At 44.4% G+C, this 60,948-nt stretch overlaps 1 protein-coding gene across 1 annotated transcript; it reads left to right on the forward strand.

The window, feature by feature from the left end:
• The first annotated feature begins 32,073 nt into the window (after positions 1-32,073).
• LOC120997200 (squalene synthase-like) lies at positions 32,074-60,521 on the forward strand. Its single transcript, XM_040427195.1, has 8 exons — positions 32,074-32,202; positions 38,932-39,029; positions 41,738-41,921; positions 43,759-43,887; positions 44,858-45,049; positions 45,136-45,312; positions 47,041-47,193; positions 59,810-60,521. The coding sequence occupies exons 1-8, from the start codon at positions 32,104-32,106 to the stop codon at positions 60,002-60,004; spliced, it is 1,227 nt and encodes a 408-aa protein (XP_040283129.1). The 5' UTR covers positions 32,074-32,103; the 3' UTR covers positions 60,005-60,521.
• The last annotated feature ends 427 nt before the right edge of the window (positions 60,522-60,948 follow it).

Below are 60,948 nucleotides of genomic sequence, written 5' to 3' on the forward strand. Positions count from 1 at the left end.
TTGGTATTGGGTACGTATACTTTTAATGGCCTGGTTGATTAGACCAATAACTTTTTCAGTGGTACATGTGTGGTGGAAAAAAATTGCTATAGGTCCCCAGACTCAAGTTCGTTATTGCAAAAAATGGCCACGGAGGGAGAAAGGCGCTCATAGGGTGAGTATGTCAAATAAACAGTGTCCTCCAAACACAGGTGGGTTAATTGTGTTCACCTGTTCAGGTTGCACCAATATTGGGCGCAACCACAATGAAGGCCAACTGGAGAAGTAACTGGTTGGTGCTGCCGATTCAGTCTGAAATCTCCTTAGGCGGGGGCCAGACCGCCAACCGGGTGAACAATAGTACTGGAGCTCCACTGGACCATGGAAGTCAAGAGAGCGTGTGGACATAAGGTTTATTGTAAGACAACGCGTTTCAGGGTTCTACGGACCCCTTTATCAAGTCTGTGAGGCTGCAGAGGAAGGGACCAGAAGCATGGGTGTTCGCTGGCGGCACGTGGGGCGTCTGCTTCACTATGCTCATAGTACTCAAGTTCGTTATTGACAGTTCTGGTGTTGTTGATGGATAATAGTGGCCTGGTGGCTTCTCTGCAGCACCTGCACCACCATCCCAAGCTAAAGGGTGAATACCAATGGGCTGCCAGGATAATGTCCTTAGGTTTAGCCCAAAGTCAAAAACTGTTGGTTCACAAAACTGTTCCAAACCCACTGCTGTAAAACAGGATTAAACCCAAAATGTGTTTTTAGTCTTTTGGTTCTGTAGAACCTATGTGCTATGTATTATAATGAGATGCGGGTCAAAAGTATAGTTCATTTCATAACAGACTTAGTTCTGGTGATGGTAGGGTGTATGTGGAGATGTTGACGACCAGGTCTGATTCCTTATATTGGATCTCGTCTGCATCCTCCAGTCCTAATTTTCTCTTTTGGCGTCTCAATCTCTTGGTCGGTTTGGAATCTCGTTGGTGGAACTGGTATAATGGCCTCTTTTGGAAGAAATTGTGGGTGGATGGGAGGAGACTGTATAAGTAGTAGTCTGCATCCCTTTGGAACTTTAAGAAGTTTCTTTAGTTCGGGACTTTTCGATGTTCAGAGAACATTTATGTTTTGGCTTTAAGGGTGTTAAATTTTTCAGAGGGAAGTACACTCTGTTTAGTCTCGTCTATTGAGTTCTGAAGGATTTCTATGTTCAATAGCATTAAAATTGAGGAACACTTGTTCTAATTATCTGTGAAAACAATCACAAAACACTGAGAGGGTAGGACGTAGATGGGTCTTTAGTCCCTGCTGTATTCTTCCTAGTCTGTGATAATCAGCCAAGGTAGTGCACTAGAGCCAGGTGTCTTTTGAACTCTTGCTCGTAATCCCAAGTCTGGACATAGTCCAGATACTAACCCTGATATGAAGAATATGTATGCCCCCTAGGCTGTGGGCACGCTACACACATATGCCATCCATAGAGTCCCATTGTGAATGAATGTATACCACACATAATACAATTATTTCCAGTGGCCCACTGTACAGCAAAAGGACATTCCTTTGGGTTCCATTAAACTGATAAGGTCAAAATAATATATTTTTGGTCTCTGTCAGTCCATCAGTTGAATGGAGCCCTATGGATATGTTTGACATATATAAAGGAAAGGTTGCTTTACCTGGTGGATATGCCACATGTAGGGCTTGTACGCAGTGTGAGCAGAGCTTAAACTCTTCATTGTGGTTTGGTTCCTTTATAGGCTCGATGGCTGTACTTAAGCTACTAGTCTATCTACAAAGATGAACAAAGCTCATTTCTTTATCAATTTCACACAGTTCAGTCATTCAGTTTTTGGAAGAAACGTTTATGGAAACGCTCACCTTAGGCTACTTTCACACTAGCGTTTTTGCTGGATCCGGAAGGGTTCAGTAAAAACGCTTCCATTACTGATAATACAACCATCTGCATCCATTATGAACGATTGTATTATCTTTAACATACCCAAGACGGATCTGTCATGAACTCCACAGAAAGTCAATGGAGGACGGATCAGTTTTCTATTGTGGCAGATTGTGGCATAGAAAACTGATCCGTCCCCATTAACTTGCATTGGGGGTCATGCCGAATCTGTCTTGCTCCGCCTCCCAGGACGGAAAGAAAACGACAACATGTTGCGGTTTGCTCTCCGGTATGGGAACGCAACTAAACGGAACGTAATGCATTTTGGAGCATTCCGTTCTGTTCAGTTCAGTTTTGTCCCTATTGAAAATGAATGGGGACAAAACTGAAGCGTTTTTTTCCGGTAATGAGCCCCTATGACGGATCTCAATACCAGAAAACTAAAACGCTAGTGTGAAAGTAGCCTTAGTCTTTGTCTTGGCCTTGTTGTTCTGAGATCTTGTGATCCTGCTTGCTGTATAGCTGTCTCTTCATTTGAAGAGCGGGAATCTCCTACCTGGCGAGAATCTTTAATATTTTTCTGCAGTCCTACTCAGAACATCCCAAAGTTTGACCTTATTGTGAACTTTTTATCATTTTTACAATTAATGATTTCAAATGTACTATCATAATGTGAATAGAGCCAAAAGCTCCACAATTTATGACATATTATCTACTTTGCACATGAAGAGCCAGTTTGACCCTGACATTGATAATGAAAACCTGATAAAATTTCAACAAGTGGTGAATAATAAAATAACAGAAAAATTGGATAGTCGGGTGCAAATTACTGGTAATAATATGTCTAAAAAAGAAAGACAGGCTATGATGGATTTGAAGTGGGACAACTGTTACGCTGAGCGCTCCGGGTCCCCTGCTGGCCTCGGAGCACTCACAGCGTATGTCCCCAGGCAGCACTCCAGCGTCTCGGCGTGTGCGTCCTCGCTCTCTAGGGCGCGCGCGCGCCGGGACTCTTAGATTCAAAGGACCAGTGCACCAGTGATTGGTGCCTGGTCCAAAGGGGTTATTAAGGGTTAAGGTTGTGAGAGGCAGTGCTGACTTAATTAGGCTGCACCTGTGCACTGCCCATTTATACCTTCTCCTCCCACAGCCTTCTGCCGGATCTTTGTGCCTTGTGCCTCAGAGAAAGCGTTCCCTACTATGTTAGTTTGCCTTACCTGTTGCCGTACCCGTTGCTACCATCCACTCGCCTTTGAACCTTTGCCGCCTGCCCTGACCGCTGCTACGTCCGACTTCGCTCTTGCCTTCTCCCTGTGTACCACGCCTTATCAGTTGCCAGAGAGGTCGAGTTGTTACTAGGGGACACGACCTGGTAGTTACCGCCGCGGAAAATCCTTCCCCCTTTGCGGCGGGCTCTGGTGAAGACCAGTAACTGCTTAGAACCGGTCCTCTAGTACAACCCGCGCCATCGCCTCTCTGGTGCAGAGGATTCACTACCTGTCCTGCCGGTTCGTGACAGTAAGATCCGGCCATGAATCCCACTGATGTTCCCCTGCCAAGCCTGGAGGACCTCACAACCATTGTGGCCCAGCAGGGTCAACAGCTGGCCCAGTTGACCGCTATGTTGCAGCAGCTCCTGCCTTCTCTGCAACAGCCAGCTCCTCCGTCTGCTCCTGCTGCATCACCTCCGCCTGCAGTTACCACCGGTTCCAGAATCCGTTTGTCCCTACCGGACAAATATGACGGAGATCCTAAGCAGTGCCGTGGGTTCTTGTCGCAGTGCTCTCTCCACCTCGAGCTTCTGTCCGACCAGTTTCCTTCTGAGCGAACCAAGGTATCCTTTATTCTCAGTTTACTGTCCGGGAAGGCCCTAGCCTGGGCTACACCACTATGGGACCGCGCAGATCCTGCCACCGCATCCGTCCAGAGCTTCTGCCTAGAGTTCCGGAATGTTTTTGAGGAGCCTGCCCGGGTTACCTCCGCAGAGACTGCTTTACTAAATTTGACCCAAGGAGGTTCTTCCGTGGGTGACTATGCCATTCAGTTCCGCACTCTGGCCTCTGAGCTGAACTGGAACAATGAAGCCCTTTGTGCCACCTTCAAGAAAGGACTTAACAGTGAAGTAAAGGACGTTCTGGCTGCACGTGAGCTTCCTTCCACTCTTTGTGACCTCATCTTGCTGGCCACTAGGATAGACAAACGTTTCGCCGAAAGACAGGAAGAACTCCTCCTTAAAAAGGAAAAAGCTCGTCCTAGACGCTTTCCTCATCTGGCTCCCGTTTTTCCGCATCCACCTCAACCCGCTACTGGGTTTTCCACCGTGGAAGCCATGCAGGTGGATCGGTCACGCTTGACTCCGCAAGAACGAAGCCGCCGCAGAAACGAGAACCTGTGTCTGTACTGTGCCAGTACCGAGCACTTCCTTAGAGATTGTCCTCTCCGTCCACCGCGTTCGGGAAACGCTCGCACCTAGTAAGCGTGGGAGAGGCGTTGCTAGGTGTGGATTCTTCCTCTCCACGTCTCATCATACCCGTGCAGTTGATCATCTCTTCCAAGTCCTCTTTCTCCGCAGCTGCCTTCTTGGATTCCGGTTCAGCTGGCAACTTCATTCACGCCTCCTTGGTTGACAAGTACCGTATTCCAGTAATCCATCTACCCAAGCCGTTTTTCATCTCTACTGTTAACGGTGAGAGACTCTCAGCCACCGTGCAGTTCCGTACCCAGCCTCTACAGATGGACATCGGAATATTTCATACCGAGACTTTAGAGTTCTTTGTCCTTCCCTTCTGTTCCTCCGAACTCCTCCTGGGTCTGCCGTGGCTTCAACGTCATAGTCCTGTCCTGAATTGGTCCACCGGTGAGATCCTGCGTTGGGGCTCCTCCTGTTCGGACTGCTGTCTCAAGCCTGCTCTGGTCAAACAGAACCCGCAAGTTTCTCCGCCTTCTGGGCTGCCCAAGCCATACCATTCCTTCACGGATGTCTTCTGCAAGAAACAAGCTGAGGTTCTTCCTCCTCACCGATCCTATGATTGCCCGATCGACCTGATACTCGGTTCTACTCCACCTCGGGGCAGAATTTATCCTCTCTCACCTCCTGAGACTCTTGCCATGTCCGACTATATACGTGAGAACCTACAGAGAGGATTCATAAGAAAATCTTCTTCTCCTGCTGGGGCCGGTTTTTTCTTCGTGACAAAAAAAGACGGCTCCCTCCGCCCCTGCATTGACTACAGAGGTCTTAATAAAATTACCATCAAGAACCGTTACCCTCTGCCTCTAATCTCTGAGCTATTTGATCGTCTCCGAGGGGCTAAGATCTTCACTAAATTGGACCTCTGAGGGGCCTATAATCTGATCCGTATCCGTGAGGGAGACGAATGGAAGACCGCCTTTAACACAAGGGACGGTCATTTTGAGTATTTGGTGATGCCCTTCGGCCTCTGCAACGCACCTGCTGTCTTCCAGGAATTCGTCAATGATATTTTCAGGGACTTACTTTACACCTGCGTGGTCTTATACCTGGATGATATCCTCATCTTTTCCTCCAATTTGGATCAACACCGGGTCCATGTGCAACAAGTTCTTACTCGTCTCAGGAGAAATCGCCTATACGCTAAACTTGAAAAATGTCTATTTGAACAGACCTCCCTGCCTTTCCTGGGATACATTATCTCAGCCCAAGGACTTCAAATGGACCCAGCCAAACTCTCGGCGGTTCTGGATTGGCCACGTCCCTCTGGTCTCCGAGCCATACAAAGATTTCTGGGCTTTGCGAATTACTACAGGCAATTCATCCCTCACTATTCCACTCTGGTAGCTCCTATCATGGCCCTCACTAGAAAAGGAGCTAACCCCAAATCCTGGCCTTCCCAAGCCGAGGAAGCCTTCCAGTCCCTGAAATCCGCCTTTGCCTCTGCACCCGTTCTCTCTAGACCAGATTCCACCAAGCCCTTCTCTCTTGAAGTAGATGCCTCCTCGGTGGGAGCCGGAGCTGTCCTCACCCAGAAGTCTTCCCGGGGCAAGACTTCAACTTGTGGCTTCTTTTCAAAAACATTCTCTTCCGCAGAGAGAAATTACTCCATTGGGGACAGGGAACTGCTGGCTATTTAATTGGCACTGGAGGAATGGAGACATTTACTCGAGGGCGCCACACATCCTGTGTACATCTTCACGGACCACAAGAACCTGGCTTATCTCCAGTCTGCTCAGAGATTAAATCCCCGTCAGGCTCGTTGGTCTCTGTTCTTCGCCTGCTTTAACTTTGAGATCCATTTCCGTCCGGCTTGTAAGAACATTAGGGCAGATGCTCTGTCTCGCTCCTCTGATGTGGTGGGCGACGAGTTAACACCTCGATATATTATCCCTCCAGAACGCCTTATTACAGTCGCTCCCGTGGACCTACGCCTTCTTCCTCCTGGCAAATCCTACGTACCTCCACGTCAGCGGCTGCGAATTCTCAAGTGGGGCCACGCCTCCCCTTTTGCCGGTCATCCAGGGGTGCTAAAGTCTCTCCAACTAATCTCCCAAAGGTACTGGTGGCCTTCTCTGGAGAAAGATGTCTCGGACTTCGTCCAGGCCTGTATGATTTGCGCCCGGGATAAATCGCCTCACCAGAGACCAGCGGGTCTCCTCTTGCCTCTACCTGTTCCTGAAGTTCCCTGGTCTCACATCGCCATGGGCTTTATTACTGATCTTCCCTCCTCCCATGGTAAATCCGTTATTTGGGTCGTGGTGGATCGCTTCTCCAAGATGGCTTACTTTGTACCCCTGCCCGGTCTACCCTCTGCACTCATGTTGGCCAAACAATTTTTCCAACACATCCTCCATCTCCATTGCCTTCCCAAACATATTGTCTCGGATCGTGGGGTACAATTCGTCTCCAAATCCTGGAGGGCTCTATGTGCCCAGCTCGGGATCAAATTGGACTTTTCTTCTTCGTACCACCCTCAATCTAACGGCCAAGTAGAACGGGTGAACCAGATTTTGGGTGACTATCTGCGTCACTTTGTATCCTCTCGAAATGACGACTGGGTTGATCTACTTCCCTGGGCGGAGTTCTCCTACAACTACAAACAATCCTCTGCCTCTAACAAGTCTCCTTTCTTTGTAGTTTTTGGCCGTCATCTTCTTCCACCTCTGCCGCAGTCTCCCACTCCTTCTTCTGTACCTGCCGTTGACAGTCTTGTACATGATTTTTCCTCCATCTGGCGAGAAACCCACGCTGCTCTCCTCAGGGCTTCCGCCCGTATGAAGGTTCAAGCTGACAAGAGACGCAGATCTCCACCGGAATTTCGCCCGGGTGACAAGGTGTGGCTCTCCTCTAGGTACATCCGATTTAGGGTCCCAAGTTACAAGTTTAGCCCTCGTTTCTTGGGACCCTATAAAATCAAGAGTCGTATCAATCAAGTTTCTTATCAGCTCCATCTTCCTCCCTCCCTCCGAATCCATAACTCCTTCCATGTCTCCCTTCTTAAATCTGCTGTCTATAACCGTTTTTCTCCCAAGCTTGTTTCTCCCACCCCTGTCGCCGGTACCTCCGATATATTCTCTGTCAAGGAGATCTTGGCGACCAAGATCTCCCGGGGGAAAATATTTTTTTGGGTCGACTGGAGGGCTGCGGTCCTGAGGAGAGGTCATGGGAGCCGGAGGAGAACATCCTGGACCGCAGTCTCATCCGCAAGTTCTTCGGTACCAAAAAGGGAGGGAGACCAAAGGGGGGGGGGGGGTACTGTTACGCTGAGCGCTCCGGGTCCCCTGCTGGCCTCGGAGCACTCACAGCGTATGTCCCCAGGCAGCACTCCAGCGTCTCGGCGTGTGCGTCCTCGCTCTCTAGGGCGCGCGCGCGCCGGGACTCTTAGATTCAAAGGACCAGTGCACCAGTGATTGGTGCCTGGTCCAAAGGGGTTATTAAGGGTTAAGGTTGTGAGAGGCAGTGCTGACTTAATTAGGCTGCACCTGTGCACTGCCCATTTATACCTTCTCCTCCCACAGCCTTCTGCCGGATCTTTGTGCCTTGTGCCTCAGAGAAAGCGTTCCCTACTATGTTAGTTTGCCTTACCTGTTGCCGTACCCGTTGCTACCGTCCACTCGCCTTTGAACCTTTGCCGCCTGCCCTGACCGCTGCTACGTCCGACTTCGCTCTTGCCTTCTCCCTGTGTACCACACCTTATCAGTTGCCAGAGAGGTCAAGTTGTTACTAGGGGACACGACCTGGTAGTTACCGCCGTGGCAAATCCATTCCGCTTTGCGGCGGGCTCTGGTGAAGACCAGTAACTGCTTAGAACCGGTCCTCTAGTACAACCCGCGCCATCGCCTCTCTGGTGCAGAGGATTCACTACCTGTCCTGCCGGTTCGTGACAACAACACTATTGTGGTGAAAGAAAAGATGACAAATGTGAGGCTCGAGTTACTATAGATTAGAAACAACATTGTGATGAAGCATTTAAACAACGTTCTGTAGCAAAGCAGATGTGGATCCATTGTGCCACTTGATTAGATTTCACTTAGGGCTACTTCTAAGGATGTTACCTCAAGACAATTGGTCAAAAAATAAAAAAGCTATGGCTCTCAGACTATGGAGACACTAAAACATTATTTTAGCATACATATTAGGTATTGCCACATCCGTAATGATCTGCTCTATAAAATGATCACATGACCTAACCCCTCAGGTGAACGCTGTAAAAAGAAATAAATAAAAACTGTGCCAAAATTACCAATTTGCTCACCTTGCTCCATTAAGTGTAATAATGAATGATCAAAAAATCATATGTACCCAAAAATGGTACCAATAAAACTGGCACCTTATCCCCTAGTTTACAAAATGGGTCACTATTTGGGAATTTCTACTGTAAGGGTGCATCAGGGGGGCTTCACATGGGACATGGCATCTAAAAACCAGTCCAGCAAAATCTGCCTTCTAAAAACCCTATGGTGTTCCTTTTCTGCTGCACCCTGCCGTGTATGCCCTTACATCAGTTTACGACCACATGTGGGGTGTTTCTGTAAACCACAGAATCACGGTAATACATATTGAGTTTTGTTTGGCTGTTAACCCATGATGTGTTAAAGAAAAAAATAGATTAAAATGGAAATCTGCTAAAAAAGTGAAATTTAGAAATGTAATCTCCATTTTCCTTTAATTCTTGTGGAACACCTAAAGGGTTAACAAGGTTTGTAAAATCAGTTTTGAGTAACTTGAGGGATGTAGTTTCTACAATGGGGTCATATATGAGGGCTTTCTACTATGTAAGCCCAACAAAGTGACTTCAGACCTGAAGGGCTATTTATAGTATTCAGTATATTGGGCAGACTAGATGGGCCAAATGGTTCTTATCTGCCGACACATTCTATGTTTTTAAATGGTCCTTATAAAGTGGGTTTTGGAAATTTTCTTAAAAATTTTGAGATTTCCTTCTAAACTTCTAAGCCCTCTAACGTCCTAAAAAAATTAAATGGCATTTACAAAATTATGCCAACATAAAGTAGACATATGGGGGATGTTAAGTAATAAATATTTTATTAGCTATCACTTTCTGTTTTAAAAGCAGAGAAATTGAAATTGTTTAAAATTGCAAACTTTTCAACATTTTTGGTAAATTTGGGATTTTTTCATAACTAAAGGTGAAAAATATTGACTCAAATTTATGACTATCATGAAGTACAATGTGTCACGAGAAAACAATCTCAGAATGGCTTGGATAAGTAAAAGTGTTCCAAAGTTATTACCACATAAAGTGACACATGTCAGATTTGCAAAAAATGACCTGGGCAGAAGGGCGAAAACTGGCCCGGGGTAGAAGGGGTTAAACATATTTCAGGAAACACACGGTACATATTTGATTTTAGGGGGAAAAAAAGCAGAAAAGACAGATAAGACAGTGCTAGTTTATCGCTCAAGATTTTGTGAAAAGGGACAGTATTATACAGGATATACTATTTGGCATCCTGAAATAGGATATACAGTAAAGCATAGATTGCCAGGACATTTTTCAGCTCAGAGAGCAGAACTTGAAGCTATTATCAGTACCAACAGTCAATGAGGAGAACAAAAGGTAATCTACAGTATATTGACAGTTGACATAGTGACATAGTGAAATGTTTAACTGAATATTTACCCATTTGGGAAAAAGAGCATTTGTGGATTCTTCAAAGTGCTAGTCCACAGTGATACATTAAAGACAAATGTACAGCTAGCATCCAAAAATTCTAACTGAAATTCTATGAAGTAACTGCACATAAAAGGTAAATCATAAGTGAATTACTAGGAATAACACCACAGAATGTCAGCTAAAGAAGAAACCCAGTCAGGAGGTAAAGTCACTGAAGAAGAATGACTGAAAGTTTTACCCGCTAGGAAAACGGAGGCACAATTGCCATCGACTTACAGAGGAACATGCAAAGGATTCTTCTTTTTCTGTTTTCTAAGGTATATCCAAAACCTCCCTTTTGTTTGTGAAAACAGGGTTTTTTGTCATGACTGTAATGGGATCTTGTTGTAACAAAACACTTACAAATCAAATTCACATAATACAATCATGAAGGTTTAGGTCATCTGGACCAACAAAAATTGCTTGAAATTCTCAAGGAGAAATTTACTAGGACAACATCGATGAGACGGAAATTCCTTGAAGTGGAGGTTTCTATGTTAAAGAACCTCTCTCAGCATGATAAACCCTATTAAACCAGGCATACTGCCTGGTAGGGTTGATCATGCTGATTAAAATGGTGCATTTCTTTGTATGTTAAACAGCTTACAGAAATATCAGTGTGTTTTATTCAGATTGAAAGGGCTATACATCAGCATACTGAGGGCAGAGCTCTGTCCTAGCAAGTACATATCATATACACTACTTACTATAGCCTTACCGTGTTAAGTATAGTGGTTTTCTATGCTTAAAAAGCTAATGCATATTACTAGTTTATTCACAATATATGATTATAAAGACACCAGTAATACATATTAGAAAACCATTCTTCTCAATATGATAAGGCTGTAGCCTGGAGGTAAGGGTACTTTCACACTTGAGGCAGAGGATTCCGGCAGGCAGTTTCGTCGCCGGAACTGACTGCCGGATCCATCAAAACGCATACAAACTGATGGCATTTGTCATACGGATCAGGATCCTGATCCGTATGACAAATGCATTGAAATGCCTGAGCATGCACAGACCGCAATGCCGGATTCGTTTTGCTGGAACACTCGGGGCCGGATCCGGCATTAATGCATGTCAATGGGACAAAATGCCAGATCCGGCATTCTGGCAAGTGTTCCGGAATTTTGGATGGAGATAAAAACGCAGCATGCTGCGGTATTATCTCCGTCCTGAAAAGTCAAAAAGACTGAACTGAAGATATCCTGATGGATCCTGAACGGATTGCTCTCCATTCAGAATGCATTAGGATAAAACTGATCAGTTATTTTCCGGTATTGAGCCCCTTGGACGGAACTCAATGCCGGAAAAGAATACCGCTAGTGTGAAAGTACCATAAGTGGTCAGCCTTGTATGTAAATATCCCAGGAGAGAATTCTGGATTTTTTTTTCCTCCCTCATTTAATCCATAATAAAAGGTTATAGTCTATATTGAGATAGAGGTTTTCTATACTTAGAAAGATAATACAGATTACTTGTGTCTTTATAATCATATATTGTGCCTAGGAATATACCAGCAACATACACTGCCTGTCCAAAAAAAAAGTCGCCACTTGGATTTAACTAAGCAAATAGTTATGAGCCTCCTATTGGATAATTACAGCATGGGCGATTATCTTTCAGCTGGCAACAAGTTATTTAACCCCAACTGGTGCAATGAGTTGCTTCTCATTTCTGAAACAACCATGTCGAAAGACGCATCTCGTGGTCGTGGAAAAGATGTTAGTCTGTTTAAGAAGAGTCAAATCATTGGCATGCATCAAGCAGAGAAAACATCTAGGGAGATTGCAGAAACTTCTAAAATTGGGTTAAGAACTGTCCAACGCATTATTAAAAACTGGAAGGATAGTGGGGAGCCATCGTATTCAAGGAAGAAATGTGGCGGGAAAAAAATCCTGAATGATCGTGATCGGCGATCACTTAAACTTTTGGTGAAATCAAAGAAAAACAACAGTAGAACTCAGGGCTATGTTTAATAGTGAAAGTAAGAGCATTTCCACAAGTACAATGCGAAGGGAACTCAAGGGATTGGGACTGAACAGCTGTGTAGCCGTAAGAAAACCGCGAATCAGTGAGGCAAACCAGAAAAAAACGCTTCAATTTGCTAGGGAGCATAAAGATCAGACTCTGGAGCAATAGAAGAAGGTCATGTGGTCTGATGAGTGCAGATTTACCTTATTCCAGAGTGATGGGCGCATCAGGGTAAGAAGAGAGGCAGATGAAGTGATGCACCCATCATGCCTAGTGGCTACTGTACAAGCCTGTGGGGGCAGTGCTATGATCTGGGGTTGCTGCAGTTGGTCAGGTCTAGGTTCAGCAACAGTATGTGCTCCAAGAATGAGGTCAGTTGACTACCTGAACATACTGAATGACCAGGTTATTCCATCAAGGGATTTTTTCTTCCCTGATGGCACGGGCATATTCCAAGATGACAATGCCAGGATTCATCGGGCTCAAATTGTGAAAGAGTGGTTCAGGGAGCATGAGACATCATTGTCACACATGGATTGGCCACCACAGAGTCCAGACCTTAACCCCATTGAAAATCTTTGGGATGTGCTGGAGAAGGCTTTGCGCAGCAGTCAGATTCTACCATCATCAATGCAAGATCTTGGTGAAAAATGAACGCAACACTGGATGGAAATAAATCTTGTGACATTGCAGAAGCTTATCGAAACAATGCCACAGCGAATGCGTGCCGTAATCAAAGCTAAAGGCGGTCCAACGAAATATTAGAGTGTGCGACCTTTTTTGTTTTGATGGCGACTTTTTTTTTTGGACAGGCAGTGTATATTACCATTCTAAACATAGTATACAGGGAGTGCAGAATTATTAGGCAAGTTGTATTTTTGAGGATTAATTTTATTATTGAACAACAACCATGTTCTCAATGAACCCAAAAAACTCATTAATATCAAAGCTGAATATTTTTGGAAGTAGTTTTTAGTTTGTTTTTAGTTTTAGCTATTTTAGGGGGATATATGTGTGTGCAGGTGACTATTACTGTGCATAATTATTAGGCAACTTAACAAAAAACAAATATATACCCATTTCAATTATTTATTTTTACCAGTGAAACCAATATAACATCTCAACATTCACAAATATACATTTCTGACATTCAAAAACAAAACAAAAACAAATCAGTGACCAATATAGCCACCTTTCTTTGCAAGGACACTCAAAAGCCTGCCATCCATGGATTATGTCAGTGTTTTGATCTGTTCACCATCAACATTGCGTGCAGCAGCAACCACAGCCTCCCAGACACTGTTCAGAGAGGTGTACTGTTTTCCCTCCTTGTAAATCTCACATTTGATGATGGACCACAGGTTCTCAATGGGGTTCAGATCAGGTGAACAAGGAGGCCATGTCATTAGATTTTCTTCTTTTATACCCTTTCTTGCCAGCCACGCTGTGGAGTACTTGGACGCGTGTGATGGAGCATTGTCCTGCATGAAAATCATGTTTTTCTTGAAGGATGCAGACTTCTTCCTGTACCACTGCTTGAAGAAGGTGTCTTCCAGAAACTGGCAGTAGGACTGGGAGTTGAGCTTGACTCCATCCTCAACCCGAAAAAGGCCCCACAAGCTCATCTTTGATGATACCAGCCCAAACCAGTACTCCACCTCCACCTTGCTGGCGTCTGAGTCGGACTGGAGCTCTCTGCCCTTTACCAATCCAGCCACGGGCCCATCCATCTGGCCCATCAAGACTCACTCTCATTTCATCAGTCCATAAAACCTTAGAAAAATCAGTCTTGAGATATTTCTTGGCCCAGTCTTGACGTTTCAGCTTGTGTGTCTTGTTCAGTGGTGGTCGTCTTTCAGCCTTTCTTACCTTGGCCATGTCTCTGAGTATTGCACACCTTGTGCTTTTGGGCACTCCAGTGATGTTGCAGCTCTGAAATATGGCCAAACTGGTGGCAAGTGGCATCTTGGCAGCTGCACGCTTGACTTTTCTCAGTTCATGGGCAGTTATTTTGCGCCTTGGTTTTTCCACACGCTTCTTGCGACCCTGTTGACTATTTTGAATGAAACGCTTGATTGTTCGATGATCACACTTCAGAAGCTTTGCAATTTTAAGAGTGCTGCATCCCTCTGCAAGATATCTCACTATTTTTGACTTTTCTGAGCCTGTCAAGTCCTTCTTTTGACCCATTTTGCCAAAGGAAAGGAAGTTGCCTAATAATTATGCACACATAATATAGGGTGTTGATGTCATTAGACCACACCCCTTCTCATTACAGAGATGCACATCGCCTAATATGCTTAATTGGTAGTAGGCTTTCGAGCCTATACAGCTTGGAGTAAGACAACATGCATAAAGAGGATGATGTGGTCAAAATACTCATTTGCCTAATAATTCTGCACGCAGTGTACATATTTTCTCAATATAGTTAGACTATAGCCTTTTATTATGGGTTAAAAAAGGGATAAAAAATGAATAACTGAAGAAAAAATCTAGAAGTCACCCTTGTGATCAAAATCTTCTATGAAAACAGCAGCTGGGAATATTTTAGCTAATTATATTATTATTTTATTTATTAATGTTTTATTGTGTATAATAGAGAAGGACAATAAGAAAAAATATTTTTCACTAGACCTAAATTCAGAACAGCAATCAGACCCCCAATGTTAATAAGGCCCTCAAACAGACATCAGACCAGACCCCAATGTGAATGACACCCAATCAGACCTCAGATAAGATGCCCCAATAAAAATAAGACCCCCCATTCAGATCTCAGATCAGACCCCCCACAACTCAGATCAGCAACCTATGCCTCCAGCCATAGATCAGCCCCCCATGCCTCCAGCCATACATCAGCCCCTATGGCTCCAGTCATAGATCAGACCCCATGCCTCCAGCCATAGATCAGCCCCCCATGCCTCCAGCCCTAGATCAGTCCCCCATGCCTTCAGCCCTAGATCAGCCCCACATGCCTCCAGCCCTAGATCAGCCCCCATGCCTCCAGCCATAGATCAGCCCCCCCATGCCTCCAGCCCTACATCAGACCCCCATGCCTCCAGCCCTAGATCACACCCCCATGACTCCAGCTCTAGATCCGTCCCCATGCCTCCAGCCATAGATCAGCACTCATGCATCTAGCCATAGATCAGCCCCCTATGCCTCTAGCCATAGATCAACCCCATGCCTCAGATCACATTAAAAAAAAATCTGCTTACCTCTCCTGCCTCCACGACTCTTCACCTCCGGCGCTCTTCTTCTTCCTGCCATTAGATATGTCATGACCTGGCGCACACAGCGTGAGGTCACAGATCGCCCTCACGCTGTGCGCAGCCACTGAACAGCTGACAGCAGAGGACCAGGAAGTGGTGAGTACAGAGCCCAGGGAGCGCTGCATTCACCGTTTCCTGGTCCTCCGGTACTAATGAGTGCATCCATAATGGAGGTGCTCATTAGTATTCGCCGCATAAGATGCAGTAACATTTTCCCCCCACTTTGGGCGAAAAAAGTGCGTTTTATGGGGCGAAAAATATGGTAAGTTAAGGCAGAAATTACAAAAAGAAGATATTATTTTAAAGGAAATGTTAAAAAGAACCCACTAGTCCAATTCTGTCATGGCTATTGAGTCCAAAATAGAACATGTAGATATGATGCTATCACACGGTCTCTGAGTGAATGTGATACGAATTGTATTAGGAGTTTATGACTGGAAATCTATATATGAAATCATAATCAGGGAGCAATGTAAAATAATGTATTTTCTACTAATATTTTTCTAATCTTTATTATAATACTAATAATTCTTTGCTCATCACGACAAAAGTCAATGTGAGGTACTGGGTGTGGATCTGGCAGATCTAGAGAATGTACGTAATTTGGGGGACCTCCTTACTGAGGGTGAAAAGACCCCCGGCAAAGGTCCATTTACCTCCATGAGATCACGGTCCCATTTGAATGCCCCCATTAATGAGATTACTCCTCTGGACGTGTTCCTAAGGGTGGTTAATCTCACTAGACAGGAGATTGAGGGTCTCTTAACCTTGGAGGGTGATGACACTATCGTCATAAAGCCTGCTGACAAGGGGGGCAATATAGTTGTGTTGGATCAGGAGCAGCATGTCAAGATGTGTATGGACATCCTTAGCAATAGGGAATGCTACAGTATCCTTCCATCAAACCCAACTGAGCGGTGCTTAAAAGAAATTAAACATATCCTGGGCTCAGCTTTTGAAGCTTGGATTGTCAGCAAGGCCGAATTGGATGCATTACTACCCAAATATCCTCAGATGGCCTGCTTTTACAGTTTGCCTAAGGTGCATAAGGGCCAACATCTCCTAAAAGGCAGACCTATTGTATCTGGGACTAACAGCCTCTCTCAATCTATCAGTAATTATGTCGACATCATCTTGCGTCCTTTTGTAGTGGCATTACCCTCCTATGTGAGGATTCCATGGAAATTGTCAACAGACCCGTTTGGATATCCTATCTCATCCACAATATGAGAGGTCATTGGAGACAGAGTTAAGAAACTTTTTTACTAACCTTCATTCCATTCTCAATCATTTCTCTGTACAGTGTGACTGACATAAAGCATATATGAGGGAAATTCGTATTAAAACATGTACGCACATGAAGAGACAAAGAAAGTGTAGATATTATGTCCTCTAGACAGAGTCTAAAAATAAAACTCGGCCCTTCCCTGATGTGTTGTCTGCCCTTTTTAAAGCCCGAATGGATTGACGAGCCCACCTGGCCCAAAAATATTATTTTGCTTATAAGAAAAGGCGTATGACCTTTTAAGCTCTTGATAATCGAGCAGGAGCCCTGTTGGCTACACAATTGAAGGGTCATAAAGCTAGAGGAAAGATTCATTATCATATTACATGGTGTGACAGATAAAGTAGAAAGTTTGTGAATTTCTTTTCACGAGTAAAATACAAAAAATAAAATAAAATTCTATTCCTATACAGAATATCTAGGAAGGAGCCCTATGGAGGAATAGTTCTGTGAATGAAAGGTTGTAACCTCTGTTTGGCTAAAATTAACCATATGACCGGGACCTAGTAGCTGAATAGAAATTATGAATGGAAGTAATATCGGAGTGGTCTGAATGAATCACGAGAATGAAGTATAAGTAGTAGCAGCTGGGGCATGATATTCTGTGTATGGTGGTGGTGGATAGGAATAGAAATTTTTATTTTTTTTGTATTTTACTGGTGAAAAGAAATATGGATTATGAACTCAGAGGAATGGTCAAGATTTTAAAGGGTATATATAGGTTTTATTATAATGAAGTATATGCTAATTTATCTGATTAAGGTGGGAAAGAGGGATTTATGTGGATTTATAAGACAACCCAAAAGTGGGTGGAGTGTTTGCCCCTGACGAAGCATGAGCGGAACCCGGGTCGGGCAGGAACATGAGGGTTATCCAGTGTTTTATGATATGTTTTAAACTTGATTACGTCTGTGAGGATAATAAATATTTTACGATTTGACCCTTGTCGATGGTACTTCACTATCTGTGCGACCTCTTTGATGATTCACAGAGTGACACACTGAGAAGGAGGGCGATTGGTGTGGATATCGATGTTTTCCTATGTCTGAAGGTGCATATGGTCCTAACCTAAAAAGGAACACTTCCTGAGGATTTAAAGCAGCGCGGTCCGATAAACGCCAATATAGGCCTATATGCTGACTATGTGGTCTTGGCCCTGTCCTGTTCACAAAACTCTCTCCAAGAAGTCCAACAGACTTCAGGAACATTGTCTATTAAAGTGTGAATGGTTCAAAATTCCAAATTTTAGGGATAAATATAGATTAAAGTTCTAGACAATCCATTGAGAGCCATTTTTCTTTCCACTGGAATGACCAAGGAATTCTCTACCTAGGAATCCCTCTGACAAGTCCAAGTTCTCAGACTTTTAGGAGTATTTTTGCCCCATTACTTAGCTCTATTCAACAACTGCTAGCTAGTCTTTTCTAAACCCTGTATTTTCTGGGTGGATCAGGTAGTTACTGCCAAGATGATGGTTTTGCCACACATATTATATCTTTATTGAACTATTCCGATCCCAGTTTGTAAAACATTACTCCATAAACTCCAAGCTGTTATCAATCGTTATGTCTCGGGAGGTTCTCATAGTAGGATAGCATTCTCTACCTTGGCAAAACCAGTGAAATGTTGAAGAATAGGAATGCCCAATGTTCTGTATTATTATTTTGCTTTCTTGCTGGACTCCATTAGATACTAGTGGTCCTCTTCACACATTAAGCAGTGGACTGCTATAGAACAATCTGTACATAAATTATCTCTTATATCACTACTCTCCACACTTGGCAGTACCTCCTATCTACCTTCATCTTACCTACCTTACAGCCTCCTTACAAACTTGGAAGAAGTATTTTATCCATTTCTCTAATATTGAGTCAGCTTTGGTTCAGGTCTTCGCCCTACCTCTGTGGTACATCTCCTCTTTCGTTTATGATATAGATGTCTTTCAGTTGGCGACTTTGGGGATCATGAAGATAGGTGATTTAATTACAAAGTGTTGAAAGACTTCTCGACTCTTCAAAAGCAGATTTATATCCCCACCATTTTAAATACAGGTGATTACAATATACCTTCAGATCAGTTAATGTACTTGTTCCCTAATTTCCAAAAATTGCTTTTTTTTGTTATCTCTATAGACTAAAAGTGGTATTTGTACCTTCTATAACTAATTTTTTCATGCCATATCTCATACTAAATACCTGCAAATGTTACCATGGCAACAGGAGTTTGGAAAACAGTTTACTTTGGAAGTTTGGAGAAAAGGTCTTTCTTGGATGAAAAAATCTCACATGGAGTGGGCCACTGGGAGACTTCACAAAAAATATTTCTCAGATGGTATTATACTCCCACTGTCTATGCCAAAATGAATTCTTCCTACTCGGAGGCTTGTTGACAGAGATGTGGACACAGAGGAAAAAACTTTAATGTGTGGTGGCTTTGCCCCCATAGTCACTCTTTTTGGGTGTCAGTGTTTGCTTTTATGAGTAACCTAGTAAATTGTATGTTATCCTCTTCTTCTGCACTGGTGTTGTGCTTTTTGGAGGCTTAACTCCTTCCTTCTGACTGTTAAGTCACGTTATTCTTGCTGCCAGATTGGCCATTGCTGGATGGAAACTACCCACTCCACCAGCTATTGCAGAAGTAGTCAACTCCGAGCCCTTTACAAAAAAAAATGGAATTCCTGTATTCCCAAGCAAAATATCACCAACAACAGCGTGGTCCTTTAACCATAGTTGCCATGCTAAGATTTTGTCCTGGACTTTATATGCTGACCTAGGTCTCATGGGCCTTTTTGATGCATTGTGGACTTTGCTATAGTGGATACGCATTTGCAATGTTGCAACCCGTGTTTTAGATTTCTTTCTTTTCCTTTTTTTAGATGCACTATTCTCATGAGATGCCATGGTGTCTCTTATTATAGATAGTGTCTTATCTATTGTCTCTAATATGTTTGAATAAAGAACAAACAACCTTCCAAACAAACAGCCTTCCACACCTGTCAGATGTCTTCACCCTCCCAAGAAGAAAACACCATTCAGCGTGTTACACACATGTTACACACTAATCTCCTGTAAAATTACTTTCCTTTTTATCATTGTCTTATTTGCTATGCCAAATTTTTATTTTTGTGTGTATTAAACCCAAGTTTCTGCTTTGATTTTACACTAATGACTCATTCTATTTTTATTCATTGTTCACTCCTGCACATTTCTTGTTTCTCAACATGAGATTTCCTGGAGTGTTTAGTATTGTACACACACCCATTTATCTGGAACCAGCAGAAGTTACTTACTGTACCTTACATGAGCAAGCCGGGTCTAGTCCTGGCAATTGGCCTTGGTGTTAATCTTTTTGTTGCATGGAGCCACCTGAATCACCTTCCAGAAACATGACCCCTCAACATGATTATATATGGTGCCCCCTAGGCACAGTCAGCTCAATAATCTGAGTGTGCCTATACTTTTTATTATGTATGGCCCCCTCAGGTCTCTGTTGGGGGCCAATATCTTAAGTAATATCAACGACAAATTGACTAGTACTTGAGTATTAACCCTGATACTTGGATTCACCTGTCTATGATCAGTACTGTCAATTGCTGGTGATCTGTCTGTCCTGGCTGTTCTGTGCCTTTGAACTGGAAGACACCATCATCGGTGAGGATATAGAACTCTCAAACTCTGTGGAGTTCTTTCTGCAGGGATAGGCATAAGGCCATCCTTCATATAAGATAGGGCCGGGGGCTATCCATAGTATTCAGTATATTGGGCAGACTAGATGGGCCAAATGGTTCTTATCTGCCGACACATTCTATGTTTCTATGTTTCTATGCAGAAAACAAACCGAAATTACCTGTAGGGCCGGGATGACAGTAAGGCGAGGGTAGTCACCTGCCTGCGGTGCCAACTTGCTACCCATAAGGGAAGGGCGCAATCACGGCTGCCTATACAACCATTCAGCCTCATAGGCCCCAGACTGAAGAAACCTGCTTTTTGAGATCTTTTAGCCCCAAAAAGATCTCAAAAAGCAGCACATCACACCCCCATCTGAAGAAATTCAAGAACAGGATAAAGCACAACATCAGCTCCGACGAGCCCCCCAGCCAAGTGTTGAAGTGGCGTCCGAGATCCCCAAGGGCCAAGCCAAGTAATTCAGGCTTAAAAACCAGTGAAGCAGGATCCACACTCATCCCTGAGGAAGGAATACGGCTATTCCGAAATGCGTCTGAGGTATTGTGGACCAGAGAAGCTTCCGTAGCTTCAAGTGTGACGTCACCCGCTAGGTTTCCAGGACAACAAGCAAACATTGCTTCCAGGAGCGCGCGCGAGCTACTGGCCGGAGCTACGCGCGTGCCACCAGGTAAGCAGAAGACAGCAGAAGACAGCATTAGGAGAGACACTGGAAAAGTGAAAAGAGAATAACCCTAAGAGAAGCATCGCGACAAGCGGGAAAAGAATCCAGCTGCATGAACAAGATCCATCCCCAAGAGCGCTGACCAGTAAGTGCCTGCTGGCTTTGTTTTATACACGCTCTGAGATTTCATCCATTGAACTTTGAATATAAATATTTAAGGACATATAGATATACTGGTGTCACCACATTGTCTTACTTTATTGGCCGGTATATACTTTCAGTTTTTACTGGGCACGCTAACACATATAGCAGTGTTTCAACTTGCTACTTAGTCAGCGCGGGTTCTATTTCATTCTTATATATACAGTACAGACCAAAAGTTTGGACACACCTTCTCATTCAAAGAGTTTTCTTTATTTTCATGACTATGAAAATTGTAGATTCAAACTGAAGGCATCAAAACTATGAATTAACACATGTGGAATTATATACATAACAAACAAGTGTGAAACAACTGAAAATATGTCATATTCTAGGTTCTTCAAAGTAGCCACCTTTTGTTTTGATTACTGCTTTGCACACTCTTGGCATTCTCTTGATGAGCTTCAAGAGGTAGTCCCCTGAAATGGTTTTCACTTCACAGGTGTGCCCTGTCAGGTTTAATAAGTGGGATTTCTTGCCTTATAAATGGGGTTGGGACCATCAGTGGCGTTGAGGAGAAGTCAGGTGGATACACAGCTGATAGTCCTACTGAATAGACTGTTAGAATTTGTATTATGGCAAGAAAAAAGCAGCTAAGTAAAGAAAAACGAGTGGCCATTATTACTTTAAGAAATTAAGGTCAGTCAGTCAGCCGAAAAATTGGGAAAACTTTGAAAGAAAGGGCTATTTGACCATGAAGGAGAGTGATGGGGTGCTGCGCCAGATGACCTGGCCTCCACAGTCCCCGGACCTGAACCCAATTGAGATGGTTTGGGGCGAGCTGGACCGCAGTGTGAAGGCAAAAGGGCCAACAAGTGCTAAGCATCTCTGGGAACTCCTTCAAGACTGTTGGAAGACCATTTCAGGGGACTACCTCTTGAAGCTCATCAAGAGAATGCCAAGAGTGTGCAAAGCAGTAATCAAAGCAAAAGGTGGCTACTTTGAAGAACCTAGAATATGACATATTTTCAGTTGTTTCACACTTGTTTGTTATGTATATAATTCCACATGTGTTAATTCATAGTTTTGATGCCTTCATAGTCATGAAAATAAAGAAAACTCTTTGAATGAGAAGGTGTGTCCAAACTTTTGGTCTGTACTGTATATATATATATATATATATATATATATATATATATCTATATCTATATCTGGTGGCACTACAGAGCGGTGCATTATCTACTGGGGGAACCAAGGAAGCAGGTACTTGTGGCCATACAGAGGGGGGCATTACCTACTAAGGGCACCTAGAGGGGGGAATTATCAGTACCTGTTGGCATTACAGGGGGGCATTATCTACTGGGGCAACAAGGAAGGGGGGAGCATTATACATACCTGGCACTACAGAGGGGGCATTATATACTGATACTAGGGGTGGCAATACATGGGCAGCATTATCTACTGGCACTACAGGGATCTGCATTATGATCACATTTTCAAGCACCTAGTTCCAATCGCATGCAAAGGGGCATAAAAGCCAGACTGAAAGCAAATTTTTTTAGCCACCTGAAACCTCAAAACTTGGTATAACTCGTGTAGGATGATTATATGATGCCACCAGTTCATCAACGTGGCAGTATCACCACTTGTTGTAAACTGAGAGGGACAGAATCCTTGAACTGAGAGAACTTGGTTTACAATACCGGCAGAAGGCTACTTGCCTAGGCCGTGATGTCGACACTGTTCAATGCTGCGTGTCCAGGTGGTTGGGAGAACTGGAATGACAGCAAAAGGTGCATAGAGGCGAACCTCTGCATTGACAGATCATCTGAAGAATGGTGCATAGTGATCTGTTCGGTACTGCAAGTGAAAGTGGATGTCATATCCCAAGCCTAGGGCAGCAAACAGTGTCTACACAACCCAATATAAGGCGTTTGCACGACACTAAACTACAAGCCAGACCTCCAGCTACAGGGACCTCATGCCACCGCTCTCATACACTATCATGGTGCATAGCAAAACAGCAAAGGAGGCTGGAATGGAGGTCTGTCTTCTTCGGATATGAGTCCCACATGTGTCTTGGATGCAATGATAGCCGTGATTGGTCTTGGGACCACATTAGCAACACTATGAAGAGGCATTCAAAAGGTAACATCACACCATTCCTATTCCCAGGATTAAGGTGTGAGGTGGCATAATGTATGTTAACCGAACCCCTCTAGTCTTCATTTCAGGTAGAATAACAGCTCAGTGTAACATTGTTTTAGTCGTGGAGCCAGCGGTACCGCGATTTCTCAAATGTCCCAGGAGCTGTTTTTTAACATGACATTGCCAGGCCACAACTCAAGCAATAGAGGCTTGGTATAACAGACATAGCCCCTGCAGATAGTTTGGGAGAAATTGCATGCATGTCATCATCTCCCACATAAAATCCCACTCCACTGAGTCAAACGCTGTCATGTCTAACTTGCATATTTGTGTGTAATCTAAGGCTAATATCTGTGGTTTCTCCAGGCATAAAGCCTGACTGATCAGGACTGAAAGTATTGAAAGTATCACTGCCCCTATTTGTATTGCAAGGATCTTTGACAATATCTTGGCATCAAGGTTAAAGATTGATATCGGTCTGTACGAGCTACACTTGTTTTGAGGCTTACTAAGTTACAATGGCGGCCTCTAAAAATGATGGAGGTAAGCTGTTAAGTTCAAACACATACCCGAACAGCTCCAACAATCAAACATAATGAATCTGCGTGTAGCTTGTACCACTCAATCAAGAAGCCATCTGGACCAGGGGGTTTTCTGGGGGCCCATGAGGATGATGGCAGATTCAATCTCTTTCTCTGTGACGGGAGAGGCCAGGTCTTGATTATCCTCCTGTGACAAAGCTGGAAGGGCTATCTCACGTAAATAACAACTCAGGTCATCTCCCATGTGTTTCACCTTTCTAGCATAAAGGTTGATATAGTACAGGGAAAATTGCTCTCAAATTCTCCAAGGTTCACTGACCCAAGTTATCTGACTGGTCAGGAAACTAGTAGTAACCACAGTTTAAGGAGTCTCCGTTCTGGCAAAATATGCCAGAGTTCTCCCATTCTTGTCCCCAAACTACCTGTCTTTGAGCTAGAAGTTTCTTTTGAGTGTATTCCGTCAGGTGTAAAGTGAGTGACCGCTACACCTCCAACCACAGACTCTGATTGTCTCTACTAGGATATGTCAAGAAGTAGGTTTTCTTTTCCGTAAGGTCGGCCTCTAGTTTAGAAAGAATAACATGGATCTCGGTCCTATGAGCAATCACATATTTCTAGTCCCTTTAAAAGTCTCCCACTCAATTGAAGGATTGGAAGTTCCTTGATTATCCCACCACTGTTCAGTTATTTTCTGTTTGCACAAACTAGCTACAGGAGGACATCTAGCCACATAGGGTTTAAGCGCCACTGTCGAACCGGGGCCTGTAGTGGCTGGGAAATTACCACTAGGAGCTGTACATGTTCCGTGACAACTCTTGGGACATGGTCCCCCTGTCGAAACGAGAGGAAGAATATCATTACTAACAAATGTTAGATCAATCCTTGACAGAGAACCTACAGATGCAGTTACAGAAGAATTGCTGTAAAGTAATATGTAGGTGTCTTTACACTTCCACCAAACTGCATAGAAAGCCTGTCCGTGTTAATAACCCCCAGTATGTACGCCCAATAAAATCTATCATAGCGTACTCAATAGTAACAATACAACTTGCGATTAATGAAAGAACCAACTGGTCCTACCGCATCCAGGGTTTCGCTGGCGTGTCAGAGTGATGTCCTCAGGAACCGGAACAAGGTCGCTGTGGTGATAGAGCAAAAAGAATAACCACATAAACGGGATGGTAACGGTCCCTGTTAAATCCCCAGCAGGGGGCGCTGTGCTGGCCCTGTAAGACCTAGCCATCCCAATTGCATTGCTTACCAAGGAAATAGCGCGCCAGTGGTGGTCCTTGCTCGTGATCGCACCCACTGGCGTCCTAGACAAGACGGTTTCCCTGTACATATACCGCACGGCTGATTCAGACGACCGTACAATGGGTCCACATCTGTTCCGCAATTTTGAGGAACGGGTGCGGAACCATTAATTTCAAAGGGGCAGCAAAAGATATGGACAGCAAACTGTGCAGTTCTGTTCCGCGGCCCCACAAGAAAGATAGAGCATGTCCTATTCTTGTCCGCAATCACAGACAAGAATAGTCATTTCTATGATAGTGCCGGCCATGTGCGGTCCGCAAACTGCGGAACGCAAACGTCCGGTATCTGTGTTTTGCAGGTTCACAATTTGCTGCTTGAATGAGCCCTGACTCTGCTGCTCGCAATGTTTTAACGTGATCAAAGGCAATAAAATGATTCATCCTTACACAGGTAAAGTATACCTGGCCAAGAGTTTCTTTACCTGTGCTACATCTTTTCAACATATCTTATAGAGTCGGAGAAACCTCGCAGAGGGTGAGACCGCATCTCCAAACATAAATCCACCATTCACTGTTAAAAAAAAAAGATGAACTCCCTGTCCCATATCATTTCATCAATGCCAATCACCATTGTTACATAGCTTCAGTTCCAGGTATTAGAACATGTGCCACCACCTAGAAGAGGAGGAAATCACACCCAGATTCTTAAAAATATGTGAACTGAAAACACTGGCACAGAATGGATTAAATTGTGATTTTGATTTATGTGTATAGATTGTCTCCTGACAGCGGCATCAGTGAAAACACTGATGCCGGCGCATTAACCCTATCTGTGCCACAGTCAGCGCTGACCGCGGCATGCGCGGGTTGTGAGGGAGGAGCTGCCCGTCCCCACCTGGGACCCGATGGCATTGTGCTGTCTCCATGGAAGCCTGTGAGATCCAGCCCCCTGGGTCTCACAGGCAAGCTGGCTGTAAGTGTGTTACACCGGTAATACACTGATAGCCAATGCAATACAATGCAGAAGTATTATAATGCGTTGTAGAGGGGGATCAGACCCCCAAAAGTTGAAGTCCCAAAGTCAGACAAAAAAAAGTTAAAAAAGTGTTTTACATAATAATATAATAAAAGTTTCAAGTAAAAAAAATAATTACTGTAAGTAAAAATTGTAAAAAAAATAGGAAAAAAAATGAAAAGTAGACATATTAGGTATCGCCGCGTTCATATCAACCGGCTATATAAAAATATCACACGATTCACCTCGTTAGGTAAAAGCCATGAAAAAAAAAAAAACTGTGGTCACCTTGCCTAACAAAAGGTGTAATACCAAGCGATCAAAAAGTCGTATTTACCCCAAAATGGTACCAATCAAACCGTCATCTCATCCACAAAAATTAGACCCTCCCTACCTAAGACAATTGCTCAAAAAACTAAAATATATGGCTCTCAGAAAATGGCCACACAAAAACAAGATTTTACTCTGTTCAAAAATGCTTTTACTGTGCAAAACTTAACAAAAATAAAAATAGACATACACTGCGTGCAGAATTATTAGGCAAATGAGTATTTTGACCACATCATCCTCTTTATGCATGTTGTCTTACTCCAAGCTGTATAGGCTCGAAAGCCTACTACCAATTAAGCATATTAGGTGATGTGCATCTCTGTAATGAGAAGGGGTGTGGTCTAATGACATCAACACCCTATATCAGGTGTGCATAATTATTAGGCAACTTCCTTTCCTTTGGCAAAATGGGTCAAAAGAAGGACTTGACAGGCTCAGAAAAGTCAAAAATAGTGAGATATCTTGCAGAGGGATGCAGCACTCTTAAAATTGCAAAGCTTCTGAAGCGTGATCATCGAACAATCAAGCGTTTCATTCAAAATAGTCAACAGGGTCGCAAGAAGCGTGTGGAAAAACTAAGGCGCAAAATAACTGCCCATGAACTGAGAAAAGTCAAGCGTGCAGCTGCCAAGCTGCCACTTGCCACCAGTTTGGCCATATTTCAGAGCTGCAACATCACTGGAGTGCCCAAAAGCACAAGGTGTGCAATACTCAGAGACATGGCCAAGGTAAGAAAGGTTGAAAGACGACCACCACTGAACAAGACACACAAGTTAAAACGTCAAGACTGGGCCAAGAAATATCTCAAGACTGATTTTTCTAAGGTTTTATGGACTGATGAAATGAGAGTGAGTCTTGATGGGCCAGATGGATGGGCCCGTGGCTGGATTGGTAAAGGGCAGAGAGCTCCAGTCCGACTCAGACGCCAGCAAGGTGGAGGTGGAGTACTGGTTTGGGCTGGTATCATCAAAGATGAGCTTGTGGGGCCTTTTCGGGTTGAGGATGGAGTCAAGCTCAACTCCCAGTCCTACTGCCAGTTTCTGGAAGACACCTTCTTCAAGCAGTGGTACAGGAAGAAGTCTGCATCCTTCAAGAAAAACATGATTTTCATGCAGGACAATGCTCCATCACACGCGTCCAAGTACTCCACAGCGTGGCTGGCAAGAAAGGGTATAAAAGAAGAAAATCTAATGACATGGCCTCCTTGTTCACCTGATCTGAACCCCATTGAGAACCTGTGGTCCATCATCAAATGTGAGATTTACAAGGAGGGAAAACAGTACACCTCTCTGAACAGTGTCTGGGAGGCTGTGGTTGCTGCTGCACGCAATGTTGATGGTGAACAGATCAAAACACTGACAGAATCCATGGATGGCAGGCTTTTGAGTGTCCTTGCAAAGAAAGGTGGCTATATTGGTCACTGATTTGTTTTTGTTTTGTTTTTGAATGTCAGAAATGTATATTTGTGAATGTTGAGATGTTATATTGGTTTCACTGGTAAAAATAAATAATTGAAATGGGTATATATTTGTTTTTTGTTAAGTTGCCTAATAATTATGCACAGTAATAGTCACCTGCACACACAGATATCCCCCTAAAATAGCTAAAACTAAAAACAAACTAAAAACTACTTCCAAAAATATTCAGCTTTGATATTAATGAGTTTTTTGGGTTCATTGAGAACATGGTTGTTATTCAATAATAAAATTAATCCTCAAAAATACAACTTGCCTAATAATTCTGCACTCCCTGTATTTGGTATCGCCGCGTCTATAACAACCTGCTTCATAAAAATATCACATGAAATCATACTCTGTCAAGAGAATGCTGTAAAAATAAAATAAATAAAAACTGTGCCAGAACAGTCATTTTTTGGCACCTTGCCTTACAAAATGCGTAATATCGAGTGATCAATAAGGCATATGTACCCCCAAAATGGTAACAATTAAAACATCACCTCAGCCCACAAAAAATGAACCCCCACGTAAGACAATCGCTCAAAAAATAAAAACCAATGGTGCCCGTAAACCAATCTATCAAAATCTGCACTGCAAAAGCCATATGGCGCTCCTTCCCTTCTGAGTCCTGCCATATGCCCCTACAGCAGTTTACCACCACATATGGGGTCTTGCCGTATTTAGGAGAAAATGAGTAACAAATTATGGTGTGCTTTTTCTCCTGTTACCCCTTGTGAAAATGAAAAGTTTGGGGCTAAAACAACATTTTATTGGGACAAATTAATCTTTGCATTTTCACAGTCAAGTGTTTCTAAATTTGGTAGAACACTTATGGGGTCAAAGTGCTCCGTACACCCGTTAATAAATTCTTTGAGAGGTGTAGTTTCTAAAATGGGGACACTTTTTGAAGGTTTCCACTGTAGGGGTACATCAGAGTCTCTTCAAATACAAAATGGTGCCCAAAAATCATTCTAGCAAAATCTGCCTTCAAAAACCATATGGCGCTCCTTTCCTTCTGACCACTGCCATGTGCCCCGACAGTAGTTTACCACCACATATGGTGTATTTCTGTAAACTGCAGAATCAGAGTAATGTATACTGAGGTTTATTCTGCTGTTAACCCTTGCTGTGTTGCAAGAAAAAATTGATTATCATGAAATCTTCCAAACAAAAGTGGATTTTGTAGTTTCACCTCCATTTTCTTTGTGGAACACATCAAGGGTTAACAAAGTTTGTAACATCAGTTTTGAATAATGTGAGGGGTGTAGTTTTTAAAATGGAGTAATTTATGGGTGGTTTCCATTACGTAAGCCCCTTAAAATCACTTTATAACTGAAATGGTGCTTAAAAAAATGGTTATGGAAATTTTCTTGAAAATTTGAAAATCTGTTTCTAAAATTCAAAGCCTTCTAATGTCCTAGAACGTTTTACAAAATGATGCCAACACAAGTAGACATATGGGGAACGATGACTGATTACTATTTTATGAGGCATTACTATCTGTCTTAAAAGTAGAGAAATTCTAATTTATCTGCCCTTTCACACTGTCGACCACTCCCTTCTGTTACAAACTCTCTCATCTCTTGGCATCACTGACCTGGCCCTCTCCTGGATCACATCATACCTCACAGACCGGACGTTTAGTGTCTCCCACTCCCGCACCACCTCCTCGTCTCATTCCCTCTCTGTTGGTGTCCTGCAAGGCTCTGTACTAGGACCCCTGCTCTTTTCTATCTACACTTTCGGCCTGGGACAGCTCACAGAGTCCCATGGCTTTCAGTATCACTTTTATGCTGACGAAACACAAATCTACCTCTCTGGTCCAGACATCACCACCTTACTATCCAGAATCCCACAATGCCTATCTTCTATATCATCCTTCTTCTCCTCTCGCTTTCTAAAACTTAACATGAATAAAACAGAATTCATCAGCTTTCCCCCATCTTGCTCAACCCCCTCAACAGACCTGTCTATCACGATCAATTGTTGCACACTTTCCCCGGTCAACCAAGTCCGCTGCCTAGGAGTGACCTTGGATTCTGCCCTTTCCTTCCGACCGCACATCCAAGCCCTTTCCACCACCTGCCACCTCTAACTCAAAAACATCTCCCGCATCCGCACTTTCCTCAACTTTGAGTCTGCAAAAATGCTTGTACACTCCCTCATCATCTCCCACCTAGACTACTGCAACATTCTCCTCTGTGGCCTTCCATCTAGCACAAATACATACAAGGCCGTCCACAACCTGTCCCCTCCTTACATCTCTGAGCTACTTTCCCGATACATCCCCACACGCACTCTCTGATCCTCACAAGACCTCCTTCTCTCCTCTTATCACCTCTTCCCACAATCTCCTCCAAGATTTCTCCCGCCCATCCCCCACATTCTGGAACTCGCTACCCCAACATATCAGACTCTCACCTACAGTGGAATCCTTCAAAAGAAACCTAAAAACCCACCTCTTCAGACAAGCCTCCAACCAGTGACCCTGCTGCCTCTATACCGCCATGACCAGCTTCACCTACTGTGTCCTTCTCCCATACCATGTAGATTGTAAGCCCTCACGGGCAGGGCCCTCTCTCCTCCTGTACCAGTCTGTAACTCGTCTTGTTCATGCTTAGTGCAATTGTCTGTATTATGTATGTGCACCGCTTATCATATGTACAGCGCTATGGAATGAATGGCGCTTTCATAATATATAATAATAATAATAATAATAATAATAAAGTGACATGTCCGATGTGAAAAAAAAATCACCTGGGCAGGAGGGCGAAAACTGGCCCAGGGAACAAGTGTTTAAGGCTTAGGTAGAGCTTGTTTGTGTTTTTATTTCCCCTAAAGGAGGCATATATCTGGGCATAATCTGTGAGGGGGCACATATCTGGGTATAACTACTGTGAGTGGAACATGCCTGGGCATAATCTGTGAGGGGGCACATATCTGGGTATAACTATTGTGAGGGGGCACATATCTAGGCATAACTATTGTCAGGGGGCACATATCTGGGCATTACTGTAGGCGGCACATGTCTGGGCATAGGTACTGTGAGGGGCACATATCTGGGCATAACTACTGTGAGGGGGCACTTATCTGGGCATAACTACTGTAAGGGGCACATATCTGGACATAACTACTGTGAGGGAGCACATATCTGGATATAACTACTGGGAGGGGGACATATCTGGGCACAGGTACTGTGAGGGGCACATATCTGGGCATAACTACTGTGAGGGGGAACATATCTGGATAAAACTACTGTGAGGGGCACATATCTGGGCATAGGTACTGTGAGGGGCACATATCTGGGCATAGGTACTGTGAGGGGCACATATCTGGGCATAACTACTGTGAGGGGCACATATCTGGGCATAACTACTGTAAGGGGGCATATATCTGGGCATAACTACTGTGAGGGGCACATATCTGGCTATAACTACTGTGAGGGGCACATATCTGGACATAACTACTGTGAGGGGCACATATCTGGGCATAACTACTGTGAGGGGCACATATCTGGGCATAATCTATGAGGGGGCACAATGTGTGTATTAATACTGTGTGGTGGCATAAAGAGGAATAGTTACTATGTGGAGGCATTTAGGGGACTGGGTGGGATTGGGTGTATAGTTATGTTTTGGGCGGAGTTAAAGGTGTGGCCTAATACAGAAAGAATGCACATGGTGTCCCTCTAACTTCTGTTCAAAAGTTGGGAGGTAGCACTGAGCGCACATTCCTCAGGTATTGGGGGCACTAAAGGGGTATTCTTACTATGTGTGGGGCACAGAGGGCACTGGGCGGGTGTATAGATGGGCATGGGGGCAGTTACAGGCTGACTGTGAGGACCCCCATTATGTAGTGGGCGCCATTTCTATACATTGGAAGCATTAATGTCTGCTTTGCACATGTTCCTCACACTCTGGATATAGTAATACTGCAAGGAATGCTGGGGCTTGTAGTCCTACACCAGCCTCATGCAGTGCCCGAGGCACCACAATTCCCAGCATGCCTCTGCCCATAGGGACACAACCTCTGACTCCCAGTAACGTCGCTGGACCGGACTAGAACATTTCCACAGTTCTGTTACATCGCATTTCCATACAGCCAATCACCTTCTACCGCGAGCCGTCTCCCCGGCAACAGGTCTTTCCTAATTGGTTGTCACTCGCTCCAATCAGAGTCTTCAGTCTACACTGGAGCCGCGCAGCTATTGGTCGGGAGTGACAGGTGTAGGCGGAGTTAGACGGATGAACCGCTGGCGGGTATATAAAAGGGCGTGTGTGGATGCTGAGGCAGAGCATCACTTATCGTACGCTGCGGACATGGACTTCCTGAGGTCTCTAGGACACCCGGAGGAGATCTACAACCTGCTCAGGTTCCGGCTGGGCGGCTGTCGGCTCGTGCTGTCTAAGGAGGACCGGGTAAGAGCACCGGTCTATAGGCTGTCAGCAGTGTCTGATCTCTGTCCTAGAGGTTGTCGGCAGTGTCTGATCTCTGTCCTAGAGGTTGTCGGCAGTGTCTGATCTCTGTCCTAGAGGTTGTCGGCAGTGTCTGATCTCTGTCCTAGAGGTTGTCGGCAGTGTCTGATCTCTGTCCTAGAGGTTGTCGGCAGTGTCTGATCTCTGTCCTAGAGGTTGTCGGCAGTGTCTGATCTCTGTCCTAGAGGTTGTCGGCAGTGTCTGATCTCTGTCCTAGAGGTTTGTCGGCAGTGTCTGATCTCTGTCCTAGAGGTTGTCGGCAGTGTCTGATCTCTGTCCTAGAGGTTGTCGGCAGTGTCTGATCTCTGTCCTAGAAGTTGTCGGCAGTGTCTGATCTCTGTCCTAGAGGTTGTCAGCAGTGTCTGATCTCTGTCCTAGAGGTTGTCGGCAGTGTCTGATCTCTGTCCTAGAGGTTGTCAGCAGTGTCTGATCTCTGTCCTAGAGGTTGTCAGCAGTGTCTGATCTCTGTCCTAGAGGTTGTCAGCAGTGTCTGATCTCTGTCCTAGAGGTTGTCGGCAGTGTCTGATCTCTGTCCTAGAGGTTGTCGGCAGTGTCTGATCTCTGTCCTAGAGGTTGTCGGCAGTGTCTGATCTCTGTCCTAGAGGTTGTCGGCAGTGTCTGATCTCTGTCCTAGAGGTTGTCGGCAGTGTCTGATCTCTGTCCTAGAGGTTGTCAGCAGTGTCTGATCTCTGTCCTAGAGGTTGTCAGCAGTGTCTGATCTCTGTCCTAGAGGTTGTCAGCAGTGTCTGATCTCTGTCCTAGAGGTTGTCAGCAGTGTCTGATCTCTGTCCTAGAGGTTGTCAGCAGTGTCTGATCTCTGTCCTAGAGGTTGTCAGCAGTGTCTGATCTCTGTCCTAGAGGTTGTCAGCAGTGTCTGATCTCTGTCCTAGAGGTTGTCAGCAGTGTCTGATCTCTGTCCTAGAGGTTGTCAGCAGTGTCTGATCTCTGTCCTAGAGGTTGTCAGCAGTGTCCTACGTCTGATCTCTGTCCTAGAGGTTGTCAGCAGTGTCCTACGTCTGATCTCTGCCCTAGAGGTTGTCGGCAGTGTCTGATCTCTGCCCTAGAGGTTGTCGGCAGTGTCTGATCTCTGTCCTAGAGGTTGTCGGCAGTGTCTGATCTCTGTCCTAGAGGTTGTCGGCAGTGTCTGATCTCTGTCCTAGAGGTTGTCGGCAGTGTCTGATCTCTGTCCTAGAGGTTGTCGGCAGTGTCTGATCTCTGTCCTAGAGGTTGTCGGCAGTGTCTGATCTCTGTCCTAGAGTTGTCGGCAGTGTCTGATCTCTGTCCTAGAGGTTGTCGGCAGTGTCTGATCTCTGTCCTAGAGGTTGTCGGCAGTGTCTGATCTCTGTCCTAGAGGTTGTCGGCAGTGTCTGATCTCTGTCCTAGTGGTTGTCGGCAGTGTCTGATCTCTGTCCTAGAGGTTGTCGGCAGTGTCTGATCTCTGTCCTAGAGGTTTGTCGGCAGTGTCCTGATCTCTGTCCAAGAGGTTGTCGCAGTGTCCTACGTCTTGATCTCTGTCCTAGAGGTTGTCGGCAGTGTCCTACGTCTGATCTCTGTCCTAGAGGTTGTCGGCAGTGTCCTACGTCTGATCTCTGTCCTAGAGGTTGTCGGCAGTGCGCACAGTGATCTGGAGATTTATCAACTGGTGTAAAGTAGAACTGGCTCAGTTGCCCATAGCAACCAATCAGATTCCACCTATCATTTTAGACCCGCTCCTTTGGAAAATGAAAGGAGAAATCTGATTGGTATGCTATGGGCAACTGAGGCCAGTTCTACTTACACCAGTTTGATAAATCTCGTTATAATGTACGGCGATAAATATGCTCCTTTGCAAATTTTATTTATGATGATTTTTGACGGGTGACGTGTCTTCCAGAGTCTGCAACCTCTAGGGTGTGTTCACAAGGAGCATTCTGGTGCAGATTCGGCACCTAAAATCCGCCCCAAAAAACGCATGCGGAACGGTCCGCACTGATTTTCAATGGGGAATTCGCATGTTAAACTATACAAAAACCGCACTATGGAAAAAAGAGGTGTCCTGTCCATTCTTGACGTGAATCTCGCCGAAAAATGATTCCCAATGAAAATCCACATTAAATAGCGTACATCTATAGAAACCTGAATACTGTGTGAACGTTACCCTTCCCCCCATCCAGGTGGTGGTTGTGTATTTTTTAAATGTATGTACAAACAATACAATGAGAGGAAGTCTATCGTCAGGATAGGTCATAGATATCAGATCGGCGGAGGTCCGACACCCGCACCCCTCCGATCGGCTGTACAAGGAGAAGGGTGCACATTCCTAACCTGAAATTTTTAGTCGCCAAAGTTAAAATCCATATGATATCACTGGGGATTGCTTAGGAGCATGGGGTTTCTAAGCTACAGGGGGGTGTGCACTCATTTCCATGACCTGTCGGACTAGACGGATTCGCGTTGGTAATCCCTAGGTGCTGGGTCCCGGCTCAGTCGCCTCCGCTGCAGTGGCATCAAGACCATCGCTGGCCGCCGTGGAGATCCGCTCCTTGTGCATCACATGACCGTTTAACATAATGCGTGGGAAGCAGTTGTCACCTATTGGCTGTAACGGCGTGAAAAAGGAAGTTTTCATGAAGGGACTCAAGATGAGCAAACGAGCGGAAACCCCGCACTGGGGATCAGGTAAGTATGATCACCAACACAGGTCCTGCCAGTCTCAGAAATGAGTGAATACAAACCCTTTTAAGGAGTTTTTTTTTTTTTTTTTTTAAGGGGTTTTAAACCAGTGTTTTATATGTGACACAGAATGGGTTCAAATAAACTACCCCACTGCACTCCTTAATTAAAAGGCCAATCACATGAGAGTCGCCGATGCAACCAGTGACCGCACAGCGCGGGCATCACGTGTGGACGGGACCAGCAATGAATGGTGGGGGGGGGCAGCTTTTTTTTAAGAATATTAATTTTACAGATCAGTATAATACTTCAGGAGCTTTACTCATTATTCTCAACCCTCTCTGCCTGCCTGTCAGTGAATGAAAACCTTTCTTGTTTGCTGTTGTTCCTGTTGAAGAAAGATTGCCCATAGGGTCCATTCGCACGACCCGCAACTGTTGTGCGGTCTGCAAAACACAGACGTGGCCAATTGCGTTCTGCATTATGGCCGGCACTATAATAGAAATGCGTTTTTTTTTTGTCCGGGGCCCCGGAACGGAAGCGCGGATGCGGACAGCACACTGTGTGCTGTCCGCATCGTTTCCGTCTCCATTGAAATAAATGGCTCCGCACAATTGCAGAACGGATGCGGAGCGGACCCATTTTCGCGGACAGTGTGAATGGAACCTAACTGGTGGCTGGACATGGACAGTCAATCTTGTGAAGTCAACCTTGAAGGTTTCCATTCACTGCCAGCAAGCAGAGATGTGGGGAAGGTAAGGACCTCCTCTGGCAGCTGAACTAGCCGGTGCTTAACCCCTTATAGGTTGCTTCATCCGAAGTCGATTCGCTATAAAACTTCGTTTTTAATACTGTACGGAGCAGGAGCCCGGTACAGTATTAGAATGTATTGGCTCCGATGAGGCGAAGTTATGACGTTTGCGCAATAACTTCATAAATTAATTTTTACTGTAAAAAGCCATTTCCCAATCTCTGGTTCGGTTCCTAGTGCTACTTTGGAACCGAACAGAGATCGGGAAATGTTTTTTTTTTTTTTACAGTACAAATTAATTTATGAAGTTATTGCGCAAAGTCTTAACTTCGCCTCATCGGAGCCAATACATTCTAATACGGTACAGAGCTCCTGCTCCGTACAGTATTAGAACGAAGTTTTATGCGAAAGCGACTTCGGATGTTTCAATCCGAAGTCGATTCGCTCATCCCTAGTGATCAGCCATGGACTGTGCGGCCCTAGTTGAAATGTCTCCAGCAGCTCCACAGCACAGACTCCACTCCAAACTTGCCAGACTGCTGGAAGCGGGAGCACAAGATGCGGTAACCCAAGCCACGCCCACCCTCTATGGCGGGTAGTGTGAGGGGCGGATCTTCACCCAGCTGGATGAAAGCAACGGAGGGTCTAGGCGCAAATGGCAGCAAGACTACAAAGTCTTATCACCATTTTGCAATTCGCAAGTCTCATTAGGGACCATTTTGGTCGCCATCTGGAGCACTGTACAGTAACGTCCCCCCAACTACCCCTAGCAATGTCCCTATAGTGCCCACAGTAATGTCCCCCAACTGCCCCTAGCAATGTTCGCCCCCTGGTAATCGCCCCCTACTGTGCCCACATTTCCCCCCATCCGCACTCAATGGTAACGGGGCTGCAACTGTCATTGTACTTCATGTCGGGCCCCCATCAGAGCGCTTACCACAGCAGCATTGCATCTGCTCTCTGCGGCATCCATCAGGCCCCAGTGCTGCCCTACTAGTAGTGGTCACCCTTTGACGGCATTACCGCAAGTACTACCCTGATGGCAGCCCTGGCCAGTGGCCATAACATTCAGGGCCCTGGTCAAAACATCTAGGGCTCAAGCCCTAAATGTTTTGACCAGGCAACGTCTCTGGAGTGAGGAGACGCAGTGGGACTCGGCACTTGCCCAGGTATCTCGGGTGCTGACATCAGCCCTACTCTCATCTATGTGGGAAAAACCACCGACCACTGCGTTGTGGACTCCAGCATATCAATTCAATGAAATCACAAGATACTCCTATTCCCAAACGTATGAAAGGAGATTTCGATCGAATTCGTTTCACACTAGTGTTTGAGAGCTCCGGCAGCATACTGTACATTCAATACTTTACTTATCCTGTAGTGATCCTGAGTTACATCCTGTATTATACTCCAGAGCTGCACTCACTATTCTGCTGGTGGAGTCACTATGTACAGTACATACATTACATTACTTATACTGTACTGATCCTGAGTTACATCCTGTATTATACTCCAGAGCTGCACTCACTATTCTGCTGGTGGAGTCACTGTGTACATACATTACTTATCCTGTACTGATCCTGAGTTACATCCTGTATTATACTCCAGAGCTGCACTCACTATTCTGCTGGTGGAGTCACTGTGTACATACATTACATTACTTATCCTGTACTGATCCTGAGTTATATCCTGTATTATACTCCAGAGCTGCACTCACTATTCTGCTGGTGCAGTCACTGTGTACATACATTACATCACTTATCCTGTACTGATCCTGAGTTACATCCTGTATTATACTCCAGAGCTGCACTCACTATTCTGCTGGTGGAGTCACTGTGTACATACATTACATTACTTATCCTGTACTGATCCTGAGTTACATCCTGTATTATACTGCAGAGCTGCACTCACTATTCTGCTGGTGCAGTCACTGTGTACATACATTACATTACTTATCCTGTACTGATCCTGAGTTACATCCTGTATTATACTCCAGAGCTGCACTCACTATTCTGCTGGTGGAGTCACTGTGTACATACATTACTTATCCTGTACTGATCCTGAGTTACATCCTGTATTATACTCCAGAGCTGCACTCACTATTCTGCTGGTGCAGTCACTGTGTACATACATTACATTACTTATCCTGTACTGATCCTGAGTTACATCCTGTATTATACTCCAGAGCTGCACTCACTATTCTGCTGGTGCAGTCACTATGTACATACATTACATTACTTATCCTGTACTGATCCTGAGTAATAGCCTGTATTATACTCCAGAGCTGCACTCACTATTCTGCTGGTGGAGTCACTGTGTACATACATTACATTACTTATCCTGTACTGATCCTGAGTTAGATCCTGTATTATACTCCAGAGCTGCACTCACTATTCTGCTGGTGGAGTCACTGTGTACATACATTACATAACTTATCCTGTACTGATCCTGAGTTACATCCTGTATTATACTCCAGAGCTGCACTCACTATTCTGCTGGGGCAGTCACTGTGTACATACATTACATTACTTATCCTGTACTGATCCTGAGTTACATCCTGTATTATACTCCAGAGCTGCACTCACTATTCTGCTGGTGGAGTCACTGTGTACATACATTACATTACTTATCCTGTACTGATCCTGAGTTACATCCTGTATTATACTCCAGAGCTGCACTCACTATTCTGCTGGTGGAATCACTGTGTATATACATTACTTATCCTGTACTGATCCTGAGTTCCATCCTGTATAATACTCCAGAGCTGCACTCGCTATTCTGCTGGTGCACTCACTGTGTACATACAGGATGTAACTCAGGATAAGTAATGTATTATACTCCAGAGCTGCACTCACTATTCTGCTGGTGGAGTCACTGTGTATATACACTACATTTCTTAGTGAGTGCAGCTCTGGAGTATAATACAAGATGTAACTCAGGATATGTAATGTATGTACACAGTGTAGGTGGGTGCAGCTCTGGGGGGTGTGCTGCCTGTTTGTTGTGAGGACCACTTGTGCAGGGACGCACTCTGCATTCCCTCTGGTGCCAACTCGGTACACATGCCCTTGGACACCGTGGATGATCACTCTCGGCAGGGGAGAAATTTTTCCTCTAAGTTGGGCTTGGCGCAAAAGCCGAGTGGTCTGCAGTCCCCTCTGACCGTCAGCAGTCTGTGGGGCCAGAATTAGGGCCGCACCGTGTACAACTGCTTCACCCCCCAAAACCTGGACGTGTGCAAACTTCACTCTGTTACTCTGCCCCGACAGGAGTCCATGAGCGACAGCCTGCAGACCTGCTACAAGTACCTGGACCAGACCGGCAGGAGCTTCGCGACTGTCATCCATACCCTGGACATAGAGCTGAGGTGGGTGAGATCTCCGCTGTTCTGTACTGATTGATTGGGGTGGGGGGGGGGGGGGGTTTATTGATGTTACTGTAGTAAAATTCCTTTAGTCTGGCATGTATCATCAATTCTTTTCATTGGATGCCAAATAAATGGTTTCTATTCATGAAGTCCCATAGTAAATCCTGATGAACTGTCTACCTTTTAAATACAGTAGAAATCCATTAATCCGGCATGGATGATCCGGTATTCTGTATTATTGGACATCAAGCCTTGTCTTCTCTTAAAGTCCTGTAGTAAGATTTCTGAAATGTCCACATTTTAAAATACAGTAAAATTCCTTTAGTCTGGCATCATTGGTATTGGATTATTAGATATCCTGGATGACTGGACAGTTCAGCCTTACTATATGTACCTTCATCTAAAATCCTTCTAATCTGATCGAATGAATAGTTTTCTAGTTGACGTCTATAGTAAGGCTACAGAACTCTCTACATTTAAAACAAAAAATTCCTTTAATCCGACATCCCTGATTTTGGAATGATAAATATTCTGGTTCATTGGATGTTCAACTAATCATTTCTGTGAAGTCTTAGGGCTCTTTCACACGAGCGGATGCCGTGCGTGGAATCCGCTGCGTGAATGAGAGCCTAGCCCCGCTCCGGACAGCAGAGACCCGGAGCATTTACATGACTGATAATGCTCCGTGCCTCTCTGTGATCTCTTTACTACAAAATCACAGATTTCCTAGTAAAAAGATCAGAGAGGCACGGCGCATTATCAGTCATGTAAATGCTCCGGGTCTCTGCTGTCCGGAGCGGGGCTAGGCTCTCATTCACGCTGCGGATGACACGCACGGCATCCGCTCATGTGAAACAGCCCTTATAATAAGGCTACCAGATTATTAATTATTCTGGATTACTCGGAGGTCAAGTGAAAACTTTTTAGGTTGAAGTTTTATAGTGAGGCTGCTGAACTGACCACCTTTACTATACAGTAAAACTCTGTTATTTCGGCAGTATCGGGACCGGACAGATGCTGGTTTATAAAACTCTAGATTAATAGACAGTCATGGAGTGGACAGCGAACAGTTTTTAATGCTTAAGTCCTGTAGGAACCCTGCTACATTGTCCACCTTCAACATACAGTGAAATTCCTTTAATTCAGCATTAGGCCTCATGCACACGGACATTTTTTTTTTTTTTGCGGTCCGCAAAAACTGTTTCCGTGACTAACTTTTTTTTTTTTTTTTTCTGTCTTCAGAGCTCTGTTATGGATTTTTTATTTTTTTTTTAGGACGATTTGTAGTTTTCATCGGTACCATTTTGGGTTACATAATACTTTTTGATCGCTGTTTTTACCATTTTTGTGTGGCAGATTAGAAAAAACAGCAAATCGGGCATTGTTTCCTTTTGCCATTCACCATGCAGGATAAATTACATGATAATTGTATAGTGTGGGTCCTTATGGATGCTCCCTCCAACTTAGAGTCCCATGTAAATAAGATCACTTCCCTCCCTGCAGCCCCCAACATAGTCTGATGTAAATTACATCACTTCTCACACACCAAAAAGAGCCCCAAGGAAAAATACTAATTATTGCTGTCATCCACATAACTACCCGCTCCTCTTTTCACCAATGTGCACTGAAGTTTCTCCGTAAATCTGGAGGTCTCCGCCTCTTCCTGTGACATCATACCTACCAGGAGTAAATCCATTGTAGTCACGACCCACGCAAAATGGTAGGGCTTCCAGTGACGGACAGTGCAGCATGGTCTTAAGTGAGGTCCAGCACGGTGGCCCACTGCATAGTGAGGGGTGGAGCTCTAATTTATTCTGATGTGGTGACCACTAATGTACACCCTTTTTTTATGATTGTATTTTACTCATTTTGGGCTAAAAATCTTTTTTTAAATTTTTTTTTATTGGTCTTTATTAAAAATGTTGAGCCCCTTTCTCTGTGCAGCCTTGAGATTCTCTAGTAGCAGGCTCTGAGCTGTTCTGTCACAAAGGGTTAGCTGTCTAGTTGTGTTAAAGGTACTTTCACTTTGTGCCAGTGATCTAATAAACCTTATCTCTAAATTATTATACAATTAAATATATTATATAATTATCTCTACACTTATTTAAGCCGCATTCTTATCAGTAAGATAAGAATTGGGCTATAATGAGTGTTTAGGAGATAAGGAGCTATTAGCAGAGCTGGCTGATGGGACAGAGTGAAAACTGGAGCCTGCTACTAGAAAATCTCAAGGCTGCACAGAGAAAGGGGCTCAACATTTTTAATAGACCAATTAAAAAATGATTTTTAGCTATGTACCATGCAATAATAAAAAATGCCCCCATAGCCTTTAAAGACTGTGGTTTAAGACAAACATCCACCATAATTCAAACCTCTCACTTCTGTCTTCAAGATGTCTCCTGTGCTGCACCCGTCCTTTGGCATGCCCTACCCCAATCAGTTAGGTTAATTCACCACTCCCACATTTTTAGGCGCACCGTTTAAAAACGCATCTTTTTGGGGTGTCCTATCACATCCCCTAATCCTCATCCTTTATCTAACGGTATCCACCGCACCCCCATGCACTCAAAAGCACAACAGAAATAGGCTGGAGACTGGCTTGTGTAGCTTTATAATTACTCCCCCAAGCGCCCCTCCTCCCTGAACTATTGTTACATAGTCCCATAAAAGTGCCCTCCGGAGTACTGATTCTTGGTTCCTCATTGTAGAAATGCCGTGTGTATCTTCTATCTGGTGCTTCGAGCTCTGGACACCGTGGAGGACGACATGACCCTCAGTCTGGAGACCAAAATCCCCATGTTACATAACTTCCACACGTACCTGTACCAGGCGGAGTGGAGGTTTCCAGAGAGCAAGTATAAGGATCACGTAGTTCTGCGGGACTTCCCCACGGTAAGATGGACTGATGTGGAGTAAAGGGGTCAAAGGACGAGGGGGGGAAGAGACCACCTATTCTGTTATGGAAACACGGAAAGTAAAGTAGTGCCAGAAGATGACTACATAATACCATATTGAGTCTATATAATTTATAGCAGCTCAATAATATTATACAATGCTTATGTAATAGCAGAAAAACTAAGGGTACTTTCACACTAGCGTTTTTGTTTTCCGGTATTGAGTTCCGTCCCAGGGGCTCAATACCGGGAAAAAAACGGATCAGTTTTATCTTAATGCTTTCTGAATGGAGAGCAATCCGTTCAGGATGCATCAGTTCAGTCCCTCTTACGTTTTTTGGCCGGAGAAAATACTGCAGCATGCTGCAGGTTTCTCTCCGGCCCAAAAATACTGAACACTTGCTGGAACGCCGGATCCGGCATTAATTTACATTGAAGTGTATTAGTGTCGAATCCGGCTTATGCGCAGACCTTAAATTTTTTTTATACCGGATCCGTTTTTCCGGATGACACCGGAGAGACGGATCCGGTATTTCAATGCATTTGTCAGACAAATGCCATCAGTTTGCGTCCGGAATGCCGGAACCGGCGACGGAACTTCCTGTTGGAATCCTCTGCTGCAAGTGTGAAAGTACCCTAATAACTACAGCTCGCCTGCTGATTTTTATTTTTATTTTCATTTATAAATTTTTGGGATACACCAATCACCGGCAGACCTGTGATGCATATAAAGGAAAAATTTGGGGTGACAGGAGGAGGGGGGTGCAGGGTCTCCGGGAACCAGTCACAGGGGTCCGCGGCTCCTTACCTCTCCAGCGGCCCTGTCGTGTTTCCCAAGGTCCTCGGCCAGCGCTCCCTGCTCTCCTTACAACAGCCACCCCTGGAGCCGGCCCCTTCTCCTTCCAGCTCCCGCCGGCTTCCCCTGCTGCAGGACCTGTATCGCTCCGGCGCGCGCCTATACCAACCAGTAACAAAGCTCCTTGCTGTAAGCAGCTTTGCTATTGGTTATTTTAGGCACAGGCAGCATTGCTGCTCTGCCTGTGCCGTTCACAGCGCTCACTGCACTGATGAATGTGGGGGGAAAAGTCTTAGACTTTTTCCAGGGAGTCACACGGGCCTCGTGACAGAGCTTTGCGGGCCGTAGGTTGGGCATCACTGGTCTACATAATAGTCACATACAGTGACCATATACTACCATACTGTACCTTTATAATGGTGCCATACAGTAACTGCATAATACCATCATACCTATATAATGAAGCCATATAGCACCATACATTGCCTACAAAGCTTATGTAATGGTGCCATACATTGCCTACAAAGCTTATGTAATGGTGCCATACATTGCCTACTTTATATCCCTATATATTGCCTGTATAATGGTGCTATAGAGTGCCTGCATTAAACCTCCACACAGTAAGGGGTAGTAGATTGCAGTTCCCAAATAATACTGCACTTTAGCCTCTTTATTATACAGGGCCCACATTATCATGCCTCAGTTTCTAGTACTTGTTGGATTGGGCCATGTAATAGTACTGTCGGTAAGGTAAGTTCACAGTAAGCTGCCAGTCGGAGTCTAGAGTAGGTTCTGGTGGCCCAGGCCTGTTACCCATCTTGTCTGTGCTGTACCAGCCTTGCCTAGGGCTCTATTCACATCATGTCTGAGTCTTTCAGACGAAGGTGATAGGCCCGGACATAGATCAGTGTACAGGCATAAAATGACATACGGTCTTCATCTGCTCCCATATAAAACAATCGAGGTATGCCTCTGCACAGGAGAGCAACATGTGTTGATCGGTGTCCCTATCTTATTCTGAGATAACTGTCTGTTCTAGATTTCCCAGGAGTTCAGAAACCTGCCGGTGGGTTACCAGAAGGTGATTGTAGACATCTGCCGCGAGATGGGGATGGGCATGGCGGAGTTCTTGGAGATGAAGGTGGAATCTCTCCTGGATTTCGATAAGGTGAGAGAAGTTTCTTTGAGCCCCGTGAAGGTCATGTCCGTCTTCTCAATCCTGTTTTAACAGTGCAAGTGCGTCTAACAATAAAAAATAAATTATCTTTGCTGATTTTCATTAAAGGGGTTGTCCAGAATTTACATAATAATCTATCCTGAGGATAGGTCATCAATATGAGATCAGTGGCTGTCCGAGTCCCATCACCACCGCCGATCAGCTGTTTGACAAGGCCCCAGCACTGCGGCATCTTACCAAGCACAGTACTGTACATCGTAGAGCGGCCATTCTTGGCATGGCAGCTCAGCCCCATTTCCCTTGCGCACCTAGGCCATGTGACTGAGGACTGAAGTCAGGTAGCCTAGGTAGACGCCTACTGTAAGTGCTCAAAGAAACAGGGTGCCGGAAGTCGGAACCTTGCCAATCTATCAATCACCTCTCCTGAGTATGGGGAATCGATATATAGAAAATGCCTTTAGAAATGTCCTATTTTGTTTATGCAGCTTCTATACAAATGTTTCCATGGTAACAGACGACAAACACAAGCTGCGTAGTCTGATCCTGCAGTTATATATTTTTTCCAATAGTCCCCTAAGTTTTTTTGTTTAGCAGATAGACTTTGTTTTATGTCCATCGTGAGATCTATTTATGTACACAGTCCAGATTTATTTGGGACCCTGAGTAAGCCCACCCCATTTTGGGTTTATCCACACCCATTTACCTGGAGCCAGCAGAATTACTTTTCTTTGCTGTTTGGAGACATCTCGGTCAGTTTCCAGCAAGGACCCCTTAACATGATTATATATGGTACCCTTGGCACAGTGAGCCCCCAACAACCAGCCTGAGTGTGCCTATACTTCTTATTAATTTTGCCCCCCCCCCCCACCCCCAGAGGTCTCTGTAAGGGGACTATCTTAAGTAATACCAATGACAAATACTCAAGTATTAACCCTGACACTTGGATTCTCTCTTTGCTCAGTACGGTCAACTTGCGTCTGGATTAATGGTGATCGGTCTGTCCCGGCTGTTTTCTGCCTCAGGACTGGAAGACGCCTGCATTGGCGAGGATATAAGACTCTCAAACTCTGTGGGGCTCTTCTATCAGAAAGCAAACATCATCCGAGATTACCTGGAAGACCAGCTGGACGGAAGAGAGTTCTGGCCCAGAGAGGTGATTATAGGCTGATGGGGTGATGGTAATGAATGCTTCGCTGCAGAACTATGAGTAAACCTGACAGTCTTATCTGTCCTCTTCAGGTGTGGAGCAAATACGGCAAAAATCTGTCCGACTTTGCCAAACCGGAGAACATAGTGCCGGCTGTGCAGTGCTTGAATGAACTGGTGACCAATGCTCTGCAGCACGTGCCCGATGTCCTGCTCTACCTGTCCCGGCTGAGGAACCAGAGCGTGTTTAACTTTAATGCCATCCTACAGGTGAGTGAGGAAGGAGCGGAGAAACAGCTTTAACACTACACTGACTGCATGATTCTTTATGTCTTATACTCCAGTCACATCCAGAGCTGCATGTGATCAGCTCCCATTGATTCCAGTTTGAGTTACATCCTGCTACAGAGCTAACACGTACAGTCGTGGCCAAAAGTTTTGAGAATTACATAAATATTGGAAAAGTTGCTGCTTAAGTTTTTATAATAGCAATTTGCATATACTCCAGAATGTTATGAAGAGTGATCAGATGAATTGCATAGTCCTTCTTTGCCATGAAAATTAACTTAATCCCAAAAAAACCTTTCCACTGCATTTCATTGCTGTCATTAAAGGACCTGCTGAGATCATTTCAGTAATCGTCTTGTTAACTCAGGTGAGAATGTTGACGAGCACAAGGCTGGAGATCATTATGTCAGGCAGATTGGGTTAAAATGGCAGACTTGACATGTTAAATCATTGTTCTTCCATTGTTAACCATGGTGACCTGCAAAGAAACACGTGCAGCCATCATTGCGTTGCATAAAAATGGCTCCACATGCAAGGATATTGTGGCTACTAAGATTGAGGTGCAATCAACAATTTATAGGATCATCAAGAACTTCAAGGAAAGAGGTTCAATTCTTGTTAAGAAGGCTTCAGGGCGTCCAAGAAAGTCCAGCAAGCGCCAGGATCATCTCCTAAAGAGGATTCAGCTGCGGGATCGGAGTGCCACCAGTGCAGAGCTTGCTCAGGAATGGCAGCAGACAGGTGTGAGCGCATCTGCACGCACAGTGAGGCAAAGACTTTTGGAAGATGGCCTGGTGTCAAGAAGGGCAGCAAAGAAGCCACTTCTCTCCAAAAAAAACATCAGGGACAGATTGATCTTCTGCAGAAAGTATGGTGAATGGACTGCTGAGGACTGGGGCAAAGTCATATTCTCCGATGAAGCCTCTTTCCGATTGTTTGGGGCATCTGGAAAAAGGCTTGTCCGGAGAAGAAAAGGTGAGCGCTACCATCAGTCCTGTGTCATGCCAACAGTAAAGCATCCTGAGACCATTCATGTGTGGGGTTGCTTCTCATCCAAGGGAGTGGGCTCACTCACAATTTCGCCCAAAATCACAGCCATGAATAAAGAATGGCACCAAAACACCCTCCAACAGCAACTTCTTCCAACAATCCAACAACAGTTTGGTGAAGAACAATGCATTTCCCAGCACGATGGAGCACCGTGCCATAAGGCAAAAGTGATAACTAAGTGGCTCGGGGACCAAAACGTTGACATTTTGGGTCCATGGCCTGGAAACTCCCCAGATCTTAATCCCATTGAGAACTTGTGGTCAATCCCCAAGAGGCGGGTGGACAAACAAAAACCCACTAATTCTGACAAACTCCAATAAGTGATTATGAAAGAATGGGTTGCTATCAGTCAGGAATTGGCCCAGAAGTTGATTGAGAGCATGCCCAGTCGGATTGCAGAGGTCCTGAAAAAGAAGGGCCAACACTGCAAATACTGACTCTTTGCATAAATGTCATGTAATTGTCGATAAAAGCCTTTGAAACGTATGAAGTGCGTGTAATTATATTTCACTACATCACAGAAACAACTGAAACAAAGATCTAAAAGCAGTTTAGCAGCAAACTTTGTGAAAACTAATATTTGTGTCATTCTCAAAACTTTTGGCCACAACTGTACACAGACAACCATGATTTAATAATGCACCCTCCTTGTGTCCTCAGGTCATGACTATGGCCACACTGGCCGCCTTTTATAACAACCCGCAGGTGTTTAAGGGAGTGGTGAAGATCCGTAAAGGACAAACTGCGACGCTGATGATGGACACCACCAACATGCAGGTGGTCAGAGCCGTCATGTACCAGTATGCGAATAAGGTAAGTGAAATCTTCACTGTATGTACCACCACATATGAAGAGCCACACAGAGTGAACATTCTCTAGTTACACTGATATAAAAAGTGTTTTCCCAAGGCTATATTCATTAGCTGCAAGTACTAGCTTCAAGTACTACATTAAGTACTAGTAAAGAGATATTGCAGCAGACTGAAGAGATTCAAGAGATACTGCAAGAGATTGGCTTAGAGTCTCCAACTGGCTCATCTGTGTTGTTTTTGCTGATCATTGCTTGAGAAGAGGTAAGGAATTCGGTCAGCTGTTTGCTATTGTGCGTTTGCTAATGAGCCTAGCTCACTAAGGTGTTACATTTGTTGCTGGGGGAGGAGTTTGGGAAGGAGTGTGTGTGTATATATAGAGACAGACTCATTAGCTGGCCTAATTCATTAGCTGCAAGTACTACATTAAGTACTAGTAAAGAGATATTGCAGGAGATAGTCAGGAGGTAGGCTGGAAGGTGGAAACAATACAAAAAAAAGGTAAGATTTGTTTGATTTAACCTCCTCAGGACCGCCGTACGCAGGATTGCGTCTTTGCGGCGGTCCTGTTGTTCTGGGTGGACGCGCCGGTGCGTCCTCTCGCGAGACGCGAGATTTCGTGCATTGCCGGCCCGCGCATGCACATCGCGGGCCGGCAAAAGTTAAAGAAGTATTTCGTCACCAGCCTGCCAGCAACGATCATTGGCTGGCAGGCTGGCGATTTAAAAAAAATCAAATCAGAAGCCAGATAACAGATCATATTAGTAAATATGATCTGTTATATGGCTTCTCTGCTTCTCTGCTGGTCCTTTTCGTCGGTTGGATCCAGCAGAGGAGCAGACTTCACTGTGAGTACCCACCAACACTACACCTTAGCCCCTGATCACCTTCCATCACCCCCATCATCCTAATTAACCCCTTGATCGCCCCCTGTCAATCACTTAGTGAAAGACAAAAAGTGATCAGTGTAAACTGTCACTTTTTTTTTTCACTAGTATTGGCTGTTAGGTTTTAGGGATAGTTTAGGCCCCTTGGTTAGGTAGTTAGCGTCAGTTAGCGCCCAGCCCACCGCACCGCAGTCACTTTTATTCGCTGTTTAGCGTATCGCTAATCAGCATTTGTACTTTTATAGTATCTGTAAGTGATCAAAACTGATCACGGTCAGATCTATAATAGTATTAGTGTCACCTTAGCTCGCCCTCCACTCAAAACGCAGTGTTTGCCCGATCAGGCCTGATCGGTCGCCCACACGTGCGTTCACCCACGCCCGCCCCACCGCAGTGACAAAAAAAAATTTGTTTTTTGATCACTGCACATTCACTTTACACGCACTGCGGCGATAAAAAAAATCAGTTTTGATATTTTTTTATCAACCGCAGCAGCCTCCGGTACTTCGCTAGCCTCCCCTTTGTAAGACAGGCTTGCTTTTTTTCTTGGGTAGTCTCAGGGAATACCCCTAAATTTAGTAGTCCAAAATGTCAAACAGGGGGTATTCTTCTGAAGAGGCCTACAGGATTCTGACCCAGTCGGATGAGGAGTGGGAACCCTCATCTGACGAATCTAGCGGGTCAGAATATGAACCTGTGGAAAGCAGTGGCTCTCTGACCCAAAGTTCGGACGAGGAGGTGGAGGTCCCTGGCAGCACCAGGCGTACCCGGCCCCGTGTCGCTAGACCACAGGTTATGCAGGATCCGCTTCAAGAGCAGCAGAGTGGGGCTGTCGCTGCCGGATCACGTGGTGAGGCATACACCAGCAGCGCAGCCCTCCCTGGACCTAGTACCAGCACTGCCGTACAACATGGTGACGTGGCGAGCACCAGAAGGGCAGTTGAAGCTGGTACGGTGGCACGTGCACTAGTTACCCCGTCGCAGCCACCGCGCAGACAGGCCCGTAGAGCCCCTAGAATCCCTGAGGTGCTGGCAAACCCTGATTGGCAGTCACCAACTTCAGCCGCACCTGTAGTTCCCCCTTTCACCGCCCAGTCTGGAGTTCGGGTTGAGACGGCTCAAATCGGTTCGGCCCTGGGATTTTTTGAGCTGTTCTTGACTGCGGAGCTCTTGGACTTAGTCGTGGCAGAGACAAACCGGTATGCCACACAATTTATATCCGCCAACCCGGGAAGCTCTTATGCCCAGTCTTTCCGGTGGAAACCAGTCCAAGTTTCCGAACTTAAAATTTTTCTGGGCCTTCTCCTCAACATGGGTCTAACTAAAAAGCATGAATTGCGGTCATATTGGTCCACGAACCCGATTCATCACATGCCCATGTTCTCTGCTGCTATGTCCAGGACACGATTTGAGACCATCCTGCGTTTCCTGCACTTTAGCGACAACACCACCTCCCGTCCCAGAGGCCACCCAGCTTTTGACCGGCTCCACAAAATTCGGCCCCTCATAGACCATTTCAACCAGAAATTTGCAGATTTGTATACCCCCGAGCAAAACATCTGCGTAGACGAGTCCCTAATACATTTTACCGGGCGCCTTGGCTTCAAACAATACATCCCAAGCAAGCGTGCCCGGTATGGGGTCAAATTGTATAAGCTCTGTGAAAGGGCCACAGGCTATACCCACAAATTTCGGATCTATGAGGGAAAAGATCAGACCTTGGAGCCGGTCGGTTGCCCTGACTACCTGGGGAGCAGTGGGAAGACAGTCTGGGACTTGGTGTCACCCTTATTCGGCAAGGGGTACCATCTTTATGTGGACAATTTTTACACAAGTGTGGCCCTCTTTAGGCATTTGTTTCTAGAACGGATTTGCGCCTGTGGCACCGCGCGAACTAGTCGCGTGGGCTTCCCCCAACGGCTTGTAACCACCCGTCTTGCAAGGGGGGAGAGGGCTGCCTTGTGTAACGAAGAACTGCTTGCGGTGAAATGGAGAGACAAGCGTGACGTTTACATGCTCTCCTCCATTCACGCAGACACGACAATCCAAATTGAAAGGGCAACCCGTGTCATTGAAAAGCCCCTCTGTGTCCACGACTATAATGCGCTCATGGGAGGGGTGGACTTCAATGACCAGATGTTGGCTCCCTATTTAGTTTCCCGCAGAACCAGACGCTAGTATAAGAAGGTGTCTGTATATTTAATTCAATTGGCTGCCTATAATAGTTTTGTTCTCTACAGTAAGGCTGGGAGAACAGGATCCTTCCTCAAATTCCAGGAAGAGATCATCGAGAACCTCATTTATCCGGGAGGTTCCGTGGCCCCATCCACCAGTGTAGTTAGCCGTCTACACGAGCGACATTTCCCCAGTGTCGTTGCTGGTACCTCAACCCAACCGCCACCCCGAAAAAAATGTCGTGTCTGTAGCAGGAGTGGAATAAGGCGTGACACCCGCTATTTCTGTCCTGACTGTCCGGACCACCCTGCCCTATGCTATGGTGAGTGTTTCCGGAAGTACCACACACAGGTACACCTAGCATAGGGATCACATCTCACCAGGACAGGCACACAGGGCTATTAGGGCCCTTTCTCTCACAGCTGCTGCAAACCTCTCCTTTCACCTGGGATAAAGTGCATAACGTACTTCGCCACATCTTTGGGCGATTTGCGCTTTGCACATTGTCCCATGGGGAAGGAGAGGTTTGCTCTATAAAGGTAAAAAAAACTAAACAAAAAAAAAAAAATACCGGTAAGTAAAAAAGTTAAACGTTCAGTTAAAAAAGTTTAAAAAAAGTTTCTATGTTCTGTTCAACAGTTAATAAAGTTATTGCTTTGCGGCCTGGTTTTTTCTTTTTTGTTTTGTTTTTTTTACCTTCCAGGTGGACCAACCGATCGACCAGCTGCAGCACTGATGTGCATTCGGACAGAAGCATTGCGCTGCTGTCAGATTACACGCAAGTCGGTGTATGCGGCGCTGCAAGACGAGATTTCTCCTCTGCAGTAAAAGATATGTTTGCCGAGGCATATGAGCTGAGGAGGTGGCGGTGTTCATATACTTTGGCAAACACTTTGTATATAAAAAAAAATACCGGCAATGATTTATTCATCCACATCGATTGATGTGAATGGAGAAATCTGGTTTGCCAGGGCATACGAGCTGAAGTGGGTATGGATGTTGGGCGGAGCTCCTATGTCCTGGCAGACGCCTTTCCCCTCCTTTTTCTTTTTTTGGCAGAGATTTTTTCATCCACATGAAGAAATCTGTGCCGTTCATTTTTTTCTTTCAGCCCAGAGGCTGAACGGAAAAAAAAAATCTCATTACCCGTATGCTCAATATAAGGAGAATAGCAGAAACTCCTAATGCTGGGCATACATGTAATGATTGCGGAGACCCTCAAATGCCAGGGCAGTACAAACACCCCACAAATAACACCATTTTGGAAAGAAGACACCCCAAGGTATTCGCTGAGGGGCATATTGAGTCCATGAAAGATTGAAATTTTTGTCCCAAGTTAGCGGAACGGGAGACTTTGTGAGAACAAAATCAAAAAAATCAATTTCCGCTAACTTGTGCCAAAAATTTTTTTTTTCAATGAACTCGCCATGCCCCTCATTGAATACCTTGGGGTGTCTTCTTTCCAAAATGGGGTCACATGTGGGGTATTTATACTGCCCTGGCATTTTAGGGGCCCCAAAGCGTGAGAAGAAGTCTGGTATCCAAATGTCTAAAAATGCCCTCCTAAAAGGAATTTGGGCCCCTTTGCCCACCTAGGCTGCAAAAAAGTGTCACACATCTGGTATCTCTGTATTCAGGAGAAGTTGAGGAATGTGTTTTGGGGTGTCTTTTTACATATACCCATGCTGGGTGAGATAAATATCTTGGTCAAATGCCAACTTTGTATAAAAAAAATGGGAAAAGTTGTCTTTTGCCAAGATATTTCTCTCACCCAGCATGGGTATATATAAAATAACACTCCAAAACACATTCCCCTCCTTCTCCTGAGTACGGAGATACCACATGTGTGACACTTTTTTGCAGCCTAGGTGGGCAAAGGGGCCCATATTCCAAAGAGCACCTTTCGGATTTTCACAGGTCATTTACCTACTTACCAGACATTAGGGCCCTGGAAAATGCCAGGGCAGTATAACTACCCCACAAGTGACCCCATTTTGGAAAGAAGACACCCCAAGGTATTCCGTGAGGGGCATGGCAAGTTCCTAGAATTTTTTATTTTTTTGTCACAAGTTAGTGGAATATGAGACTTTGTATGAAAAAAAAAAAAAAAAAAAATCATCATTTTCCACTAACTTGTGACAAAAAATAAAAAATTCTAGGAACTCTCCATGCCCCTCACAGGATACCTTGGGGTGTCTTCTTTCCAAAATGGGGTCACTTGTGGGGTAGTTAAACTGCCCTGGCATTCTAGGGGCCCAAAATGTGTGGTAAGGAGTTTGAAATCAAATTCAGAAAAAAATGACCTGTGAAATCCGAAAGGTGCTCTTTGGAATATGGGCCCCTTTGCCCACCTAGGCTGCAATAAAAGTGTCACACATCTGGTATCTCCGTACTCAAGGAGAAGTTGAGGAATGTGTTTTGGGGTGGCTTTTTACATATACCATGCAGGGTGAGATAATACTCTTGGTCAAATGCCAACTTTGTATAAAATATGGGAAAAGTTGTCTTTTGCCAAGATATTTCTCTCACCCTGCATGGGTATCATATAAATCACACCCCAAAACACATTCCCCACCTTCTCCTGAGTACGGAGATACCAGATGTGTGACACTTTTTTTGCAGCCTAGGTGGGCAAAGGGGCCCATATCCCAAAGAGCACCTTTCGGATTTCACAGGTCATTTTTTTCTGAATTTGATTTCAAACTCCTTACCACACATTTGGGCCCCTAGAATGCCAGGGCAGTATAACTACCCCACAAGTGACCCCATTTTATAAAGAAGAGACCCCAAGGTATTTCGTGATGGGCATAGTGAGTTCATAGAAGTTTTTATTTTTTGTCACAAGTTAGTGGAATATGAGACTTTGTAAGAAAAAAAATAAATAAAGAAAAATCATCATTTTCCGCTAACTTGTGACAAAAAATAAAAAGTTCTATGAACTCACTATGCCCATCAGCGAATACCTTAGGGTGTGTACTTTCCGAAATGGGGTCATTTGTGGGGTATTTGTACTGTCTGGCCATTGTAGAACCTCAGGAAAACATGACATGGTGCTCAGAAAGTCAGAGCTGCTTCAAAAAGCGGAAATCACATTTTTGTACCATAGTTTGTAAACGCTATAACTTTTTACCCCAAACCATTTTTTTTTTTACCCAACCATTTTTTTTTTTATCAAAGACATGTAGAACTATAAATTTAGAGCAAAATTTCTATAGGATCTCGTTTTTTTTGCAAAATTTGACCACTGAAAGTGAAAAAATGTAATTTTTTTTGCAAAAAATCGTTAAATTTCGATTAATAACAAAAAAAGTAAAATATGTCAGCAGCAATGAAATACCAACCAAATGAAAGCTCTATTAGTGAGAGAAAAAGGAGGTAAAATTCATTTGGGTGGTAAGTTGCATGACTGAGCAATAAACGGTGAAAGTAGTGTAGGTCAGAAGTGTAAAAAGTGGCCTGGTCTTTCAGGGTGTTTAAGCACTGGGGGCTGAGGTGGTTAAAGTTACAAATTTATTTTTTTATTTATTTATTTTTTCTCCTCTTTAAAATGGCAGACTTGGTTCAGTGCAGGAATTGTTGTGCATTTATTTCATGTTCCACTCTTTGGAGATTCGGATGCTGTCAGATCTGTAGACAGTTCTCCTTACTGCAGCAGGAAATTGCATTTTTGAAAGCTGAAATATTTAAATTATCTGTTAAACAAACTCCAGCTAGGACTGCTGCAATGCCACTGCCACAGAGGACCCCCAGAAATGGCAGATGGGTTAATGTAGGTTCTGGAAGTCTTAGAGTGGTGGATAGAAGACATGTCCCCACAGTCGGTGGTTCTCCATAATTCATTTGCAGCACTCTCAGAATGTAAGGACAACATGGATATGGACTCAAGCACAGAGGGTGAGAAACCATCGACTCCTATGTCTAATGTATGGCAACAAAAAGATAAAGTGAAGTCTCAAAGGATGCAGCTGTTGCTGGGTGATTCAATCATAAGAAGTGTGGAGCTTAAAGAAAATGGTTTTGTGAGATGTCTCCCTGGGGGCTACTGCGAGAAAGAGATAGAAGACGTATTGTTAAGCAAGCAAAGCAGGAAGGGGACGTGGATGTTCTTGTCCATCTAGGGACAAATGACCCTGGCTTGCAATGAAAGTGTCAGAGGTGAATAAAAATCTTTTATCACACTTGGTAATGACGTACAGGATTTTGCATCCACCATTTCATTTTCTGAAGTTCTGCCTGTGCATATGTTCAGAATGAATAGGCAGAGGCGCATAAGGAGTTCAACATATGGCTTGGTAAATGGTGTCAAGAGCAAGGATTTGTCTTTGTTTCTCATGATAGCATCTACTTGGAATAGAAAGGAACTGTACAAAAAAGATGGTTTGCATCTTTCTCTCAAAGGAACAAATGACTTAGTGAACAACTCCAAGAATTTGCGGAAGAGTATTTAAACTAGGAAGGGGGGGCAAAAGAGTGAAAATAAAAGAGTCCAATTGCCCCCCGAAACAATGCCAGAAACAGGTCAGAAGCACAGAGGTTAAGACAATGATAAGCTCAGAGTCCTGTCATACAAATGCTCGCAGTTTAGGTAAAAAATCAATGAACTTGGGTCAATAATGGCATCTGAGAATGTAGATTTAGTGGCTGTTACGGAGACATGGTTTAATGAAAGAAATGACTGGGACATAACCATACCAGGGGTACTCTTTATACCAGAAGAGACAGAGAAGGCAAGAAAGGAGGAGGAGTGGCCCTGTATGTGAAAGATAGCATTAAATCTAACCTAATACAAGTTGTTGAGGCCAACATAGAGTCAGTTTGGGTTACGTTGCAGTTTGCTAACCATTGCAGTAACTCGTGTAGGTGTGATATATAGACCACCTGGTCAAGTTAAAGAACTAGATGATCTACTAGTTGAAGAAATAAGCTAAAATGACAATGAAAGGAGAAGTTATCATTATGGGAGTTTCAATCTTCCAGATATAAACTGGAAACCAAAATAGCAAGTTCATACCAGGAGTACAGATATTCTAAATTCCCTACTGGGGTTATCTCTACAACAAGTGGTTGAGGAGCCAACCCGGAGGGAGGCCATTTTGGATTTTGGTTTCACAAACGGGGATTCGGTATATGATGTCATTGTAGGCGAAACCTTGGGATCTAGTGATCACCAGTCAGTGTGGTTTAATATAAGAAACTGTGAAAGAGGCCCACCACACAAAAACAAAAGTTTTAGATTTTAGAAAACAGACTTTTCAAAAATGAAATTAGGCATAAATGAGTCCTTATCAGACTGGAACGGATTACATGGAGTCCAGGAGAAATGGGACTACTTAAAGGTGCATTATTGAATGGCAACAGAAAATTGCATTAGACTCGTCAGTAAAAGCAAAAAAAAAGAGGGAGACCAATGTGGTACTCAGCAGAAGTGGCCCAAATCATTAAAAATAAAAAAGCTAGCATTTTGTAATTATAAAAAAACCCAGAGCAATGAAGATAAGGAAATCTACAAGATTAGGCAGAGAGAGGCCAAGCAAGTTATAAGAACTTCTAAAGCGCAGGCAGAAGAAAAACTAGCTCAGTCTATGAAAAAAAGGGTTAAGACATCTTCAGATATATAAATGAAAAAAGGAAATTAAAACAAGGAATAACTTAAATTAAAAAACAAAGGACGGAGGTATGTAGAAGAGAATAAGGGCTAGCCGACTGCCTTAATGAATACTTCTGTTTAGTTTTTACAAAAGAAAAAGGAGAAGGACCTCACTAGAAAGATGACTACTAAATCGTTTGATGCATGTATCTTTACAGAGGAAGATGTTCTAAGTTTTCTGTCTAAGGTGAAGACAAATAAGTCACAGGGGCTGCTGAGATACACCCAAAATTATTAAAGAGCTTAGTGGTGAGCTGGCAAAACCGTTAACAGATTTATTTAACCAATCATTAGTAACAGGAGTCGTCCGGAAGATTGGAAATTGGCAAATGTCGTGCCCATTCACAAGAAAAGGTAGTAGGGAGGAATCGAGCAACATATAGACCAGTGAGTCTGACATCAATAGTAGGCAAATTAATGGAAACCCTATTAAAGGATAGGATTGTGGAACATCTAAAATCCCATGGATTGCAAGATGAAAAACAACATGGGTTTACTTCAGGGAGATCATGTCAAACAAATCTTATAGATTTTTTTTGACTGGGTGAATAAAATAATAGACGGTGGAGGTGCAGTAGACATCGCATATCTAGATTTTAGTAAGGCTTTTGACACTGTCCCACATAGAAGACTTATCAATAAACTGCAGTCATTGAGCATGGACTCCCATATTGTTGAATGGATTAGGCAGTGGCTGAGTGACAGACAACAGAGGGTTGTAGTCAATGGAGAACATTCAAAACAAGGTCATGTTACCAGTGGGGTTCCACAGGGATCTGTACTGGGACCGATTTTGTTTAATATCTTCATAAGTGATATTGCAAAAGGCCTCGCTGGTAAGGTTTGTCTTTTTGCTGATGACACAAAGATATGTAACAGGGTTGATGTTCCTGGAGGGAAACGCCAAATGGAAAAGGATTTAGGAAAACTAGAAGAATGGTCAGAACTCTGGAAACTGAAATTTAATGTGAATAAGTGCAAGATAATGCACCTGGGGCGTAAAAACCCAAGGGCAGAATATAGAATATTTGACACAGTCCTGACCTCAGTATCTGAGGAAAGGGATTTAGGAGTAATTATTTCAGAAGACTTAAAGGTGGGAAGACAATGTAATAGAGCAGCACGAAATGCCAGCAGAATGCTTGGATGTATAGGGAGAGGTATAAGCAGTAGAAAGAGTGAAGTGCTTATGCCGCTGTACAGAACACTGGTGAGACCTCATTTGGAGTATTGTGCGCAGTACTGGAGGCCATATCTCCAGAAGGATATAGATACTCTAGAGAGAGTTCAGAGAAGAGCTACTAAACTAGTACATGGATTGCAGGATAAAACTTACCAGGAAAGGTTAAAGGACCTTAACATGTATAGCTTGGAAGAAAGAAGAGACAGAGGGGATATGATAGAAACTTTTAAATACATAAAGGGAATCAACTCGGTAAAGGAAGAGAGCATATTTAAAAGAAGAAAAACTACCACAAGAGGACACAGTTTTAAATTAGAGGGGCAAAGGTTTAAAAGTAATATAAGGAAGTATTACTTTACTGAGAGAGTAGTGGATGCATGGAATAGCCTTCCTGCAGAAGTGGTAGCTGCAAATACAGTGAAGGGTTTTAAGCATGCATGGATAGGCATAAGGCCATCCCTTCATATAAGATAGGGCCGGGGGCTATCCATAGTATTCAGTATATTGGGCAGACTAGATGGGCCAAATGGTTCTTATCTGCCGACACATTCTATGTTTCTATATTATTGTCTGGTGCTGGAATACCGCAGCTCATCTGCCATTCACTTGAATAAGAGCTGAGCTGAAGTTCCCCGACATGACCACCATACAGTGGACAGAGCCCTTCTGCTTTGGCTCCGTCCACTGTATAGTTTCAGGCAGAAGGCTGCCCAAATCAGCTGATTGGTGGAGTTGTAGTCCAGCCAACTTTACCAGGGTTGTTTGTTGGTCTTGGAGTAGTGGCCTCCCTCTCACTCTGCTGCTGTTTGCCTGAGGACTACCGAAGGCTCTCCTCACCATAGGGATCTGAATGGAACAAAATGAAACAAGAACTTTTATAAAAAAATTTAAATCTATATATTTCCCTAGATTTTGTACTCACGGCTGGAGTCCCCTGTTAGTCAACAGGAACATCAGCTGATGGTAGGGGTCTTGCTGGTCAATGGAGGGAGAGGATCTGCTACCCTTGCCACTTTCTGGAAGTGGTCCCGGACACTCTTCCACTTGATGCGTAGATCTTTCTCTGAAAAGTAGAACCTAAGCTTGTCATTTCCTAGACGGCTCTCCTTGTCATATAGAGGCTCAGATGTAATCTGTACAGAACTGAATGACAAAACCTACTACAGCCATGGATGCATAGCTTAACAGACACATGTGTAATAAAGTGATGTCATCTGGGCCACATAGTGTCAGCACACAGATTCCTGTAGAGGTCATACATTACACTAGGTTTCTGACAGCAGATGCTCACCAGTAACCCCCTGTTTATCTTTTTGCCGTTGATGCCAGTCCAGGCAGATGTCATGCTCTTCCACCTGGAAAACCTCAGAAACCTAGAGGAGAATGCAGAATGACATAGAAGAACACTTTTACTTTAATTCGGCTGTTTGGCATCTGAGCCAAATAACCTCTATAGAACACCCCACCCTAAAATACAGTATATTAAAGGAAGTCTGTCACCAACCTGACCGTTTTTAAACCCCCTCACGTAGTTCAGTGGGGCACAAACACATGAGACAGATGTTACCTGTTTTAGTTTTTTCAGATCCTCCAAATTTCCAAAACTGACGGAGGTCCGGCTGCATTACAGCAGACATGCCTTAAAATTTGCCGGAAGGTGGACGGATCTCTGCCGGTCCCCATTTTAGTTAATGGGGCTGTACTCAGATTTACAAACCTCCGGTAATGTCGGAATACAAATTATTTCAAATGTCGAAACATGCTGTAAAATAAAAAATTGCAGCAAAATGGTAACGTATTCTTATACCAAAAAAATAGCCCCTACCTAAAGAACGACTCGTCCTACAAAAAGAGAAATATAAAAAAGCCTCATACAGCCACAGACAAAAAAAGGGTCCAGTGAAATGCAAAGAGGAAAAAATGTCCTTAAGGGTGCATTCACACGACTGTATAAATGGATCTGCATCTGTTCCGCAGATTTGCGGAACGGGTGCGGACCCATTCATTTCAATGGGGATGCAAAAGATGCGGACAGCACACCGTGTGCTGTCTGAATCCGTTGTTCCGTGGCCCCGCAAAAAAAGATAGAGCGTGTCCTAGGCATTCTCTAGATAGCGCTGGCCATGTGCGGTCCGCAAATCACTTTCAGTCGTGTGAATGCACCCTAAAGGGGATACTGGTTCTATCAAATTATCCCCTATCCATGGGATAGTAGATGACTATTGAGGGTCCGACCCACTGATCAAGACTGCTGTACTGATCTGTCTATAGGACTCTCATAGAGATGAATGGAGCGGCAGTGCATATGCCTGACCTTCTGATCCATTTTTGGGGCCCTGCTGGGTAAAGGGCCTCCATTCTTGTGATCGATGGGGGTGTCCCAGCAGTCAGAATGCCACCAATCTGCTAGTCATCCCCCTATCCCCCTACCCTCAGGACTTGGTATGACTTGGGGTTATCCAGTAAGCTCCCTCTAGTGGTGACTACAGGCAGTCAGAATGTTTTACTATCGATGCAGCCAATTTGGAGCTCTGTATCCGGAGAACATTGCTTTGGCCACTGAGGAATTATCAGTGGGAAATATTTGATATACAGGTACATGAAGCTGATAGGTGGAGCTTCACTTTAGGGGATGCTTAATTCATCAGCTGTCACCATCATGGGTGGAATTGGAGACAACTTCCAAACTTTCATTCATTCGATTCTTGTTTTTTTTCCCCCCTGTCAGATCGATCAGAAGATCCCCCTAACAGACCCCTCCGCTGGACTCACAAAGAACATGGCCTCCACAATTCAGAAGCTGAGCTTGTTCGGTGGCCCCCTGGTGTCCCGCTACAGCTTCTTCCCCACTTACCTGTCACATGCAGTCCTTTTCGCCGCCCTCAGCTGGCTGTACCTGAGCACAATCAAAGCACAAAGTTAGTCAGCGCAGCTGTAAAATGAAGTGACGGCTTGGGTGCGGGTACTGCTAACGTACAAGCAAACACATGCCGCGGCGCGCTGCAACACAAAGTATATCAGCTAATGCATTTATTCACAATACAACATGAAAATGAGGGGCAGCGGAGCCCACGCTTAGCTCATTCATCTCAACATGGCCAGATCTGGGTCGCAGGACTGTATGGTGCCTAACTAAGTCCAACACAATGGGGGAGATTTTATCAAACTAGGGTAAAGGAAAACTGTCTTCGTTGCCCATAGCAACCAATCAGGATCCACCTTTCATTTTTTCAGAACTCCTTTGGAAAATGAAAGATGGAATCTGATTAGTTGCTATGGGCAACAAAGCCAGTTTTCCTTTACACCAGTGTTAATAAATGTACCCCAATATCTCAATTTTTCAAATACCAATCGGACCTGCAATAAACTTTTCAGACAACAGGTGGCGCTATGTGTTAATTGCTTATACCTGAACACAGGATCATAAGTAGGTTTCAGCGACTCGAGCTTCGGATCATAAATCCAAAGTCGATTCCGTCAAGCACTTCGTTTCAATGCTGTACGGTCTCCATAAAGCATTAAAACAGATTGCCTTCAGGGAGGCAAAACTCCTCACACCCGAAGTCGCGCGAGACTTCGGTGAATGAATTTGGTATTAATTTCTACATCTTTAAAAACATTTAAAATTTGGAATCTGAAGTCGAGTTTGGTATTGGCCGGTACCTCTGTACCAAACCTGACTTTGGATTGCTAATTTTAACTGTTTTTAACGCCGCATGCACACCGCTGTTGTGCGGCCGTTCCGTGCATTGGGGACCGCAATTGCGGTCCCCAATGCACGGGCAACATCCGTGCAGCGGGCCGGACCCCTTCGACTTGAATGGGTCCGTGGTCTGTCCGCACCGCAAAAAAATATGACATGTCATA

The sequence above is a fragment of the Bufo bufo genome, chromosome 4 (genome assembly GCF_905171765.1).
Source record: "Bufo bufo chromosome 4, aBufBuf1.1, whole genome shotgun sequence".
NCBI classification, from domain to species: Eukaryota; Metazoa; Chordata; class Amphibia; order Anura; family Bufonidae; genus Bufo; species Bufo bufo.

Coding starts and splice junctions, on each gene's coding strand:
- LOC120997200 (XM_040427195.1), top strand. CDS start 32,104: ATGGACTTCCTGAGGTCTCTAGGACACCCGGAGGAGATCTACAACCTG. Junction 43,888..44,857: donor CTCTCCTGGATTTCGATAAG/GTGAGAGAAGTT, acceptor CTCTTTGCTCAG/TACGGTCAACTTGCGTCTGG. Junction 47,194..59,809: donor TGTACCAGTATGCGAATAAG/GTAAGTGAAATC, acceptor CCCCCCTGTCAG/ATCGATCAGAAGATCCCCCT.